The sequence below is a fragment of the Vipera ursinii genome, assembly GCF_947247035.1.
Source record: "Vipera ursinii genome assembly, chromosome: 2".
Lineage (NCBI taxonomy): Eukaryota > Metazoa > Chordata > Lepidosauria > Squamata > Viperidae > Vipera > Vipera ursinii.
Window position 1 is genome coordinate 207,949,599 of NC_139513.1, and position 58,446 is coordinate 208,008,044.

The 58,446-nt window shown below is 43.9% G+C and overlaps 1 protein-coding gene across 1 annotated transcript; it reads left to right on the forward strand.

Annotated features, from left to right (window-relative positions):
• The first annotated feature begins 1,504 nt into the window (after positions 1 to 1,504).
• On the forward strand, positions 1,505 to 52,512 carry SNX30 (sorting nexin family member 30). Its single transcript, XM_083353779.1, has 9 exons — positions 1,505 to 2,142; positions 33,704 to 33,892; positions 35,070 to 35,180; positions 36,823 to 36,981; positions 37,593 to 37,788; positions 38,642 to 38,841; positions 44,334 to 44,420; positions 48,577 to 48,729; positions 50,286 to 52,512. The coding sequence occupies exons 1-9, from the start codon at positions 1,969 to 1,971 to the stop codon at positions 50,343 to 50,345; spliced, it is 1,329 nt and encodes a 442-aa protein (XP_083209905.1). The 5' UTR covers positions 1,505 to 1,968; the 3' UTR covers positions 50,346 to 52,512.
• Positions 52,513 to 58,446: the final 5,934 nt, after the last annotated feature.

Here is a 58,446-nt window from a genome sequence, read left to right on the forward strand (position 1 = left end):
GTGGAAGAAGGTATTCTTCCTATGAAAAGTTGCCTACTTTTCCCCCTTAAACCAAATCTCCTTTTTGTCTATGGTAGTTGAGAAGTAGTAGAAAAACAGAAAAGAATAACAGAGTTGGAAGGGACCTTGAAGGTCTTCTAGTCCAACCCCCTGGTCAGGCAGGAAATCCTATACCATTTCAGACAAATGGCTGCCCAATCTTGTTAAAACTTCTAGTGCTGCAGCATCCACAACTTCTGGAGCCAAGCAGTTGCACTGATTAATTGTTCTGTCAGGAAATTTCTCCCTAGTTCTTGATTAGTTTCCATCCATTGCTTCTTCTCCTGCCTTCTGGTGCTTTGGAGAATAGGTTGACCCCCTCTGCTCTGTGTTTTGGAACACTGCTATCATATCACCTCTAGTCCTTCTTTTTCAGCCACCTCTCCTGGACTAAGTCCTTTTAGTGGACTGAACTGCCAGTACTAATCATTCCCAACCAATGCTATCTGGAAATGATGGTGCAGGTAATCCTCAACTTACAACAGTTCATTTAATGACCGTTCAAAGTTACAACAGCATTAAAAAAAAGTGACTTATGACCGTTTTTCAGTCACGACCTTTGCAGCATCTCAGTGATCAAAACTCAAGATACTTGGCAACTGGTTCATAATTATGACCGTTGCTGTGGGCCAAGGTCACGCGATCACCTTTCCTGATCCTCTGACAAGCAAAGTCAATGGGGAAGCCAGATTGACTTAACCACCGGGCCCCTAACTTATCATCTGCAGTGATTCGCTGAACAAGGTAGGCAAGAAAAGTGGTAAAATGAGGCAAAACTCGCTTAACAGAAATTTTGGGCTCCCCTGTGGTCGCACGTCGAGGGCTACCTCTATCGGGAGCCCACGAACTGGACGGTAAGGTGGTGGAGGAGGGAAGGTTGGCACCCCGCATAAAGATGGTGTTATCTTTAGACCATCTAAAGCAGACCTGTCAAACACAAGGCCAGGGGGCCAGATCCGGCCTGCAAAGTGGTTTCATGTGGCCCGCGAAGCCATCCTAGCCCCCACTGCCTTGGCCCTGGCCCAGAGACCCCCCCTTCTGCCAGAGACCCTCAGATTTGTTGCACTCCTGCCCAGACCCCCATAGGTACCCTTGATGCGAACGATGTAGAGCTGGCCACACCCACCCAGTAGGCCATACGCACTCTAGCCACACCCACCCAGTAGGCCACGCCCACCCAGGCCATAGCCACCCGGCCCCCTGAGGGCAACCGCAATACTGATGCGGCCCTCAGTGAAATTGAGTTTGACACCCCTGGTCTAAAGCAAGGGTAGGCAACCTTGGCTCTTTTATGACTCGTGGACTTCAACTCCCAGAATTCCTGAGCCAGCATGGCTGGCTCAGGAATTCTGGGAGTTGAAGTCCACGAGTCATAAAAGAGCCAAGGTTGCCTACCCCTGGTCTAAAGGCAGTCTTGCAAGTCCCAGGCATGCCGGAAGAGAATGCCTCCAAACAGTCCCAGGACGAGCCGCGGAGGGGTCGGGGCGCCTTTGTGAAGCTTCTTTCCCTCAGAGCGTCGGGAAGGGAGGCGGCAGCCCGCGTCGGAGGGGCAAGCAGCTGCGGCACATTCCCCTCCGCCTAGGGCCGCCCGCTCTCAGCCGAGGGCGGAGTCTCCCCGGCTGAAATTGCTCTGGGGGCCTCCGCCGCCGCCGCCTCTACGTTGTATCTTCCGCGACTTCGCTCAGCAAGTGAGGGGAGGCGGGGGGGGGAGTCCTGTTGCCTGCGGCGGCGGCGGCGTTACAGCTTGCAAAGCCGCAGCCGCGGCCGGCGGAGCTCTGCCGGCGTTCTCTTCTCCGCTTTCTCCCTGCCGACTGGCGCCAAAAGCGGAGGCGGCTTTCCAAGAAGCCGCGGCTCCGGCTGAGCCCAAAGCGGCCTCTAAGCGGCGGCGGCTTGGGGAGGCTTCCGTTGTCCCCCTGCTCCGCCTCCACCATGTCTGGAGCCGGGGACGGCGGGGCGGGGACTCCCAAGGCGCTCCCTTCGTCTGGACCCAAATCCCTGCAGGACATCCCGCACCCGCTGGCCGTCGCCTCCAGCAGCGAGGAGCTCAGCCTGGAACTGACGCCCAGCCCGGATTTGCAACTGCTTCGCAGCGTCGCCGACAAGGTAAGCGGGCCAAGAGCGCCTTTCTCCGAAAGAGGCCTCCGGGACTGGGTGGGCTACGGCGGGGAAGGCGCGGCAAGGAGCTCGCGAAGGAGGAGAGGCACTGCACGGCCGGGTTGCGGTTGCCTTGTTTTTGTGACGGCGAGGAGCTCCCGGAGACGCAAAACATTGAAGGGGAAAGGAAAGAAGAGAGAGTGTGTGTGTGTGTGTGTGTGTGTGTGTGTGTGTGTGTGTAAGGAGGCCTTTAGTTACTTGTCCCTTGAGCCAAAATGGTGGGAATCCAGCTCTCGGGGGAGAGAGAGAGAGAGAGAAAAAGAGCCAGCTGGTCTCGTCCTCCTCGTGGCAGGCAGCCTCTCTCGGTCGAGTGAGGAGGAGCGCGAGTTGCGGGTCAGATCCGGGTAGCTTTTTATGACTTGTGGACTTCAACTCCCAGAATTCCTCAGACAGGCACGCTGGCTGAGGAATTCTGGAAGTTGAAGTCCACGAGTCATAAAAGGGCCAAGTTTGAAGACCCCAAGGGGTCCCGCGGAAAGCGGCGGGTGCGCGCGCTGGTCGAGCTTGTCGAAGCTCGGGGCTCTTTATTTGACACGCGTCGTGGGAGTCGCGAAGGTTGGGGAGGGGGAGGAGGAGGAGGGGGGAGGGTCGGTGCAGAGAGCTCCTCCGTTTCTCCCTAGTAGTTCAGGTTTTGCCCTGGTCTCCCTAAGACAGGGGTTAGGCAACCTCGGCTCTTTTATGACTCACGGACTTCAACTCCCAGAATTCCTGAGCCAGCCAAGCTGGCTCAGGAATTCTGGGAGTTGAAGTCCGTGAGTCATAAAAGAGCCGAGGTTGCCTACCCCTGCCCTAAGACGTGGAGTAGCGTGTTGTAATCTGCCAGCCTGTGGCGAAGCGACCTCTGTGTCGGGGCCTTTTTTTAAAAAAAAAAAAGAGCCGGTTTTGGTCATCCTTCAAAGGGTGGCGTAAAATTAGTGGCTTGTATTCCTCTTGAGTTGCCTCTCTTGTTTTCAAGGCTAGTTCCCTTCCCTCCCCCTCTAATAGCTTGAAGGAGAAGTGTAATTGTATAGTTCAGGGGTAGGCAACCTTGGCTCTTTTATGACTGGTGGACTTCAACTCCCAGAATTCCTGAGCCAGCTATGCTATGCTATGCTATGCTGGCTCAGGAATTCTGGGAGTTGAAGTCCACCAGTCATAAAAGAGCCAAGCTTGCCTACCCCTGGTAGATGCTTGACACACTTTATCTTTGAAGGAAAGGGTACAAATTAGCAGAGGAAAGGTAAAACAACCAAAAATAGAGCCTGGAGAAAAGAAGGGAGCAATCTCCCTCCCCTCTCCTCCTCCCCCTTAATCTAAGCTTCTCTTCCACTGCAGGAAACTGCAGTCAGATGAAGGTAGTAGCCAGTGCTTTTTTTTTTGTAAAAGAAAAAGGTGCCAGAACTCACACGTGTCATACAACCCGCCTTGCCTAGCCTACAAGGTTCCATTCAAAAAAGGTGCCGGAACTCCGTTCTGAGCGTTCTATGAGGAAAAAAGCCCTGGCAGTAGCTGCTCATACCTTTCTCCGTGTGCTACAAGGAGAATTGGATCTTTGTGCCAGGCCGCCTCCTTCCTTTGCCTGAACATTCAGTACTTCTGTGCTTCTTTCACTGAGGAGTTGTGAGGGAACAATCAACCTGTTGCCATTGTCTGCGGCTGTTCCCCTGCACCTTTCTGTTAAACCTTCTCTTTGCGTAACAGAACAGGAAGGATTGGGCTGACCACCACCAACCGATGGTGAGAGAATAAAGAATAAGCGCTGTTCCCCTTACTAGCCCTCTCCCACTGAGGGGGAACCAGCAGAGTAATTGCTCCTTGCAGACGCAGCTGCTACTCAGCTGGTTGCCTGAGCGCGCTCATCAGTGAAAAAGTCCATGTGAGGATGATGTCACTGCATCTTTGTCAAAACAGGGCAAGCAGATTTAACAGGAGTGGCTGTGAATAGTAATCCGCTTCTCGTTCCCAGGGTTGCCTAGAGAAGGCTGTAAAGATAACCATGTCTGCCTTTTTTTTCCTGTGCCCCATTGGTAGACTGCAGTAATAGCTTGTGAATAGCTTGACCTAAAATGTTCGACAAGGCACAAACAGCATTGCACTAAATCAAGTAGTGTATTTTATTTGTCTTTGGTTCAGTGCGTTATGTGGACTGACCTCCTGCAGCTTTTAAACCATGGTTGGTTTATTTTATTCACATTTATATGACTACCCATCTCGCAGACAGTGACTCTGGGCAGTGTACAAAAGTCCAGTAAAACAAATATATAAACAGTTACATAAATCTATTTTATTTTTTTCAAAATAATTATGTAACTATAAAAACAACTGAACAAGATAGAATAATAGATGGAAGGATGTTAATAACAGTGGTGCTAGCTCATGAGTTCAACCATCCCCTGGGGTCCCCAGCCTTCTGGGATAACTAGGTCTTCGATTATGTACTACGAGACAATATAGGCTGATGTTTTGCGAGTCACGCTCCTTTCTTTATCGGAGCTGATCTGAAATCATTTGGCAACAGATATTACTTCTTTGTAGATTGCCTGTGGAGCATGATGCCTGCAACAAGTAATATTATAGTTCGGCTGAGATATAGCATCATTCCTTTTCTGGTTCATCTCCTGCCAACTTTAAGAATATGTATGATATTGTGGCAAACTTCCTTGACCTAATTTTCACAGTTAATGGCTGTTTCCTGAGAAATGGTACCTGTATTGATTGTTGTATTTATTACAAGTATTTCCAAGCCGTTGATCAACATTTCAGTCTCACAAAGTTGGGGATAAGAAGAAAACAGCTTATATTTTCCAGCATAATAAACAAATCTGCAATGCTATACATAAGCCATTAATTTAAACCAGGCCGGCCGTAATAAAATAAAATCAGACTCCAACATGTAACCAGCCAAACAGCTAATGAATGAATGAGCTTAGTATTGTCAGTAGGGATCATATATGGATTGATAAACTAATGCTGCAACATTAGTGACTGTAACGAATGAAATAAGAAATGGCTTTGTTTTGTGTTGTTTTACAATTTGGAAACCTCAATTAAAGAGAAGATCCTTTCCAAATGGGTGCATCTTTTAGTGCACATTCAGGCCTTAAATTATTAATTGAGGTTATTGTACAGACAAGATAATTACAGTAATCACAGAGCAGATGCCTTATAATGTTAACAATTCTACATGGTTTTTGCTGAGGTATCAAATAAGTTTGGCATGTGAACAGGCAACAGGTTTGCATTCATTTTGCTGTTGTGGTGACAGAATTAGTCATGCTTCAAGAGCCTGCTTTGCAACCTTTGCTAGGAATTAGTGTACCAAGCCTCTTATTCCTGGCAAAAGACTTTCTCCATCTGTCTTGTCTTCCAAATGGTCTGGATTAACACAGCTGGAAACGACAAGTGTGTAGTGTTGCTATCAAGGGCCATAGTTCAAAGTTCTCTTTTCAAGCGGCATTTGTTCAGTATAACCTACACAGTATGCCATTATACAAGTAGTCCTGGAGTTTTGACCATTCGTTTTAATGATGGTTTGAAGTGATGAAAAAAGGAACTTGTCGTCTGTCCTTGAAGTTGCAACCATCGTGCCACTTCCCATGGTCATATGATCACAATTCTGGTGCTGGGCAACTGACTTGTATTTACATACGGTTGCAGCATCCTTTGTTCATGTGATCATGGTTTGCAACTTTCCCAGCAAAGTTAGTGGGGAAAGCTGGATTGCATGATGATAGTGTGATTCACTTAATCGTGCGATTCACTTAACAACCATGGTAAAAATGATAAAATCAGGTCTGATCACATGATGACTTACTTAAGGAATATATTTATTTTTATTTTAATTTTAATTCCATTTATATCCCGCCCTTCTCCGAAGACTCAGGGCGGCTTACAAGCTTAGCAGCAGCCTTCATTCTATATATATGCCTGCTTATTAGGGCTTTCACACACACCCCAAGCGGCATTATTACAAAGTCAGCTTAATTGCCCCCAACAATCTGGGTCCTCATTTTACCTACCTCGGAAGGATGGAAGGCTGAGTCAACCTTGAGCCTGGTGGGATGCGAACCTGCACTAATTGCAGGCAGCTGGTGTTACTTAAGGAGGCATTAGCCCACTGTTCCACCAATCAAATTAACACAAAAGCAGCAAAATATTGCTTAGTGACCAAAATTCTAGTTCCAATTCATCCATTCAAGGACTACTTGTAGTCTTATTGTCTCAGGGGGCTATGTTCTTCTCATTCTATTTAGATAATATTGCAGTATATAGATCAGATGTAAGAAAATTATTTCTTTCCTGAGATGGAAGAAGCAGCATGATGTATTCATATGATCTTGTGTCTTGAATTTTAATTAATAGAATAATCTAGGCTTAGCAGACAGTGTCCTAAATTCTCATAAAGTCTTCAAACAAGACATAAATATAATTCCAGGCATTTGGTGGTCCTTTGTTATAGAGAAGATCAACTGTCACAAAATGTCTAGTAGACAGACATTGTAGGAATAAGGCACTCTACCCATCCTAACTTTTCCTGTGCCAACAATTTAATGTGCATGCATCTGAGACGTTAAAAGTATATTTGGAGCTTTTTCCCAGAGACACCAAATTCCAAGCTTTTGCAAAGAGTGTTCCTTGCTTTGCTGCTGTTGATGTCTGCCTTTGATGTTGGTCCCTTGTGTGTCAAAACAACAACCATGGAGATTGGAGGGGATGGTGTCTTCAACTGCCCTCAGGAATTTCCCTATGTAAGCAGTTCTTGCTTAGCAACCATAAGTGAGACCAACAGCTCCATCACTAAGTGTTGCGATCGCTAAGTGGAAAATCACGATTGTGACAGACTTAGTGTCATTTATCATTCAGTTGTTAGGCAAAATATGTGACTGCATCTTGAGAGTTTACTTTAGCATCCTCCGGTACCTCTGCTTGTTGTAAGCTAGGATTGGTAGTGAAGCTATTTTTATTTAGACTGTCATAATTCTGAATAATTGCTAAATGAGATAATTGGTTAAGTGAGGACCACCTGTGATGTTGTAAGACAAGAGTGAGAAACTTGTGGCTCAATGCCAAACTAGTACCTGGTAGCTCCAACCAACATTAAGAGATTCTTAATGCTGTACTGGAGGTTCACAGATTCATAAAATTCCTCATCCTTTGTTTAGATGTTAGAATTCCAAGAATTTAGATCAGACTTCCCTAGTGTATTTATTTTTATTTATTTTTATTTTATTAGACTTATATACCACCCTTCTCCCGTAGGACTCAGGGCAGTTCACAAGGTTTTTTAAAAAACAATACAGCAATTACAAAAATTAAAAACAATTAAAATGATTACATTAACCTTGAAATAAAAACCCCAATTAAAGTACAATTGAAACCCCAGTTAATACTCTCAGTCCAGGCCAGAAAGCTCAAAGAGCCAGGTCTTCAGTGTAGAATGGAATGGGATAGGAGTAAGGGTGAGGACTAGGAATAGGAATAAAATAGGGATAGGGATAGAATAGGGGTAGGGTTAGAATAGGAATAGAATACTTTATTTGGCCCAAGTGTGGTTAGACACACAAGGAATTTGTCTCTAATACAGAAGCTCTCAGTGTACACGCCAAGTAACAGAATAATGATAATCATAATAATAATACCAGTAGGAGGGGGGAGTAAGAAGGATAATAAGGATAAATAATACTATAGCCATACTACTTGGGTAAATACACATAGACATCAGATACGGTAGCACTGTGAGAATTAGGTGTTCTGGAGAGTGAGGGGAAAAAATGTCCCTGTGTCTAATTGTTTTTGCCTGCGATGCCCTGTGGTGCCATTCCGAGGGGAGTTTGTAACAGTTTACGTCCAGGATGTGAGGGATGTGTAGAAATCACTTCAGCCCTCCTTCTGCCCGTCGCAATATACAGATGGAAGGCAGGTTGGTTGCAATGATTCTTTCTGCAGTCTTAACCATCTGTTTGAGTTTGTTCTTGTCATATTTGGTTGCTATATCAAACCAAACAGTTACAGAAAGTACATATGACAAGGTCAATAAATCCTCTGTAAAACAGTATCAATAGCTCCTGGAGCAGTCTGAATTTCCTGATTGACACACAGAACATCATTTTTAATGATGGCTCTAACGTTAAGTGTCCATTTCAAGTCCTGGGGGATTATAGAACCCCCAAATTTGAAGGCTTCTATGGCTGACACTGTACAGGTAGTCCTCGACTTATGACCACAATTGAGCCCAAAATTTATGTGGCTAAGCGAGATATTTGTTAAGTGAATTTTGCCCCATTTTCTTGCCAAGTGAATCACTGCAGTTGTGAAGTTAGTAACGATAACCAAATCGGGTTTTATCATAAATATGAGTCAGTCGCCAAGCATCTGGATTTTGATCACATGACCCCGGGTATGCCGCAGCAGTCGTAAAGTATGAAAAATGGTCATAAGTCACTTTTTTCAGTGCCATTATGACTGAATGTCCGCTAAAAGAACTGTTGTAAGTCGAGGACTACCCGTACTGTCAAATATGGTAAGTGGTGGTAAAATGGAAGGTCTTCTCCTAAGATCCACTCTCTTCTCTACGGATTTAAACATATTCGGCTCTAGGTTGTTAACAGCTGCATCACAGGGCAAATTGTTCAACCTCGCGTCTACATGGAGAACTCACCATCTTGAATAGGGCCGATGACCCTTGTATTGTTGGCAAACTTCACTACTTTAACAGCGGAATCCTGTGAGGTCCTATCTAGGTCCTATTTAGGTAGGTTGCTAAACCTACCTGCCGGCATCAAGTGCCCTTCGCCCAGTGCGCTCCCACAGGGAGGGTCTGCTCAGGGTCCCGCCGGTAAGAGATTGCCGGCGGGTGACACCCAGGGATAGGGCCTTCTCAGTGGGGGCGCCTGCCCTCTGGAACCAGCTGCCAGTAGAGCTGAGGACTGCCCCCGACCTCCGATCATTCCGCCGGGGCCTGAAGACCTGGCTCTTTGAGCTCTCGGGCCCAGGCTGAGGAGATATTTATTTTAATTGGGGGTTTTAATTGTACAGGGTTGGTTTTTTTAACTCTTGTATGGTTGATTTTTAACTCCCTGTAAACCGCCCTGAGTCCTCAGGGAAAGGGCGGTATATAAATGCAATAAAATAAAAATAAAATAAAATAAATAGGTTGAATAAGGGAATGCTTGATTTTTATTATTATTATTTTTTTGTTAGTTTACAGATTCTACTGAATCGGCCTGCCTCCCATAGGGAGTATACTTACCAAGAGTAAGTTGTGAAGAACTATAGCTCATCTGCTGCCAGAGTAAACATCAATACTACTTGGCTTTTACAGTCTAATAATGTAGGTTGCTTTATCCTTTTTTAGCCAATATCAATATGGAGAAAGTTAATTACAGTAACTGCAGTCTGATGCTGGATACTGTCCGGAGATAAATCTATATATTTTAAGCCAACAGGGATTTAACTTAAATGATTTTTTCCCCTCCCTCTACAATGAGTGTTGGTTTAGGTGATTACAGGCTTTCATTTACAGCTAATTTTGGAAAAGGGACCTTGAAAGAATCAAAGCAGTGATAATACGTCAATGCTTTAGCTAAGTATTAGGTGTCACAGGATAACATGGAAGCTACAATTATTCTTATCCTCTGTAGTTGTACATTGAAGAATGTTGAATTTTTTTCAGTCCCTCCCGATTGAAAAGAGTAGAAATAACTACATGAGGACTGAAATCTTTCAGCTTCTTTCTTACAGCTACTGGTTTTTAGCACCTTTTAAATCTTGTCTAGGTTCAGAAATGAAGGAAGGTTGAACTCGGGAATTCTAAGGCTGAGGATAGACTGGAAAGTTGAAAAATATTGGAAAGGAAGGCAGTGGGGAAACATGGTTGCCAAGAAAACTGCATGGTTATACCTATGTAGTTATCAGAAGTCAAGCTTAAACTTAATAATAAAGTTGGAAGGGACCTTGGAGGTCGTCTAGTCCAACCCCCTGCTCAGGCAGGAAACCCTATACCATTTCAGACAAATGGCTGTCCAGTCTCTTCTTAAAAACTTCCAGTGTTGGAGCATTCACCACTTCTGGAGGCAGGTTGTTCCACTGGTTAACTGTTCTAACTCTCAGGAAGTTTCTCCTTAGTTCTAGGTTGCTTTTCTCCTTGGTTACTTTCCATCCGTTGCTTCTTGTCCTGCCTTCAGGCACTTTGGAGAATAGCTTGAGTCCCTCTTCTTTGGGGCAGCCCCTGAGATATTGGAACACTGCTATCATGTCCCCCCTACTCCTTCTCTTCATTAAACTAGACATTAAGCTAGACCAGGGCTTTTCAACCTTTTCACCCATTGTATCACTTTTAGGATATCTGAGTACCACCAGTTGCCTAGCAAGGTGTCAAAAACTTGACAAAAAAAGGAAAAAAGTGATGAAGTACAGTTAGTCCTCAACTTACAACAGTTCGCTTAGTGACTGTTCGAAGTTACAATGGCACTGAAAAAAGTGCCTGCCAAGCCACAGCCAAGCAAGACACCTGCCTGCCCACTCGGCGGCACTCTTCCTTCTGTCCGAGGTTTTCATTGTTGTGAGCATTTCTGTTGTGGATTGGGGGGGGGTGTTTGGTTTTTATTTCCCCCCCCCCTCTGCTGGCTGGTTGCAGCAGGTTTTGGTCACTTCACATGACCCTGGGACACTGATTGTCATAAATATGATCAGTTGGCAAGCATCTGAATGTAAATCACAAGACCCTGGAGATGCTGCAACATTCCAGCTGATTGGTGCTTCTTCTGGGCTCAGCAGAAGTGCCAGGATCAGCGCTGAGCTCCAGTTGGAGCCTGGCGCTGATCCTGGCACTTCTGCTGAGCCCTGACAGCCCTGCAGCTCCGCAGCTGCAGCCTCCCCCGCTACCACTTTTCTAGGATGGTCCCCTACCACCTGCCTGGTGCCAATGTACCACAGGTGGTACCCGTACCACTGGTTGAAAAGCCCTGAGCTAGACAACTTGATGTCTTTACCTTTGGATATTGCTGGGCCAATGCAGCAGCAGGGGTTCAAATTTAGAAAACCCATAATCAAATGCCAATATAGAACAGAAGAATATTTTGCTCATGCCGGGATGTATGGAAGTGTACATGTCTTGGATATTTCTCAAGCTGATACAGTCTTGAGGAAAATTGAAAGCTTGCACAATTTCAATAAGTTGTACGGTACGATAATTGACACACAAGATGTGCTGCAACGTGGACATAAAAATCTGTCCAGATTGGCAAATGTTCATTTAGCATAAGCCCTGTTGCAGAGATGTGAAAAGAGGAAGTTTGTGATGCTATTCCTTCCTCCAGTGACTCAGGATCATTTGCAACTACCGTGTTGGGATGTCCTCTTTCTCTCAGAGTTGTCAACTTCTGCTTCTCCGACAAATAACACCTCCGTCAAGACGATATTTGGCTAAGTTGTAGCTTTTGGTGAGGTTTTATTTAGCAGCTGTGGTTTTTAGTTGCGTGCAGTCTTTCTGTTTTAGGAAGACGGCGGCGGATTAATTGGGCTCTTTAGTCATTGGGTGTTAAAGCATAATGAAAGGTTAAGCAAAACCAAATAGCGTTGGCGAACCTTTTGGGTTCTGGGTGTCAACGATTCAGAAAACGTCTAACTTGACTCTGCTGGTGTGTCACCCACCCCTCCTCCTGAACAAAAGAGAAACAACTCTTTAGGTCAGGGGTGTCAAACTCAATTTCATTGAGGGCTGCATCAGCATTGTGGTTGCCCTCAGGGGGCCGGGTGGGTATGGCCTGGGTGGGTGTGGCCTACTGGGTGGGCGTGGCTAGAATGCGTATGGCCTACTGGGTGGGCGTGGCCAGCTCTACATCGTTCGCATCAAGGGTGCCTATGGAGGCCTGGGCAGGAGTGGGACAGATCTGAGAGTCTCTGGCAGAAGGAGGGTCCCTGGGCCAGGGCCAAGGCAGTGGGGGCCGTTCCCTCACTGTTTCCAGGATGGCTTCGCGGGCCGCATGAAACCACTTCGCGGGCCGGATCTGGCCCCTGGGCCTTGTGTTTGACATGTCTGCTTTAGGTAGTCACTTATAATTCAACAAACCTCTCAGGCACTTATTTTGGAGGCTGTGCTTGTAGATATCCAGTGCTCTTGCACACTGAAAATGAGTGCAAACCATCACCCTGTTGTGCAGCATTTGGAAGACAACTGAACTGTGTGGTTGGCACATTCCTATCACATTTTCGAAGGTACCCTTTCGTGTCGCCATCATTCACAGTCCTGAAGAGGACAGAATCACATGCTGATGCAGATGGCGAAAATCCATTTTTAAGCTCTGCTTGGGTGCAGGGTCATGTATTTTTGGTGTTTTTGTTCATTTTGGAGGGTAACTCGGGGAGAATAGACATTGTCAGGTGTTGATGAATGCTGGTGTGTCACTCTAAATGTGGCATATCACCTTTGACATCTGCGTCAGTCATAGAAGCATTCAGCTTTGCATAGGGTTGTTGCCCAGTGGTTTATTTGTATATCTGTAGCGCTGGCACAGAATTAGCAACGTTATGAAATAACACTTGAAGAAATAGGACTTTAGACAGGAATGTGGTGCTTGGAAATTCATTACCATACGTTCTTAAAATGTCACTCAGAGAGAAGGTTATTACCCCTCTTTTGTTCTTTCCCATCCTCTTTGAGGAAAAAGGAGACTTGATCTAATTTCCCACTGAACTTTTTCAAGGATTGCTGCAAGGTACTGCTGGGATTTTCTCTGGATATCCTCCTTGCAGAAGAGAAAGGAGTGGCTACAGAGGTTGATTTTGGCCTGAAGTGGAAAAATGGCACTGCTCTTTTCCACTTTGGTGGAGGAAAAGAAAGCTGGGTTCTTTTCCATGAACGTGGCAAGCGTCATTTTCTTGGATGCATTACCAAGCTGGGGAAGGGGTGTTCGCATCTGGTGCATATATGGCATTCTGCTTGAAGACAGAATCCACCTAGAGGAAACTGCCCTTTGATAGTACATTCTAACAGGAGTTACTTAGCATAAAGCCTGAAGTTAGATGTGCACGTAAAGACCATCTCATATTTATGGTTGAGATGTTTCTTGGTGTATAAGAAATGCTGTACAATATTCCAAGCAGAAAGATGCTAGACGTTGTATAGTAACAGAACGTGTCACACTGATTAAATGGAATGATGCAGGAAATTGACGTGGCATCGCAATCTTTCTTATTAATGAAAGGTCCCTATTCCAAAGAAGATTTGCATTGCCTCATAGTTTCTGCTGTTTCTTGAGAAGTGAGCTACATTGTTCAACAAACCAAATAACCTCTCTGGTAATTTATATAATGTAGAAATGAGCCAGAAAAAAAAGTCCATGTGTATTTTGGGGAAAAGATACTGGAGAATGCGGGCAGGAGTTACATAAAAACAAGCGTATTTGTAGTTGCAATTCAAATGTGATGGGAAGCTGAAACCTGAACATAATTTTGGGAATTGCGATGCCAAAAGTATTCTGGTTGCTTAAATGCAGAAGCCAATCAGTCATTCATGATTTTTGGGACATTCTTTGTAAAGATGTGTATGTCAAGAGTGAAATTGGTGGTTTCTTTCATAGCACACTAACATTTATTCTTTAAGTAGCAACAGCACTAGCACTTAGACTTATATACAGCTTCATAGTGCTTTACAGCCCTTTCAAAGCAGTTTACAGAGTCAGCATATTGACCCCAACAACACTGGTCTACAAATTTTGGGAAATTATTGACCTCCAAGATAAAATGTGCTAATTCTTACATATTTTGATTAGGTGAATCAGAAAACAGGTATTCAAGGTGCTGGTTGGCTAAGGTTTTCAAGATATTTCACAATAAATATATTTCACAATAAATAAATATATTTGCCTACAAGGGAGAGAGGTGTCTAATGATCATGATGTCTCATAACTTCTCGACAAAGTATGGTAGAACAGTGAAAATGGTACCGCATGGAAGTGTATAAATTTATCTTCACTTTGGAACTAAAGATTATTATTTGTTGTTGTTGTTAGTTGCGAAGTCGTGTCCGACCCATCGCGACCCTATGGACAATGTTCCTCCAGGCTTTCCTGTCCTCTACCATCTTCTGGAGTCCATTTAAGCTCACGCCTACTGCTTCAGTGACTCCATCCAGCCACCTCATTCTCTGTCGTCCCCTTCTTCTATTGCCCTCAATCTTTCCCAGCATTAGGCTCTTCTCCAGTGAGTCCTTCCTCCTCATTAGGTGGCCAAAGTATTTGAGTTTTAGCTTCAGGATCTGGCCTTCTAAAGAGCAGTCAGGGTTGATCTCCTCTAGGACTGACCGGTTTGATCGCCTTGCAGTCCAAGGGACTCGCAGGAGTCTTCTCCAACACCAGAGTTCAAAGGCCTCAATTCTTTTGCGCTCAGCCTTTCTTATGGTCCAACTTTCACTGCCATACATTGCAACTGGGAAGACCATAGCCTTGACTATACGCACTTTTGTTGACAGGGTGATGTCTCTGCTTTTTAGTGTGCTGTCTAGATTTGCCATGGCTTTCCTCCCAAGGAGCAAGCGTCTTTTAATTTCTTGACTACAGTCCCCATCTGCAGTGATCGTGGAGCCCAGGAAAATAAAATCTGTCACTACCTCCATTTCTTCCCCATCTATTTGCCAGGAATTGAGAGGGCCGGATGCCATGATCTTGGTTTTCTTAATGTTTAGTTTCAACCCAACTTTTGCACTCTCCTTCTTCACTCGCAACAAGAGACTCTTCAGTTCCTCTTCACTTTCTGCCATTAGAGTGGTATCATCTGCATATCTTAGGTTGTTGATATTTCTTCCAGCAATCTTAATTCCAACTTTTGACTCCTCTAGCCCTGCCTTTCTCATGATGTGCTCTGCATATAAGTTAAATAGGCAAGGCGACAGTATACAGCCTTGCCGGACACCTTTCCCAATTTGGAACCAATCAGTGGTTCCGTGTCTAGTTCTCACTGTTGCTTCTTGGCCCGCATATAGGTTTCTCAAGAGACAAATAAGATGTTCTGGTACTCCCATCTCTTTAAGAACTTGCCAGAGTTTGTTATGATCCACACAATCAAAGGCTTTAGCATAGTCAATGAAGCAGAAGTAGATGTTTTTCTGGAACTCTCTAGCTTTCTCCATGATCCAGCGTATGTTGGCTATTTGATCTCTAGTTCCTCTGCCTCTTCGAAATCCTGCCTGTACTTCTGGTAGTTCTCGATCCACATACTGCTGGAGTCTAGCTTGTAGGATTTTAAGCATAACTTTACTAGCATGAGAAATGAGTGCAATGGTGCGATAGTTTGAACATTCTTTGGCACTGCCTTTCTTTGGAATTGGAATGTAAACTGATCTTTTCCAATCCTGTGGCCACTGTTGAGTTTTCCAAATTTGCTGGCAAATTGAGTGTAGCACTTTTACTGCATCGTCTTTTAAGATTTTGAATAGCTCAGCTGGAATACTGTCACCTCCACTAGCTTTATGGTTGCTCAGCTTTTCTAAGGCCCACTTCACTTCACATTCTAGGATGTCTGGCTCGAGGTCAGTGACCACCTCATTGTGATTATCAGGGACGTTAAGCTCATTCTTGTATAGTTCTTCTGTGTAATTTTGCCATCTCTTCTTAATCTCTTCTGCCTCTGTTAGGTCCCTGCCATTTTGGTCCTTTATCATGCCCATTTTTGCATTGAACGTTCCCTTCATCTCTCCAATTTTCTTGAAAAGATCTCTGGTCCTCCCTATTCTATTGTTTTCTTCTATTTCTTTGCACTGTTCATTTAAGAAGGCATTCTTATCTCTTCTAGCTATTCTCTGGAATTCTGCATTCAATTGGGCATATCTTTCTTTTTCTCCCTTGCCTTTTGCTTCCCTCCTTTCCTCAGCTATTTGCAAAGCTTCCTCAGACAGCCATTTTGCTTTCTTGCATTTCTTTTTCTTTGGGATGGTTTTGGTTGCTACCTCTTGTACAATGTTGCGAACCTCTGTCCATAGTTCTTCAGGCACCCTGTCTATCAGATCTAATTCCTTAAATCTATTTGTCACCTCTACTGTATATTCAACAGGGATATGATTTAATTCATACCTGACTGGCCTAGTGCTTTTCCCTACTTTCTTCAGTTTAAGCCTAAACTTTGCAACAAGAAGCTCATGGTCTGAGCCACAGTCAGCTCCTGGTCTTGTTTTTACTGACTGTATAGAGCTTCTCCATCTTTGGCTGCAGAGCATATAGTCAATCTGATTTCTGTGTTGACCGTCTGGTGATGTCCATGTGTAGAGCCGTCTCTTGGGTTGTTGGAAAAGAGTGTTTGCTATGACCATCGTATTCTCTTGACAAAATTCTATCAGCCTGTGCCCTGCTTCATTTTGTACTCCAAGGCCAAACTTGCCTGTTATTCCGGTTATCTTTTGGCTTCCTACTTTAGCATTCCAATCCCCCATGATGATAAGGACATCATTTTTTGGTGTTAGTTCTATAAGGTGCTGTAGGGCTTCATAGAACTGGTCAATTTCATCCTCTTCAGCACCGGTGGTTGGGGCATAGACTTGGACTACTGTGATATTGAATGGTTTGCCTTGGATTCGAACTGAGATCATTCTGTCATTTTGAGGATTGTATCCCAGTATTGCTTTTCCTACTCTTTTATTGACTATGAAGGCTACTCCATTTCTTCTGAGGGATTCTTGCCCGCAGTAGTATACCTGATGATCATCTGAATTAAATTCACCCATTCCTGTCCATTTTAGTTCGCTGATACCTAAGATGTCGATGTTCAGTCTTGTCATCTCTTGTTTGACCACGTCCAGCTTGCCTTGATTCATGGATCTTACATTCCAGGTTCCTATGGAGAAAAAATCTTTACAGCATCGGACTTTCCTTTCACCACCAGACATATCCACAGCTGAGCGTCCTTTCGGCTTTGGCCCAGTCGCTTCATTCTTTCTGGCGCTACTAGTACTAGCCCTCTGCTCTTCCCCAGTAGCATATTGGACGCCTTCCGACCTGAGGGGCTCATCTTCCAGCGTCATATCGTTTTGCCTTTTGGTACTGTCCATAGGGTTTTCATGGCAAAGATACTGGAGTGGGTTGCCATTTCCTTCTCCAGTGGATCACGTTTTGTCAGAACTCTCTGCTATGACCTGTCCGTCTTGGGTGGCCCTGCACGGCATAGCTCATAGCTTCATTGAATTACGCAAGCCCCTTCGCCACGACAAGGCAGTACTCCATGAAGGGGAAAGATTATTATTACCTAACTGTAATTTATTGTTCTTTTCTTACAAGGCACATTTGTCTGAGTCAGATCTACACATCATATAGTTACATCAGGTGGCTTGAAAGTATCATTGCCTAACATTTCCAGTTGTGTGAAGCCAAGATGCCTCAAAACTATGTAAACAATGGAGGTATCTTTTGCTTCAGTTGTGGTGAGGTTACATTTGCATCCCAAAAGTGCAGTATGACTGCCGTTGCAACATATTAAAAACGATAATGACAGCTGTCATAGGCCGCTTTACGCGGCCGCACTGACAGCTGTCAAAAGAAGCGCACATGCGCAGTCGCACCCGCGGCCTACAAGTACACGCGGCCGTTTGACAGCTGTCAAACGCCGCGCATGCGCACGAAGCCGCGAGCTGTCAAAACCGCGGCTAGCCCACAGCGGCAGCCGCGAACTGTCAAAACTGGCGCATGCGCTTTAACGGCGGCTAGCTGTCAAAACGCCGGCCGCCCGCCAAAACCAGCTGACGGGATTCTCCCCGGCTAACGCGCTTGCGCTATCACTGGGGAGATTCTTGAACTACCAGCTGACCCATTGGTTACGGTCCCTCGGCGGGAAGAATTCCCACAGCTGATTCGCTGTCCCGTTTGACAGCTGCCTATATAAGGCATGTTTACCCTGTTCTGTTTGTCCGGGCTGAGTTAAATAAAGCTGTTCAATGAAGACGCGTCTCCCTCGTCCTTCCTGCCGCTAATCCACCTGGCGACGAAGGTGGGATCCCGGTACTAGCTGAAGTCACAGCCCAGGAGCGTTGCTGTCCGGTCAATCGCTGAAGTCACTAGCTAAGTCACCGACTGGACAAGCCAACCATCCTGGTGCCATAAGTACCGCGGACCCAGCATGGCAAACCTAGGACACATGAGGGAGTTCGACGTCCGGCACCCCGAAGGATGGGAGTCGCATTGGGGCCAGATCGAGGGGTACCTCCTCGTGAACAAAATCACGGAGAACCGCCACAAGGCCGCCGCGCTCCTATGCCTCAGCGGGCCAGCAGTATATGACATCGCCGTTGGCCTTTGCAGCCCGGACCCGGTCGCCACCATACCGTATGCCGAGCTCACAGACCGCCTCAGCAAACACTTCATGCCAAGGCGGTCAGAGCTGTATTGGCGACTCTACTTCGCTCGACGGAAGCAGCAGCCAGGTGAAACCTCCACCGCCTTCATCGCAGCCGTCAGGCACACCGCCCGCAAGTGCCATTTCCCCGACCTGGAGGACCGAATTCGCGATCAAGTCATCGCCGGTCTCCAAAACGTGCGCCTGCAGAGGAAGCTTGTGGCAAGGCCCACAATGGACCTCGCAGAGCTCACTCTGGAGATAATGGCGTATGAGGACAGCCATCGCAATGAAAACGAGACGTTCGGCGAAAACTCAGGCACCTCCGTCCATCAAGCCAGGGAGCTCGACCAAGGGCCACCAGAGCCCGACTCCGGGGTCGATGCAATCCTCTCCCGCTTCAATCGGATGGTCGCCGGCCGGGAAGGGAACCGCAACCAAGACCGACAGACAGCCCCCAACACGAAGAAAATGCAGACCAACTCCAGGGCGAAGTGTGCAAGCTGTGGCGGAAGCCATGCTAGAGCTACCTGCAGGTTTAGGAACGCGAAGTGCCACGGCTGTGGCAAGACCGGCCACATCCGCTCAGCTTGTCGCAGCCTAAACCGGAAGACCCTCCACGACCTTGACGAGATCCCCGCAGGTAGGACTGCCCCTCCCCGCCCTCCCCTGGGGGTTGTAGGGTCCGTATTTTCCCTAACTAAATCACCCACGAACAACATCCCCAGAGCCAAAGTTAGAGCATGGGTCAAAATCCAGGGAATCCCCTGCGAAATGGAGGTCGACTCAGGATCCTCCGTTTCCATCCTGTCAGGGGACACCCTCCAGAGAATAGCTAGCAAAACCAATCACCGCATCCCCATCCAACCCTCCAAGGTTATGCTGGCAGATTTTCAAGGGGCGCAAATAGACTTAAAGGGACAGGCCACCCTGAAGGTCGATTTTAAAAAATTTTCAGGACACTTAACAGCCCAAATAACCAAACAACCCAGAACCAGCCTCATCGGATTAGACTGGTTCGAGGCATTAGGCATTCGCCTCGAAGGGACAAACCGTATTCACACCAATTCCCTAGAAAATATCTGCAAAAATTTTGCAGATGTGTTTGATGGCTCGTTGGGTAAATACAACGGAGCCCCCATCGACCTCAAGTTCAAACCGGAAATAGGACCAATTAGAATAAAAGCTAGGAAAGTCCCTTTCGCCCTAAAACAAAAAATAGACAGAGAGCTAGACCGCTTACTCAACTTAGGAGTCCTAGAACCCACTGACAGCGGAACTTGGGAAACCCCCATCGTGACGCCTGTCAAACCTAATGGGGAAGTGAGAATATGCGCGGATTATAAAGCAACACTGAACCGCGCACTCAATCCCCATGCATACCCAGTCCCATCAGTAAGGGATGTTCTCTCTGAAATAGGCTCCGGCTCTATTTTTGCCAAATTGGACCTAGCACATGCTTTACTGCAACTTCCAGTAACCAGGGAAACAGCAGATGCCCAAACCATAGTGACGCACAGGGGGGCGTTCAAAGTGAAGCGCCTCCAATTCGGCATCTCCGTGGCACCTGGAATATTCCAGGAAGTCATGGAACGAACCCTCAAAGGCATCCCCGGAGTCTGCCCATACTTTGATGACGTTCTCATCGCGGGCGACTCCACCCACTCACTAGCAACCAGGCTGCACGAAGTCCTTACAAGGTTCCGGGCAGCCGGGTTAAAACTAAAACGGGAAAAATGCTCAATAGGAGTTCCCTCCACAGACTTTCTGGGATACAGAATAGACGGCAAAGGCATTCACCCCACCAATGCCAAAATTCAAGCAATCCAAGCCGCACCCCCCAAAAAAAATAAAACGGAGCTCCAGGCATTCCTAGGGCTCCTGAATTTTTACCACTCCTTTTTGCCTGGAAAAGCCACTATAGCGGAGCCACTCCATAGGCTTTTAGATAAAGGAGCCCCCTGGCAGTGGACCTCAGTGCACAATGACAGTTTTAAACAGCTGAAACAATTGCTCTCTAGCGATACCACCATATCGCATTACAACGAAACCAAACCTTTATGCATCGCCTGCGATGCTTCACCTTATGGCATTGGGGCAGTCCTCAGCCACTCCCTTAACGATGGCACGCAAGCTCCAATTGCATATTACTCCAGGACCCTTTCAAAACCTGAGCGCAACTGCGCAAATAGATAAGGAAGCCCTGGCCATAGTAGCTGGAATTAAAAAATTCCATGATTATCTCTACGGCAGACCTTTTACAATCTACACGGATCACAAACCTCTCCTGGGCATATTCACATGGGACCGCCAAACCCCCCAAATTTTGTCCCCGCGCATGCTACGCTGGACCACATTTCTATCCGCTTACTCCTATCAGTTAGTTTACAAGCCAGGAAAGGAAATGTCCCACGCTGACGGCCTCAGCAGGCTCCCACTACCACAAATAGACCCAGACCCAGCCCCAGCTGGCCATGTCCTGGCCATACAAGAACTTTCAGAATGCCCAGTAACAGCGAAAGATATCGCACACGCCACAAGCAGGGACCCCACCCTCAGCAGGGTACTTTCCTGGGTCACATCAGGATGGCAATCATCTTGCCCCTGCCCCCCCATCCAACCATATTTTGCAAAACGCCACGAGCTCTCTACCCACTTAAGCTGCATCCTCTGGGGATGCAGAGTGATAGTTCCATCATGCCACAGAACCAAGGTTCTCCAAACACTTCATGACGGCCACCCAGGCATCTCTAAAATGAAGGCTCTGGCACGCAGTTATGTTTGGTGGCCATCCTTAGACAAGGACATTGAACAGCATGTAGCCGGCTGCTATCTCTGCCAGCAAAGCAGACCCGCCTGTTGTGACTCAGGGTCAGCCTGTGGGTCCGACAGCCGGCTCCGATGTATCGGAGGACTCAGATGTGGGGGAGGAGGGAAACGAACCGGCTGATGATGATTTGGAGACTTTGCAGAGTCCTCAGCCGGGAACCTCTGCTCAGCTGTGTGAGCCCGAGAGTGCGGAGGATGATGACCCACAGCTGGCCCTGTTCAAGGACGCCCGACGCAGGAGGCAGTCGAGCAGGGACAAACAAAGAAAGGCTATGGGACTCCTCGGGAGGAGGCACAGGGAGACCACGCCCTGAGCTCTCTATAAAAGGAGTGTTTGGGGAGGGGCTGGTTGCTGAAAGCAACTCTTTTGCTTGAGAAGATTAGCTCTTGTGTGTTTACTATTAAATCTTGGCAGAAGCCTTTTAGCCTTGGACGCTTTCCAGTCTCTTCTTTTGAAATAGGGGTTGAGAGAAGAGGGCTGGTTCAGAACAGTTTGCTTTCAGCCACCCACCCCTTATTACTACGATGGAGCAGCTTCTTGCCGAAAATGCCCAGCTCAACCAGCAACTCACCTTGCTGGCCACTCAGGTGGCACAACTGCAGGCTCAGGTACATGCTGCCCCCCCACCCAGGAGGAAATGTCAGATAGCTATGCCGGATAAATTTGCTGGTAATCCAGAACTGTTTCCTGCCTTCCTGGGACAATGCCAGCTTTATATCAGCGTGAGAGCAGCTGATTTCCCCACTGACCGAGATAAGGTGGGATTTGTGTTGAGCCTTCTGTCGGGAGATGCAGCTCGTTGGGGCACGCCTCTGTTGGCACAGCCTAGCCCTTTGTTGGATAACTTTGGGGGGTTTTGTGACCATATGCGCCTCATGTACGAGGACCCGATTAAGGCGCAGACTGCCACCCGACGCCTGAAAGCTTTGAGGCAGGGTCAGCGCCCTCTACAGGCCTATATCAGCGATTTCCGGCTGCTTAGCCAGGATTCCGCCTGGAATGAGGCTGCGCTCGTGGATGCCTTTCAGGATGGCTTGTCAGAGGAGATGTTGGATGAGCTGGCCCGCGTGGACATTCCCTCAGACCTGAATGGGCTGATCCATCTTTGTCTGCGGATCGATGCCCGGCTGCAGCAGCGTAAGAGTCGCCGTGCCACCCCACAGACCCCTGCCGCCCCTGTTGTGCGTGAGCCCCCAGTCCAGAGGGAGGAGCCAATGGAGCTGGGTGCCGCCAGGTCCCGTCTATCGGTGACGGAAATGGACAGACGACGATCGGAGGGGTTGTGTTTTTACTGTGGGGACCCTGGACATTTGGCTGCTTCTTGCCCGAAGAAGCGTCAGCGGGCGTCAGTGACCAAGCCTGCCCCGAGAAAGTCCCCCGCTTTGCTATCGGGAAACGGCCCGAGCCCGATCTAGACGGTGTGAAAGATCGGGCGACCCACAACAACCACACCGAGCGACGCCGTTCCGATGGTGCCTGTGAACCTCCACGGCATTTGATTTTGGAGGCACGTCTGATCCTTCCTGGCAAGCCAGAGGGGATTCCAGTCCATGCCTTAATTGACTCTGGGGCTACCACTAACTTTATGGATTCGGCCTTTGTGGCCAAATGGGCTGTTCCCCAGTGTCCAGTGGATCCGCCCATGCTTGTGGAGACCATCGATGGTCGAGTGCTCCTGTCCGGGCCTATCACGGCCGCCACGCAACCCGTGTGTATGGCCATCAGTACCCATGTGGAGGCCATTCAGTTCTACGTCACTTCGGATCTGCACTTTCCCGTGGTCTTGGGACTGGCGTGGCTCCGGGCGCATGATCCACAGATCTATTGGTCTCAGAACTTGGTCACCTTCCCAAGTTTGCAGTGCGTGGACCACACCCGCCATATCTGTGCCGGCCAGGTGGAGGGTTCCCCAGGGGTTTCCTTGCCTCCCGAACTGTCCGACTTTGCTGACGTGTTCAGCGAGTCAGAGGCGGACCAATTACCCCCGCACAGGCCCTACGACTGCTCCATTGACCTAGTCCCTGATGCGCCTCTCCCAGTGGGGCGTTTGTACTCCATGTCAGAGCCCGAGTTGGCTGCATTGCGGGACTTCCTGACGAAGAACTTGGCTCGTGGTTTCATCCGGCCCTCGTCCTCGCCAGTGTCTGCGCCCGTGCTCTTCGTCAAAAAGAAGTCGGGCGAGTTACGGCTTTGCTGTGACTACCGGAAACTCAACGCTATCACGGTGCGTAACCGCTACCCGCTGCCCCTCATCCCCGAGCTCTTGGACCGACTCCGGGAGGCTAAGATCTTCACGAAACTGGACCTGCGTGGAGCTTACAACCTCGTCAGGGTTCGGCCGGGTGATGAGTGGAAGACGGCGTTTGGTACTCGCTATGGACATTTCGAGTACACGGTGATGCCGTTTGGCCTGACCAACGCCCCCGCTGTGTTTCAGCATTTTATGAACGACATCTTTCGGGATCTGTTGGACCAGTTTGTTGTGATTTACCTGGACGACATCCTGATTTACTCCCCGTCGCGTGAAGCGCATCATCAGCATCTCCGTCAGGTCCTGCAGCGCCTCCGGAAACATCGGCTGTTTGCCAAGTTGGAGAAGTGCCAGTTCTACCAGGTGACCATTGATTTCTTGGGTCACCGCATTTCTCCTGAGGGCATCGCCATGGAACCGAGTAAAGTTGAGTCGTTGCAGAGTTGGCAACCCCCGCGTCGCGTGAAGGATATTCAGCGACTTCTTGGATTTGCCAACTACTATCGGACATTCATCCCTGGCTTTGCTGCCTTGACAGCCCCCCTCACCCGGCTCCTGCAGAAGAAGACTCGGTTCCAGTGGAACGCCCCCGAACAACAGGCGTTCCAAGCTTTGAAGGACGCCTTCATGAAGGAGCCCATCTTGAAGCATCCTGACCCGCAACGGCCGTTTGTCGTGGAGGCGGACGCCTCCGACATTGCCATTGGGGCCGTGTTACTCCAGGCAGCGACGCCCAACGGTACCCTTTTCCCTTGCGCGTATCACTCACGGAAATTGAATCCCTCGGAGCGCAACTATACCATCTGGGAGAAGGAGCTGTTGGCCATCAAGGCGGCGTTCGAGGCTTGGAGGCATCATCTGGAGGGGGCGCGGCATCAAATCGAGGTCCGGACGGACCACAAGAATCTGGAAAGCCTGCAGACCGCTCGGAATTTGAACCAACGCCAGATCCGGTGGTCCCTCTTCTTTGCGAGGTTTGACTTCCGGGTGCGGTACATACCAAGCGGGCACAACCAGAGAGCGGATGCTCTGTCCAGGAAGCCCGAGTACACCCGAGTGGAAGACAAGCTTCCGCCCAGGACCGTGATCCCCGTCGAGTCTTTTGCTGCGGTGCGGGAGCCGGTGGATATACGGGCTCGGATCCGGGAGGCGCAGCAGCAGGAGGCGTGGGTGGCTCAGCGGAAGGAAGAGGTGGGGCCAGATTCGCCTTGGTCGGTCACGGATGGACTCCTGTATTATCGTGACCGGCTCTATGTTCCAGGAGGGCCACTCAGGGGACTCGTCCTCAGCCAATGTCATGATAACCCGGCTGCGGGGCATTTTGGCCTGTTCAAGACTCTGAACCTGGTCTCCCGTACATTCTGGTGGCCCCGAGTCCGACACGATGTCCAGTCTTATGTCACCTCCTGCGTCCCATGCAGGCAGGCCAAGTCAGCGACAGGGGCCCCGCCTGGTTTACTGCAGCCTTTGCCAACGCCCAAGAGACCCTGGGGGGCTGTGTCCATGGACTTTCTGACGGATCTACCCCCATCCTCCGGCTTCACGACAGTGTTTGTGGTGGTGGACATGTTGACCAAGATGGCGCACTTCATCCCCTGTCGCGGCTTACCGTCAGCTCGCGCCACTAGTCGCATGTTCATCCAACAGGTGTTCCGGCTGCACGGCCTTCCCGATAGAGTCATCTCTGATAGGGGGGCCCAGTTTACAGCCCGCTTCTGGCAGGAGTTGATGCGGGCGTTGGACATTAAGGTTTGCCTCTCGTCCGCGCATCATCCTCAGACCGACGGGGGTACCGAGAAGGTCATCGGCATCTTAGAGCAGTATCTGCGCTGCTACGTTAACCTGCAGCAGGACAATTGGGTGGACTATTTGGCCATAGCCGAGTTTGCCTTTAACAACTCGCAGCACATCTCCACGCAGATGACACCGTTCTTGGCCAATGTGGGTTATCACCCCCGGTTTTTCCCCCTTTCTCCCGTGGACTCACCGGAGCCGGCAGCGAACGAATTCATGGCGGAGTTACAGGCGATCCATCGGTTGGTGCGACGGCAGCTGGAGAAGGCCAAGGCCGACTACAAGAGGTTCGCCGATCGGTCGAGAAGGGATACGCCTCCACTATCGGTGGGGGATCGGGTCTGGCTGTCCACCAGGAACCTACCATCCACTCGGCCGGCGAGGAAGCTGGACCACCGTTACCTTGGACCGTTCCCCGTCGAGGCCGTCATCAATCCGGTCGCCTATCGTTTAACTCTGCCACGTTCCCTGCGCGTGCACCCCGTCTTCCATCGGTCCTTGTTGGTCCCCGAACAACCGGCTTGTCCACTTCGCCAAGCGGAACCTCCCCCATCAGGACCTCGTGATGGCGACAGCACCCCCGAGTACGAGGTCGCCAGCATCAGGGATTCCCGCTGGCTGAAAGGTCGCTTCCAGTACCTGATCGAGTGGAAAGGGTACGGGCCGGAGGACTTCACATGGGAAGACGCGACCGCCGTTCATGCCCCTGCGTTGGTGACTGCGTTTCACGAACAGTTCCCATCCCGACCGCATCCGGATCGGCAGACCCGGGGGAAGGGCCCTGCGGTGCGGGATAGTGTTGTGACTCGGGGTCAGCCTGTGGGTCCGACAGCCGGCTCCGATGTATCGGAGGACTCAGATGTGGGGGAGGAGGGAAACGAACCGGCTGATGATGATTTGGAGACTTTGCAGAGTCCTCAGCCGGGAACCTCTGCTCAGCTGTGTGAGCCCGAGAGTGCGGAGGATGATGACCCACAGCTGGCCCTGTTCAAGGACGCCCGACGCAGGAGGCAGTCGAGCAGGGACAAACAAAGAAAGGCTATGGGACTCCTCGGGAGGAGGCACAGGGAGACCACGCCCTGAGCTCTCTATAAAAGGAGTGTTTGGGGAGGGGCTGGTTGCTGAAAGCAACTCTTTTGCTTGAGAAGATTAGCTCTTGTGTGTTTACTATTAAATCTTGGCAGAAGCCTTTTAGCCTTGGACGCTTTCCAGTCTCTTCTTTTGAAATAGGGGTTGAGAGAAGAGGGCTGGTTCAGAACACCGCCCCACCCCACGCCCCAGTTCACAAGTGGGAAATCACAACCAACCCCTGGTCCCGCATCCACCTCGATTTTGCCGGCCCATTCCAGGGTCAAACCTTTTTGATTATTGTAGATAGCTACTCCAAATGGCTGGAGGTTCTCCCGGTTTCAAGCACCACCTCAAGTGCCACCATACAAGCATTAAGGGGAGTTTTTGCAACCCATGGTGTTCCAGACGTAATAATTACTGACAATGGACCTCAATTTACCTCCCGTGATTTCCAGATCTTCACGAGGAGCAACTGTATTAGGCACGCGACATCGGCCCCGTTCCACCCGTCCAGTAATGGCCTCGCAGAGGTCATGGTGAAGACCACCAAAGACTCTCTGCGCAGATTGGTCGTCGGGAACTGGCACCGTCGACTCGCCCGCTTCCTTCTCGCACACCACACCACCCCCGTGTCCACCACCGGGAAATCTCCAGCAGAACTCAGATGGGGTCGCCGGCTGGTAACTCGCCTTGACAGACTGCACCCAGACAGGCCAGCGGCAGAAAAAACAAACAACCTGCCACACAAAACATTTACTCAGGGACAAAATGTCTGGGCCCGAAATTATGGGGGAAGGGATAAATGGACCCAGGGGGTAGTTATCGATCAAACCGGCCCCTTGTCTTACACCATCAATGTTGGCGGGGGACTCACACTGCGGAGACATGCAGATCAGCTTCGACCCAGGTCACCCCCCAACACCACGCCAGAAACAGCGACGGAAAATCCCGAACCCCCCAGCACCATTTACCCAGAAGACATCCCTACCCCTGCTGATCTCTCACCCATCACCCCCAAGGAGGCCCCTGCAACAGTAGAAGAACCTTCACCACGCAGATCCACTCGACAGAAGAGGCCACCAGCATACCTGACGGATTTTGAATGGGCCGGAAGTTCGCCAACAAGTTCCAACACCAGTTAAAACTTAATTCAAGTTACTTGTTCCGTTCAAGGGGGGGGAAAGGGGTGCAACATATTAAAAATGATAATGACAGCTGTCATAGGCCGCTTTACGCGGCCGCACTGACAGCTGTCAAAAGAAGCACACATGCGCAGTCGCACCCGCGGCCTACAAGTACACGCGGCCGTTTGACAGCTGTCAAACGCCGCACATGCGCACGAAGCCGCAAGCTGTCAAAACGGTGGCTAGCCCACAGCGGCAGCCGCGAACTGTCAAAACTGGCGCATGCGCTTTAACGGCGGCTAGCTGTCAAAACGCCGGCCACCCGCCAAAACCAGCTGACGGGATTCCCCCCGGCTAACGCGCTTGCGCTATCACTGGGGAGATTCTTGAACTACCAGCTGACCCATTGGTTACGGTCCCTCGGCGGGAAGAATTCCCACAGCTGATTCGCTGTCCCGTTTGACAGCTGCCTATATAAGGCATGTTTACCCTGTTCTTTTTGTCCGGGCTGAGTTAAATAAAGCTGTTGAATGAAGACGCATCTCCCTCGTCCTTCCTGCCGCTAATCCAGCCGTGATAAAAAAAGGCATACCACCTATATTTTGGATGCAAAATAGGGGATCAGGACAAGAGTTAGGCCCCTCATTATTGTTGCATTACATGTGGAACTTATCTTCATCATTGGCTAAGCAACAAGAAAAAGTCCATGCCTTTCACAGTCCCAATGGTGTGGAGGGAACCCACCAATTATAGTAGCGACTGCTATTTTTTGCACGGTTCCCCCAATTGCAAAAGGGATCTCAAGAAAGGAGAAGTGGACTGTGGAATATCCAGATATTCCATTCGCACTGTGTCCTGTACCCCATGGTGAGGATTTGCCAATTCCAGATCCACCAAGATCCTACTCTCAGATGATGACAAAGATGATGAGCAGGATGCAACTGATCCAGAGCCCACCGTATTTTCCTCCTGAACCACTTCTAATTTCAGAGAGTGAACTAAATGACCTGGTCAGGGATTTGGCATTGCGTAAGAGTAAGGCAGAGCTACTGGGCTCCAGATTACAACAGTGGAGTCTCTTGCAGAGTGAAAAAGCATGAAAATGTTACATGAAAAACCATTAAATGAAAGTTATGCTAGTGGTATCAGTAAAAAGATAAATTGGTGTGGCACCATTCTCATTGCCGTATCACATTCTGTAGAAAAGTTATAGAGCATAATCGTACATCCCCCTCGTAATTTTGAATTATTTTGATGCAATTTTGTCCCGAAGTTGTATCTTGGAAACTGGAGCCAATGAATACCCAGGACTTAATTTTCCTTTATCAGTGACCCAATTCTTGTAAAATTTAGTTGCTTTCATTTCCAAGGCTTTCTCCTTGTAGACGAGTGCAGTCTAGGTCCTTATTTTACCGAACCTCTGAAGCACGAAAGTCTGAGTCAACCTTGAGCCAAGGTGAGGATTGAACTGCTGGCAGTCGGCAGTCAGCAGAATTAGCCTGCAGTACTGCATTCTAACCACTGCGACACCACGCCTAGAAGATTCTAAAAGTATTAAGTCAGGTGGGGCACAAGCACGTTAATGCTCTTGGATACTGGTGTGTCAAGACCTCAGTATAACTAGAAGACCAGAATTGTTTCTAGTCTTTCTTCCATTGGCAAGTATCTTCCTTTGGTAACCCCTTCCTTAACAGAATCAACAGATCAGCTAGAATGGAAGAAATCAGCCCATCTAGAACAGGGCTTTTCAACCAGTGGCACGGGTACCACCTGTGGTACATTGGCACCTGGCAGGTGGTACGCGACCATCCTAGAAAAGTGGTAGCGGGGGAGGGGAATGAGCTGAACCGGTGGTAGCATCGCACAAGCCTGAGCGAGAGATGGCTGGAGCTGCAGGGCTGTCAGGGCTCAGCGGAAGCACCAGGATCAGCACCAGGCTCCAGCTGGAGCTCGGCGCTGATCCTGGTGCTTCTGAGCCCGGAAGAAGCGCCGATCAGCTGGAATATTGCAGCATCTCCAAGGTCTTGTGATTTACATTCAGATGCTTGGCAACTGATTCATATTTATGACGGCCACAGTGTCCCAGGGTCATGCGAAGTGACCTAAACCTGCTGCAACCACCCAGCAGAGGTGGGGGGGGGAATAAAAACCAAACACACCCCACCCCACCCCCGCTGCTCACAACAATGAAAACCTCGGACAGGAGGAAGAGCGCCGCCGGGCGGGCAGGTAGGTGTCTTGCTCGGCTGTGGCTTGAGGGGCACTTTTTTCAGTGCCATTGTAACTTTGAACAGTCACTAAGCGAACTGCTGTAAGTCGAGGACTACCTGTACTTCATCACTTTTTTCCTTTTTTATTTTTGCGTCATCAAGTTTTTGACACCTTGCTAGGCGACTGGTGGTACTCGGATGTGGCCATATCCTAAAATGGGTGAAAAGGTTGAAAAGCTCTGATCTAGAAGTTCTTTCCTTTGCCTGTCCCTAGGTCTTCAGTCCCCTTTAGCTTTTCTTTACCTGTCTGGAGCGTGTATTCACCAGATTAGCTACACGCTTTTTATGTGGCAAGACAAAAATATGGTTTGCATAAGTAGTATATACTTGAGTATAAGCCGACTCGAGTATAAGCCGAGACCCCTAATTTTACCCCAAAAAACTGTAAAAAAGTTATTGACTCGAGTATAAGCCGAGGCTGGGAAATGCAGCAGCTGGAGGCTGGATCCCCCGAAAGACGTCTCTGCTGAGATGAGAGAACGGGGTGGCAAGCCGCCGAGAGAATGGGGCGGTGGAGTGCTCCGCCGAGAGAATGGGGCGGCTTGCTGTTCTCTCGGTGCAGCACGGCAGAGGCTGGATCTTGCGAAAGAAGTCTCTGCCGAGAAAATGGGCGTCAAGCTTCCACCGCCCCATTCTCTCAGCGGAGGCTTGCAGAGGTGGCGGCGGAGCTGCGCGCGCAGCTCTTCAAACCGCCGCCGCCCGTTTGGAGAGCTGCTGCCTTTGTCCATGTTTGACGAAAGCAGCAGCTCTCCAAACTGGGGGGTGGAAGTTATTTTTTTTTTTGTTCACTGGAGTATAAGCCGAAGTGGATTTTTCAGCCCAAAAAGTGGGCTGAAAAATTCGGCTTATACTCAAGTATATGCGGTAACTTAAAGCAGTTCAGAAAACAACTGGCAAAATAGAAAAGGTTGCTTCAATGTAACTGTCTAAAATATTAGTAATATTATTACCAAAGGAAGAGGGTTATTTTTTTTTACAAGCAAAGATACTCATTATTCAAAAGAGCCAGGAAAAAAAATTCTGAAAGAAAAAATCGGCCTTATAATGCATATCGCAGTAGGGGATACTCTTATTCGGGTGACACATGCCACGTCATCTTCAGAGATGGTTGTTTCCACATCGCCAATATTTCATTCCTGTCACAAACACTTAGTTCTTATTTGGCTACCATTGAAGTCCATACCTTACAGCAGGGTCCCCATTGCTGGGCTGTGGCCTATTTGGAACTGGGCTGCGCGAGTGGTGGACCAGCGCCTACTCCTGAGTGTGCAGCTCGACTTGCATGAGCGGTGGGCCAGCATGCTTGCACACGCAGCTCAACTTGCACAAGTCGAGCTGCCCCAACCTTTGCAGCTCATGTGGCCCAGTTCTCCCACCCCCACCCCCCCAAACCGGTCCGCCAAGCAAAGATTGGGGACCACTTCCTTATAATTAGTACTTCTAAACAGCCTTAGCTCTATTTAGGCAGTATTTCGTATATTGCTCTTAATTCATGAGGAACCCTTTCCCTTTTGAAGTCAATCTTAATTCATGAGTAGCTACTTTTGTCCCGAAGTCGTCTTAGCTCTTGTCATTCTGCAGATCTTGAAATTCTTGTAAGCCAGTAATAATAATAATAATAATAATAATAATAATAATAATAATAATAATAATAATAATAATTTATTTTTATTTATTTATTTATTTTATTGGATTTGTATACCTCCCTATTCCCGTAGGACTCAGGGCGGTTTACAGGGCAGTTAAAACCATGAATACAAAGTATTAAAAACAAATAAAACAATTAAATTAAATTCAAGCCCCAAGAGTAAATCTAAAATCCAGTGAAATTAACAACCCCACAGTCTGGACCAAACAGATCGAAGAGCCAAGTTTTCAGGTCCTGGCGAAATGAGCGAAGGTCATTTAATAATAATAATAATAATAATAATAATGATGATGATGATGTAAGTAAGTTGGAAGGGACCTTGGAGGTCATCTAGTCCAACCCCCTGCTCAGGCAGGAAACCCTATGCCATTTCAGACAAATGGCTGTCCAGTCTCTTCTTAAAAACTTCCAGTGTTGGAGCATTCACCACTTCTGGAGGCAGGTTGTTCCACTGGTTAATTGTTCTAACTGTCAGGAAGTTTCTCCTTAGTTCTAGGCTGCTTCTCTCCTTAACTAGTTTCCATCCGTTGCTTCTTGTCCTGATGCTTTTTCTATGGCAACAATTCTGTACAGTAGTATTTGGACAATGCGTCCAATATAAACATTTAGGATATACTTTATATATACTGCGGTATCTGGATTTCATCTTCTTTGTAATATAAAAGAGACTGTAAGTATCATGATGGGGTAGAAACTTTTTCCTTCCGGCTGTTTGTTTTATCTCATCTGCAGCCCTGAGCCTCTGTTGTTTTAAAAACCTGACAGTTAAGCAAAATTGACAATAACACGTAATCTCTGATGAATAAGATTTACTTTCAATTTATTTAGTAAAGAAGCAACATAAATCAAATAAATAAATAAATAAATAAATAAATAAATAAATAAATAAAAAAGCGAAGAATTGTCTTTGCTTTTCATTTCATATTTTTTTTAATCCATATGCAATTCTGCAATTTGTACTGGAAGGTGGAAAACCAAAATGAAACAAAAATGTTTATGCATTAAAAGGATTCCACTGGTCCTTTTAAAAATGCCAGGGCTGTGGGCTAAATTGGAAAGTGGAAAAAAAATATCAGAGAGAAAACCGTGGTAAACCACTAATGTGTCACTGCCAGAAAAGCTACCGTACGTGGTTTGAGTTTATGAAAATCTCAGAAGTGTTAAACATATTTTACCTTTATGTACAGACAGAGCTTTCTGAAACGAAAAGGTCATTTTTAAATTGTTACAAGAAAAACAAAAGAGAATCAAAGTCCACGGTGGTAAAAAGCTCATGAGTTTGAGAACAGAACGTTCCATTTCCTCTTTGGGCCATGCCAAACCTCTTCCACCATGCTGTTGTGGGTATGGTTCAGACTCAAAAGGATTAATTTTTGGAAATCATTGAAATGCCTTTAAAATGGTATCCAAAGGAGGCTCAGCATGGTCTAGAGGGGGAATGAATTTTTCGATGGAAAAATCTCTTTTCCTGAATTGGTGAATTTTGCATATCTCTGCAGAGGATCATAAATATTCCTTTCTTAATCCCGTGGTGATGGGGTTGTTGTTGTTTTTTTTGGTTGATTTACAAATCTCAGAATTTCCAGAGGTCTCGAACTGAACATGAGGAGGATCCCCAAATGCTGGAAGCAGCAAGAAAAAAATTCTTAGCTAGAAGGCAACCATCCTCTTTTGCAGAGACAGCTGCAGAAATAGCCCTTCCAGCCTCTGGAGGAGTTGGAGAATGTAGAATATATTGGCTTTAGAAGGAAATTCCTTAGCTGAAGGTTTTGGCTGTAATCCATTTCTCTAAAGTTATTAGGGAAATATTGGCATTAGTAATTGAACTCTTATCTTAAAGACTAGAGGAACAGAAAACAAATAAACACATATGTAGCTGGCAGAACAGAATGGAGGAAACTAGCAAACGATCCTTTGAAAGTTGACTTTTTGGATTAGGAAGGCAGAACTGTGGGTTGGAAAAGAATTGGCCTCATTCTGCTACTAGTAAAGATAATGGTTGCCTACCCTGAGATCAAAATCACAAGATAACATAAAGCATCAAACACTTGAAAGTCTGTATAAAATCTTAATACTAAATATTATTATCAGATTATACTAACATTCTCAACAAATGAATATCCGTTCGGATCCAACGTGTGGATCTCTCTGCTGGTTCATCTCGGTGGCTGAACTTCAGGAACTGGTTTTTGTCTCTTTCCCACACCTGATTGTTGTGTCTTCCTCCAGGATCTGAGTTTGCCCAATGGTACTCCTGTAGATACTTCTAGTCCAGCCTCTTCCTCCTCGCTTCTTAATAGACTACAGCTGGATGATGACTTGGACGGGGAGATGAGGGACCTCTTTGTCACAGTTGATGATCCCAAAAAGCATGTCTGTACGATGGAGACTTACATCACTTACCGCGTCACAACTAAGGTACCGCAAGATGAGTTGCCCTGTTTGGGAATCTTATTTATTTATTTTTATTAAAAACAACTTTATTCTGTTTCGGGGTCCCTTGAAATGCTTAGTAGCAGTTGGATTCCCATGCATTCTGAAAGTTTGTTTCCTCTTGTTCTAAGAGTATTTGTCAAATTTGTCAAGTCAGAATTGATCGCTTTCTTCTTGTAGAAGAAAATAAAATAATCTGCCCGTTGGAAGCAGGCAAGAGCTCCTTACGGCACATTTTGTTTCCTTCGTTTGGTTAAGATCTAAAATACTTTCCATGTCTAATTGGGGTTAGTTGCGTGTTTTGAACATCAATAACGGAAAGGCTTCTACAGACCTACCCAGTTTCAAATAAGAATGAAAATCTTGGCCCCAACCCATTGGAGACCACGGTACCTTTCCCTGTGCTTATAGTCTTAAAAAAAAGGACAAAAAAGGGATGGGGAAAAGGACAGGGAAGTAAGATTATTTAGGTAAAAATAAAATGGTTTGCGTGGACACCACCGTATTATGTCCTTGGCATTCTTTGAGGATTTTTCCTTCTGGAAATTTCAGAACTCTGGCTACATGAAAAGTACAATAAAACACTATCCTAGAAGAAAATACTTGTGTATCACATCCAAGTAAACGAGATAAGTGTGTGTGTGCAACCACCAGGAGCTGAGCTTAACTCGAAAAAGACATATAGGCATGGCTTGTATCTATAGATGAGACAACAACTTGATTTTGGATTTGTGACAGAAAGAAATTCATTTTAAAATCAGAAGAGTAGAATTTTGCATAAATGTTGTACAGACACATTGCATAAGGGTAAATAATCTTTGCCCACAAATTTGCTCTTGCCAAAATTCAAACTTTTCTCTCTCTAGACCTTTTTCTCCTGTCTTTTGTGCAAATCCTAGTAGGACCATAGACCCGAAAACTATCATAACACTGTATCTCTGCAAGTTGCCTGAGAAGGGAAGATTCAGAATTGGTTTGGTTTTCTTCAGTTGCTTGAGTGACTCAGCTTGTGAAATGCTGCACGGTTTGCAAAAGGAATTAAAAACAAACTTTGCAGCATTCAGAAAGAATGTATTTTATTTAAGAAGTGCAGAACATTAACTTTCGTGCACTAGACTTTCTTGTTCTCTTACCACTTTTGATGTTTATTCTTTTGTTCCAGACCACTCGAGCTGAGTTTGACTTGCCAGAGTATTCAATGCGCCGAAGATACCAGGATTTTGATTGGCTCAGGAATAAACTGGAGGAATCTCAGCCAACTCATCTCATTCCTGTAGGTAGTAAGTCGAAGTCACCAGCACACTTTAAAAAAAAACAAAAAAAAAACCAGTGTTCATTTCCCATTATTATTAGTCCATATGATCCCTGAGAATTGGGCACAACTGAATGGAGGAAAAAATGGATTCAGGCGGTATCAAGATGTCAATTCTACACTGAACATTTTCCGTTGAACTTAAGATTCAGAGTTTGAATTGTATAAAATTTGATTTATAGCTTTCTAATAATTGATTTAGATTTAAATTCCAGAATCTCACTGGACTTCTTGAAACTGCACGTTTTTATGAACATGCAGTTTATAAAAACAAGTCTTTGCTTGTGGTTGATGTACTACAGGTAGTCCTCCACTTATAACCATTTGTTTATTTATTTTATTTATTTATTGGGACTTATATGCCGCCCTATCTCCCGAAGGACTCAGGGCGGCTAACAACAATAAAATACAAATAGGATACAAATATTAAGAAGAAATTAAACTATACCTAGCCCCAGTGACTGTTAGACATTACAGTGGCACTGAAAAAGTGACTTATGAACCTTTTCCACTTTTACCACCATTGCAGCATCCCCACGGTCATATGTTCAAAATTCAGATGCTTAGCCACTGATTCACATTTATGATGATTGCCGTGTCCCAGGGTCATCTGATCACGCTTTACGACCTTCTGACAAGCCAAGTCAATGGGGAAACCAGATTCACTTAACAACCACGTCACTAGCTTGACAACTGCAGTGATTCACTTAGCAACTGTGGCAAGAAAGGTTGTAAAATTGGGAAAAATTTACTTAACAACTTTCTCACTTGGCAACAGAAATTTGAGACTCAATTGTGGTTGTACATCGACTACCAGTATTAAATTTTACACTCACTTTCAAATCATTTTATCTAATAGCACTTTCTTTTTTATAAAGTGGGTTGGTCTATTAGATTGACTTTGTCTGCTGGGATCTTTGGGATTTTTAACATGCATTTTAATTCATCTTCTACTCCCTGACATTAACAACTTGAAGGTGACTGAAAATTGCCACCTGTGAGATTTAAAATGCATGTTTGGGGAGTCCTAGTGGCAAAATGGTATTCCTCATAAACAACAATATTAATATTCAGAAATGGAAAATAATTTGCAGTTGACGTGATCTTACAGGGTTAGCAGTGCAGCCTTAACTTCATTTTATTGTTAACTCGGAGATTGCAGTGATAAGCTGGCAACTAACAGCGGGCCATGATGACTAAGTCACAACTTCTCTTAGTGCTCTGCAGGGAATAAAGTGTTCTTAAAGCAGCCAGATGTCTTTGAGATAAAACAGAAGGACAAGGGCTGTGGGCAGGAAGTATTGTCTGGTTAATTGGCCTGAAAGTCTGAGTTCAGACAAATCCAAAGAAGTTGTAAAGTTTCTGACTCATTCTGGGTTGGGACCAAGGGAAAAACTGGTTCTGCTACAGAACAGGTGTATCCTGAACCTCAAGGAGAGATGTTGGGTTCCAAGGTAGATTTTAATTCCCCCACAATTATCTAGATATTAATGCAAAAATTAGCATACACACACACAAGCACACGTGTGCATATACATATATGCATGCATACACACATCCCTATGAATTTTGTTTCCTGTAACTTTCTTTCTCCCCTCCCCAGCCTCTTCCAGAAAAATTTGTAGTCAAAGGCGTTGTTGACCGTTTTTCAGAAGAATTTGTTGAGACGAGGAGAAAGGCCTTGGATAAGTTCTTAAAAAGGATTGCGGACCATCCAGTACTTTCTTTCAATGAACATTTTCATGTATTTCTTACAGCCAAAGTAAGTGAATTTGAACCCACGCAGAATTTCTGATTTTCAAAACTTGTAATTAGAGGTGCAGGCCCTTAGAATATGAACATTCCCTTGCAGCAACATAAGTGCACATTTCTTTAATTCATAAATGCTAGCTTTAGATTCTGGTAGGTGTTGGGTATTGTCTTTTAGTATAGAGCAGACATGTCAGACTTGCAATGTCACATGACGTCGTGCAACGTGTCGGGACAGTTTTGCCACTGCTGGCAATGGGGTGGGTGCGGCTTCCAGATGACACGTCCGGTCCTGAGGCCGGCACTTTGATACCCCTGGTATAGAGCTTGTAGTGTTTAGAGATACAATAAATAAAATAAATAAACAAAATAAACACAACTGAATTTTTCAGTAGCCAAGAATACCCTTCTTTTCTTCAGTTGCTTCACTTTGATGTCTTCACTGCTTTAAAAATAGTCACTTAGGTATTGCTAAGGATTTTCTACTTTTTAAAATCACCCATATAGTCCACAGTTTAACGATAACAAATTCAGTGGGATGAACGTGACTGTTTCTTGATCAGACAGTTCTATGAGGGTGAATGAGCAGAACTGTAAATTTATTAACCATTCTGTCAATACCAGGATCTTAATGCTTACAAAAAACAAGGAATGGCTTTGCTTACTAAGATGGGGGAATCGGTAAAATATGTCACAGGAAGCTACAAATTAAGAAGTCGACCGTTGGAGTTTGCTGCCATGGGTGACTATCTAGACACGTTTTCTCTGAAGCTAGGAACTATTGATAGAATAGCACAGCGGATAATCAAAGAGGAAGTGGGTAAGTAGGATTTATAGTTTCCCTTGTAACTTGTGTGTGTGTGTGTGTGTGTGTGTGTGTGTGTGTGTATTTAAAAACTATGCCCAACGTGTCTTTCCAAAATCTTTTTGCACAGCTCCTTATGCAGCACAACAAATCTACATCCAAGGGAGGATGAATGCATACATCTTTCACAATTTGTTTCTTGAAAACATTGTCTGCGTGTGTATGTGTGTGTGTGTGTGTATTTAACTATTTAGATTACCTTGCTAGGCCCCAAACATGGGACAAATCTTTATTTCCTGTTTCAGCCTATCTTGAAGGCCATCGAACAGGCAGTAGTCACACCGGTGACAGCTCATATATTTTATGTAAATTACTAACAAAGAATTAAGGGAGACTGATATGCATTTCAAACTTATTAGTTTTCATCAGTCAGCCATACCCTTCTGAGATTCGAACCCATACAAGCCATACCCTTCTGAGATTCGAACATATACATATACACACACATATACATACATACATGTGTATATATATATATATATATATATATATATATATATATATATATATATACACATATACATATACAGAGAGAGAGAGAGAGAGAGAGAGAAAAGATTTTGGAAAGACATGTTGGGCATAGTTTTTAAATCGCTAAATTCCTATGTATCTCTTCTCCTTATTTTGCTTCTTATGATACTGTTTTTCTCCAAAGTTTTCCCCAAGTGTGAATAGTTTCTGATTTGCTCAGTGTCTTGCCAGATGTGAATATTTCCTCTCAAAATTGAATTTGATTTTTTTTTTTTAAAAAAAGTTCTCATAAACTTGAAGCATAGAATTTTCTGTCCCTCGTTTTTATCTGCTGCAGAATATTTAGTGGAACTACGAGAATACGGTCCTGTTTATTCAACCTGGAGCGCGTTAGAAACAGAGGTGTCTGAACCTCTTGAAGGAGTATCAGCCTGCATTGGAAATTGTTGCACAGCCCTTGAGGAATTGAGCGAAGATATGACTGAAGACTTTCTGCCTGTTTTACGAGAATATATCCTATATTCAGATTCCATGAAGGTAATGTGAGGATTGCAAGACAGATTTCTGTACGTGCCTTGAATAGCTCTCTGAATCCTTTCTTTAAGGGAAAGGTAACTCTCTGTCCCATCACTTGAAATTTTACATGTCTTAATTAAAAAACTCTACTTTAGCATCCTTGAAACTATGTGTTTCTGCCTCAAAGAATACAAACTGTCGGAAAAATGAAGGCAAACTTTTATTGCTGGCATAGATGTAAACTGGCTTTTGATTAATAATAATTTCCACCATCAGAGCTATTTTCAGAAATATGTTCTTTTCTAGAGCAAATTTCCTTTTTTCTATTACCTGATGTGATTTGCTCTCAGTTTAGTGACATTTATAGTTAAGCAGAGTTATTTGAAACTTTGAGCCTGGAATGTAATTCATGGTTTTATTCTTCAAATCTTCAGGTCTGGCTCTTATCCCACGTGGCATCTCTCAGTTTTGGCTAACTGTGGTTCATGCGTGACATAGGACTTTTGCAATGTATAATGTGTTTTTTCTCTTAAAATTCCTGTCTTCAAAATATATACATATATACATGTGGGTTGTTCCCATCAGAATGGAGAGCTAAAATCTTGCTTGCTGCATATCCATCCTATATTTAGATTTCACGACTAACCACAATAGAGGGTTTGCTGTTTAAATGTAATCCACTTGTGTGTTTCTGGTATATGACTTAACCATGTGTAGATTGTGGGAACTACAAGAGGGCCAGGTTGTGTGGTCTTCACGCTGACTACTGTTGCGTTTTTTTGTGTTTTTTTTTTTTAAAAAGCAGAGCAATAAGAACTCTTGCAATGAGACAGAACCAGCTGGGCAGAGTTAGTACAAACAGTCCCCAATGGAATGTTTGGACATTAGGTAAGGAGTTAGTTTTCAAATGTTAATATTGTTTGTGCTAGAGGAGATTTAAAACATTTGAAATACTCTCGACGGGCAAATGCACTCTGTTGTCCTCGGCTCTGTCTTGAGAAACTGCAACTCTTTTGTTTCAGAAATCTGCAATCTCTCCAGGCTTAATTTTAAAAGAAAAAAAGTTGATATCTTTTTTTAGCAATAAAACACAACATAATACAGGGGTGGGCGATTTAATTTTTTCCAAGGGGCTGCCTTAGAAGCTGGGATTTTGTGGAGGGCTGAACCAATAGGTTGAACTTAATTCTGCTGCCACCTCGTGTTGACGGAGGATGGAGCTTTGCCTCACCACTCTTTTGCCGCAAGCGCAGAAAAGTGTCAAGGCTGCTAACATCGAATGTTATTGCTTGACATGAGATGAAGAAGTAGCTATTTCATATGTTTATTTTATTTTTTTTATTTTTATTACATTTATATCCCGCCCTTCTCCGAAGACTCAGGGCGGCTTACAAGCTTAGCAGTAGCCTTCATTCTATGTATATGCCTGCTTGTTAGGGCTTTCACACACACCCCAAGTGGCATTATTACAAAGTCAGCTTATTGCCCCCAACAATCTGGGTCCTCATTTTACCTACCTCGGAAGGATGGAAGGCTGAGTCAACCTTGAGCCTGGTGGGATGCGAACCTGCACTAATTGCAGGCAGCTGGTGTTACTTAAGGAGGCATCAGCCCACTGCTCCACCAAGGCTCCTATGTTAAACTTGTCTATTGCTTTAAGACTTGTGTATTGTTTTAGTTTAAAATTGGTGGGAGGGAAGAGTAGGAATGCACTCTGAAGGCCATTTGTCTCTCTAAAGAAGATAAGACTTTGGTGGTTCTTCTAACGGAAAGAAAGCTGATTCTTTAAATTAATTGGAGAATATGATTAATGACAAAATTAGAAAGGTGGAGAATTGTGCTTAATTATATTGTGCAAGGGGTGGAGATTTCAGATTCCAGCTTCCTTCGAGGAAGCATTTGCCGGTGTATTAGGCTAATAAAGGACTTTTAAGGTAAACAATGCCTCAGAGTCACTTGAAAAGCCCATGCCTCGGAAACTTGACAAAAAGCTTCCTTTCACCAGCCAACCAAAGGAGTTGCACTCAGCTTCTTCTTCCTCCGCAGCGTCACACTTATTTGCATTTTATTTTCTAATTTCTGATAGACCTCACGTGGGCTAGACAGGGACAGTCGAAGGACTGGATGTGGCCCAGGAGCTGTAAAATGCCCAGGTTTGGGCAGAATATACTACTTGTTTTGTTTTGATTAGTCATCTTGGCTAAAGAATGACCCAACTTGCTTTCTCCTACCCTCATTTAAACTGAGAAGTTAGCATGTAGCTAACTTCTAAGACTTTTCTTTCTTTCTTTTTTTGAAAAGGAGCTCGATCAGCCGTACAGCACATATTTTGCATGCTGGGGACTTGGGCTTTCAACCCCTGGCACCTTCATTTTTTTTAAAAAAAAATAAAATTTAGCGATAAAGTCTTATGAGGACACTGCAAGCTGCTGCCGCCGCTACTGGGTTATGTGGTTACATAATTTGACCTGAATGACTTTTGTATTTACAGATAGTCAGTTAACCATTTGTTTGGCCACCATTCAAAGTTATGATGGCACTGAACGAATGATAGTTATGCCTGGTCTTTGAATTTATGGCTGTTGCCGCACTCCGATGGTCACTTGATCGAAATTCTGGCTCTTGGCTGCCTGCCAGGACTTTGTGACTGTGTTGTGATTCCATTCCAGCTCATGATCCTGGCAGCTGAGTCCGGGGAATCAGAGGAGGAGGAGAAGGGGCTTGGGGAGCCATCGGAGTCAGAGGAAGGCTCTGATGAGCCCCCCGATGTACAATCTGATGAAGAACCTGGCCCCTCCTCTTGTGCTCAGGATAAGACTCAGATGTGCTGGGAAGCTAAGTCAGATTTTGAGGACGCACAGCTGGAAGACATAGACGCTTGCAAACGCCGACAGGTTACAAGAGCAGGACGGGGAGGCAATGGGGCGGCTCCAGGGGAGGAGGAGAAGGCATTGAGAAGCCACGCCTTGGGGCTGCATAATAAAAAGGGAAGGTGTGGGTGGTGCTGGTTGCTGAAGGCAACCTTTGCAAAGGATTCCAGTTTCAAGGGCTCATGTTTTGTTTGCTTTGCCCGTGAACTATTTCCTGTTTGACTCGTGCTCCGTTTTGCTTTTGGGACAATTATCAGGTCTGTAACTCAAAAGGGGTTGGTTTTCCAGCCCACTTGTTAAAAGAGGGGTTTGTCTTTGTGAAGTAACAAAGACGTACGTAGGCTGGGACAGAACAAACTGCAGGGGTGCTTTGATTTTCTTTACCCACTTCTTTGGCCATTTGGTCACCTCTGCCAGCCCCAAAAGAGCAGACATGGAGGAGAGAGGGGCGGGGGAACTAAAGAGAATGCAGTTCCTTATTTTACTGTGCTTGGGTCTGGGAGGGACCAGGCTGGGATGGTGACAACTGGGACTGCCAGAATTATGGTCACTTAAGTGGTCACATGATGTCATGCTTTACAATGGAAATTTAATTTAATGGGAGTTCTGGTTCCAATTACTTGGCTGTCAGCTGAGGAGCACCTGTACTATGACAAATAGCTGAAAATCCTTGGCCTAAATTGCACTCTTAACTTAATTCTGTTCCAGCTGATTTCTTTCAACTCTGCAAGCCATCTCGCCGAATATATATTTGTAAAAAGGCCCCCAAATAACATTTTCAGATGTAAGTGAGGAAGAAGATAGATGTAAATAAAGGAAATAGATTTCCTGAGTTTGTGCATTTATTGGCTACGCATCCATCACAAGCTGCCTGCCATATTTCGGTGTGATTTTCCTGGTTGGGTAAACGGAAGATGAATGCGTTAAGGCAATCTGAGGCATTTACATTGTTAATGATTGCTGATGGAAGGAAGTATTAACGCTGATATGACCAAGCCTTATTTATACATTGATCTGCACACATCAGGCTTAAATGGCGAGGGAGACTGAGCTGTGGATATTGCATCTGTTCTCTGTATTTTTTGTCCTTTGACAACCTTCAGTCTTAGACTTGGTCCACTTAAGTGATGAAGATTATAGTTCATATATTGCTGAAGTGATGAAGCACTGACTCTAGGCATAAGAGTGGAATAATATATGGATGGATGGATGAATAAATAAAATATGTATGCAAAAGCAAGAGAGTTGTACACTTATTAATAATAACAAATAAGGGGATCTTCGTTTAAAACTAACTGGTGGGGAGGCTGACAGATGCTATTTTTGAAGAACCCTCTGCTCCCCATCTTTTATAAAGAAAAAAAATCCCTGTATTTTCAAACTGTATTGGAGTGTTGCAGAATGTGAAAAAAGAGGAAACTTGCATTAGTTCTCAGTATTTTTTTAAATAAAGCAGAGGCCTGAATCAAAGACTTGCAATGCCAACTTTCTAGGATATCTGGATGAATTTCAGGAAATTAGGAGTGAGGGCCAAGCATAGCATACGGTGGGGAACCAGGACAGGGCTACGTCCACCTATCAGTTTAGATTTTAGCCTATGCAAAAGCAGCATTCATTAAGGTCATTCGAGATTCGGTGACATTACTTGTCTGCTGTTGATCACACCTTTGTTTCTCAAAACTGCATGGAACAGATGTGATCTTCTGTTATAAAATAAAAGAAGGTGATTTATTCTCTTTTCCTTCCTCCTCCTCCTCCTCATGGCCTTGCAGGGAGTCCTCAACTTACAACCACAACCGAGTCTCAATTTTTCTGTTGCTAAGCGAGACAGTTGTTAAGTGAATCTGACTTCTCCATTGACTTGGCTTGTCGGAAGATCACAAACGGTGATCAAAGAATCCTGGGACGCTGCAACCGTCATAAATACACGCCAGTTGCCAAGCATCTGAATTTTGGTCATGTGACCATGGGGATGTTGCAATGGTCGTGTCAAAAAGGTCATAAGTCACTTTTTTTTAGTACCATTGTAATTTTGGTCACTAAACGAAGGCTTGTAAGCTGAGGATTACCTGCGTTATTTTTTTCTGAATCACGGTGGTTTCAGATGTATTGTGTTTGTCATCACAGTGCAGAAAACGAGATCTAGAAAAATGTACAGACAGTCTTTGACTTACCACTCTCTAAGCTTGCTTGTTTCCTTGTAGACTTTTCGTACCCAAACTAGGTAACATCATCAATGCTAGTAAGGAGCGTGGTTTGCTGTCAGTTTATATTCTGCTGACTTGTCGTGTCTGTGTTGGTGGGGGTGGTCTTAAGAGATTCTTTGGTTGGGCTGTTTATTGTTAACTTTTAGGCAGTTTCTTGATTGGGGTATTGTTTACTTGATTGTTGATCAGAAGTTAACCTTGGAGTTAATCTACGTTGATCTGGGTGCTGATTGCTGGTGGAGAGGTACTTGGGTTGTTTTGTTCCCTTTTGGGCTGGTTGTGTGAAAACCGTCTTAAGTCACTTTTTTTCAGTGTTGCAACTTCAAACAGTCATTAAACGAACTACAGGACTACCTATAGTACAACGAGAGACTTATTGATTTTTACAATTTCTTTAATTAATCGTAGCACTTCTTTCTCTCTTCTCCCCTCTTAGAATGTGTTGAAGAAAAGAGATCAAGTTCAAGCAGAATATGAAGCCAAACTAGAAGCTGTGGTCCTCAAGAGAGAAGACCGTCCCAAGGTTTGCTCTGAGAGAGAAGCTTTTAAATTGAATGAGGAGTCTGTTCAATAGCTTATTTTACTGAAGGTTTCCAGTAACGTTTTCTATTCATTGGGTAGTAGGGTCTTGTTTCAATTAAATACCAACACTATTGAACTGCGACTAAGGATGTGGGTGAGGTTAGTGAAGGAAGTTATTTTGAAAATAAGCAAGAATTCTTATGAAGTATAGCCAGTGCTTTTTTTCTAAAAAAAAAAAAAAAGTGCCAGAACTCTCATCTTGGCAGGTGGGGGGGGCGCTGCTGCAGTCACGGGTGCGAGGGGTGTTGGCGGGCTGCCCCCCCGGGGCCGGAGCCAGCACGGCTGGTGCTGTGGGAGCAGCGGAGCCCGCTCTATATGGCGGGGCTGAGCGTGGCGGGTGGAGGAGGTGGTATGGGCCAGGCGATGCAGGGTGGCCACTTAGGCATGCAGGGCAAGGCGATGGTGGCGCAGGTCCAGCACCAGGTAGGCCAGCAGCCTGGCTGACACAGATGAGCACAAGGAAGGAGTGCACATGGACTCCGCAGAACCCACCTCCCACTCCTTGTCCTCTCTTACTTACCTAGTTGATATGGTGTAGTTGGGCAGCAGGGAGAGATGCAAAGTTCCTGCCAACTCGCCTTCGCTGCAGACAACTTGCCAGTGCAACGTTTGCCGGCCAAGTCTTTTGGCACACTCAGCAGCAATTCCCATTGGTTTTCGAAAGCCAATAGAGGGAGTAGCATACATAGCTTGTGCAAAAAGCTATGTGTGCAAAAAAGGGTTCCAGAATGCCATTCTGAGCATTTTATGAGAAAAAAAGCCCTGCTTTTATGTTTTAATCTTATGATTTTAAAAATATTGTAAGTTGCCCCAAACCTCGCCATGTGGATTGCATACAAATATTATATAATCAGTAAATAAAGGTAGAACATATGTTAAATATGCATCAAATGATAATATGCTTCCCTACAAACTCAATTCTTGCTCAATGACAGAACAAGGAGTTAACTTGGAAAGGCAAGAGGAAAAACTAGAAGAGATTTGTGCAACTTGTAGAAGGGAAAGGCCCACACTGATAAATTAAAAATCTTTGTGGTCTGCAAAGGAATGCTGGTGGGCTAATCAATGATTTGGTGACTAGAGGAGCATCTACAGTGTTGGAGTTCATGGTCATGATAAGCCATGGAAGCAACATGACTTTCAGGGCAACATGACTTTCAGGGCAGTGGTGGTGATTTTATTACTTTTTTTTTTAAAAAAAAGTCTGTGCTCTGTCCAAGGGTGCTTGGTAAGCTGCATGTGCAGGCCTGGTCTAGAATTTATTTTGGAGCATTCAACTATCTAGAGCAGGCATGTCAAACTCATTTTGTTTGAGGCAACTTCTTATAAAAGAATTGCCATTAATTTGTTTTAATAAAATAATTTAAATCAATTTTTCACTTGATTTCAAATTAAATGAATTATATTGGTTGACAATGAGATATTTTTTTTACTACAATTGCCAAATGCAATAAACTGGTTTTAGGTATATGTTACTGGAAGGAAAAAGCAATCCCTGCTGTGTTACTGATTCCAAACAAGCATTTGCATGTATGCAGGTATCCTTAGGGTGCCATAGTTATGGATGAGAAATATTGGTTGCAAAGTTGGCATTTCTGGATGTAATACAGATATTTTGGACTTAGTTTTGTTTCTTTGCATGTTTGATATTTGTAAAAAGGCATATGCTACTGACTATGCTTATGCACATATGTAACATCTTTTGCTAGGATACATGACCAGTGCTTGTCCAAAATTTTAATGTACAGATAATACCACGAGAAATTATTTTAGCCTTTTTAATAAATGTTATTGATGTTAAGCTCACCATGGAAAACATCATATATTGTTATGTATATACTAGGTTAATTATTTAAAGACTGAAGTGCAACATAACTAGATAACATAATCTATTTTTCAAAACACACAACAGTCCAAACAGTAAAAGTAAAGTCAAAATTAAGAATATTTCATTCTTAAGAATTGTTTAATTTAAAGTGGTTTAGTTGTAATAGATGGTTAGATTCAAAATAGTTTTCAAGAGTATGTACAAAAGATACTTTTTTTCTAGCATCAGCTAAATTAGACATATTACTGAGAATGTTTCTCATTTCTTTCCTGTTAACTTTATGAAATCATCATTGCAGAGATGTTAACATAGGAAATAGATTATTTTGTTATCTAATTTTACCTTCCAAAAAACACTAGCAGATGAAAAATGTGAGGTTCTTTCCTGTTGGCTTTTTTCAATTAGCTGTTTTAGATTCTAAAAGTTTAGTTCCTAAAGAAGTAACCCTGTAAATAATTTTAATGTCCTCCTCTAGTGCAGGCTCTTTTATGACTCAAGAACTTCAACTCCCAGAATTCCTGAGCCAGCATGGCTCAGCTTGGAAACCTCTCCCTTTCCCCTCAGCATGGCTGGCTCAGGATTTCTGGGAGTTGAAGTCCACGAGTCATAAAAAAAGGCCAAGATTGCCTAGTCCTGCAATAGGCTTTCAGAGGGAGGTGTTTTTTTTTCTCTTTTGGGAAAAAAAAAGGTTCCGAAACGCTGTTCTGAGCGTTCTATGAGAAAAAAAGCCCTGAGTATAGCATCTCGACTAATTATAATTAGTACTATCTGATTTAATTATAAAACTTTGTCCTGATAGAAGTAGCTTCTATAAATAGTTGAGGCATTGTGAGTCACAATGAGATGAGTCATTGGTTTTATTTATAATATATTTCCTTCAGTTTATTCTTGATAACTGTTGTGTGTTTGTTTTGTTGCTACAGGTAGTTCTCAAAACTTATAATCACAATTGAGCCTAAAATTTATGTTCCTGAGAAATTTATTAAGTGAGTTTTGCCTCATTTTACGACTTTTCTTGCTACATTTGTTAAGTGAATCAGTGCAGTTGTGAAATTAGTTACACGGGTGTTGATTGAATCTGGCTTCCCCATTGACTTTGCTTATCAGAAGGTCGCAAAAGGGGATCGCATGACCACGGGACACCGCAACCGTCGTAAATATGAACCAACTGTCAAGCATCCGAATGTAAATCACGTGTCCATGGGGATGCTCCAGTGATCATAAGTGTGGAAAATGGTTGTAAGTCACTTTTTCCAGTACCGTTGCAATTTCAAACGGTCCCTAAACAAACTGTTGTAAGTCAAGGACTGCCTGTATTCTTGTGCAAGAATCTACAGGCTTTTTTTTTAAATCAGTACTATTTTGTGGAGGAAGTATTAACTCCTTGCTTGGGAGTAAGTTTCACTGGATTTAACATACCAAATTCTGTGTGCAATAGCTTGAAAATCTCTCCCAGGGCAACATGCAGGAGTAACTCCATTTTGTTCCCTGAACAATCTCATGTTGAAAGAAAAATTCAGTAAAGCTACCCAATATAATATATACCCAAAGGACTTAAAAGCCAGCCATCAACATACCCCAATCAACATCTAAAAAGCTACTTACAACAAACACTATAAATAACACACACACTCTTCTAGAGAGATGTTCCCTGAAAATGGGCTCCAGCACCAGTCCAAAAGCTCAGAAAGCAAAGACTCTTGTCCCGGTGACCGACCCAGATTGGATCCTGCTACCCAATATTCTTTAGATCTGTGCTGAGAAATTTATATCCATGCAACCTTGGTTAAAATCCAATACCTTGTCTGGTACATTATCCTTAACTTAGACTAGGGGTAGGCAACCTTGGCTCTTTTATGACTCGTGAACTTCAACTCCCAGAATTCCTGAGCCAGCCATGCTGAGGGGAAAGGGAGAGGTTTCCAAGCTGAGCCATGCTGGCTCAGGAATTCTGGGAGTTGAAGTCCACCAGTCATAAAAGAGCCAAGGTTGCCTACCCCTGACTTAGACTATCCTGACATTTGCCTAGGTAAGAAATAAAAACCACCTTAGTATACAGAACCCTCATTCATACTTCGTACTTGGCCATTATATATAACTGGCAATCAGTTCAAGAATAAGTGGAGCTTTAGGAACTCTGCAGCAATCATTAATCGAGGTACCTGTGAAAAATTGGAAGGTATTTCTGATGCTTCTCAGAGGCATCTTTTTATGTCTAAAAAGCTTTCAGAACCTATTTCCACAGCACTGCTTTGTTTCTGTTTTCCAGGTGCCCACAGATGTTGAAAAGTGTCAAGACCGGGTAGAGTGCTTTAATGCTGACCTGAAGGCTGACATGGACAGATGGCAGAACAACAAGCGGCAAGATTTTAGGCAGTTGCTGATGGGAATGGCAGATAAAAACATCCAATATTATGAGAAGGTAATGCTCTAAATTTGCCACTAAAAGATGCAGCAAAGCAGTTGAATGTAATTTTACTGATTAACTTGCTGATGCCCATTGAGTATAAAGCTGATGTAATAAGCTTTAGAATTGCGCTCTCTTTCTTCCTGGGTGCACTAATCTTGTTAACGCTTTAGCTGTTTTATACTGCCACTGATGAGGCTGAATCCTGTCCACACAGATAGAGCAGGGAATTACACTTGCAGTTTGCCAGTAAGTGACAGCCCATAGCATAGGTTGACCTTGCATATCATGGGCCAGATTGGCTGCAAATTCTGGGAATTGTCCTTCTAACATATTTGGGAGTCATCAGGTTACAGAGAAGGCTATTTGCAAGGCCACCATTAAAGAGCCTTGGTGGAGCAGTGGGCTAATGCCTCCTTAAGTAACACTAGCTGCCTGCAATTAGTGCAGGTTCGCATCCCACCAGGCTCAAGGTTGACTCAGCCTTCCATCCTTCCGAGGTAGGTAAAATGAGGACCCAGATTGTTGGGGGCAATTAAGCTGACTTTGTAATAATGCCGCTTGGGAGGGGTGTGAAAGCCCTAATAAGCAGGCATATACATAGAATGACGGCTACTGCTAAGCTTGTAAGCCGCCCTGAGTCTTCGGAGAAGGGCGGGATATAAATGGAATTAAAAAAAATCTATTTTGGTTAGGACCTTGCAGAGTTACACTGTTCAAAAAGACACATGTGTATGTTAAATGATTAAAATCTGCCAGTCAGTATTGGCACTGGTGGGCTGCCCAATCTGTTTCTTTGTTTTGCTGAAGAACTTCACAGCTCAGATATCACGGCATGCTTTGCTGCTGTCAAAGTATATATTCTTTTTAAAATGGCAGAGACAATTTAGGACTCAAGCAGCTGGAATGGACAGTGTTGGACTTAAAATCCAGTGTGTTTAAATAGGATCTTAGAAAGTATCAAAACTTTCAGAGCAATAGTGTGCTACTACCCACAGTAAAAATGACAATAAAGGTTATCCATCCTATCTATCTACTTTTGCCACACACTAGATAGGTAGGTAGGTAGGTCGGTACCTACCTACCTATCTAGTGTGTGGCAAAAGTACGTGAACTTTGATAGGTGGGAAATCTTGAAAATTTAAGATCCCGTGCATCTGGAAGGTGATAGAAAGACAATCTACAACAGGCATGTCAAACTGCCGGCCCGTGGGTCAGATGCATCATGCCGAAACTGCGCCCACCCCATTCCCAGCAATGGGGAAAAAGTCGCAATACATCACACATGATGTCGTGAGTTTGACATGCCTGATCTACAAGGTGTAGAATAGCCTATTATTTAATAGAATAAAGGGTTATTATCAATTTCATTGATCATATCGTAAAATTGTCCCTGTGCAGCTGCTGTATTGGAAATGCAGATATTGATAAAAATGTTTAATCCACAGATTGTATTATTTAAGGCCACTTAAGCGTTAAATGACATTATTATAAGATCATTCCTTGTGACTTATTTGATTTAGACTGGCATTGTTAATTAATTGTTGTATCTGTTTCTTTCGTTCAAATAGTGCCTTACGGCGTGGGAGTCTATTATACCACTGTTGCAAGATAAGACTGAGACCAAATAAGTTGCAGCTTTTTTCTGAATTTTTCCCCTGAATCACAGACATTGACCAAATGCCCAGAATCACTACCACTAATTATACTGAAGATTATACATCTTGATGAAATATTTTTTTTTCTCCTGGAGGAACATCAAGTGTGCTAATTCTGAACTGTACATTTTTTGCCACTTTTTAACCAAACCATCTTGAACATTCTTACTATGTGAACTTTGGATGATGGAAGTTAAAACAAGAGCACTTTTTCTCTTGGACCACTTTATATTAAATGAAATTGATGAATGGAACACTAAAATCATAATAAAAATAAAGACTCTTAAATGCAAGGTGCCAACTTGCCCTTCCTTTTTTTTTAAATCGGTCAGGATAAAGTATGTTGATTGTGAAACAACAGGAGTTCCATCTTTGATACCGTCATGATTTTGCCTCCCTTGATATATATTTAGAAAGGGAATATGATTGATGTAAGACACCTGCTGGATTCTGTAGCATCTCTTTAATGTGAGCTTTTCATGCAGAATGGGAAATATTTAATTTAATGTAGAAACAGGAGTTGTTATGGTCTCCATGTAATATATTGGAAATGTATAGAATATTTGTGAAATGTTTCTAATCTAACCTATGGATATGGTGCACACTCTGACTTCAACTTTGGGATGGTAGAGGAAAGAAACGTATATGATTCCCAAGGTTGGTATCCAGTATTGCTTATGGTTTGTGTTTCTTTTCCTTTAAAAAAGAATGAAAAGCCAGGTAAATTCTTGATTTCTCAAAACGTTTGGTTTATGTGTGCGATAAGCTCTTTATGTCATGGCTCAGCTCATGCCAGACTTCTTCTTGTCACCTAACCTTGCTTTTTACTGTGGGAATCAACTTCAAATAAATTAGTAAAAGGTATTTAAACAAGCACATAGTAGCTATAACTACAGGTTTTGTTTTTTACTGATCGGTTCTGAAATAAATTGACACATTTAAGGAATCTGGACAGAAGCTACTCCTTTTCCCTACTAAATGGATCAGCTCAGCTTTTCAAGTGCTTTTGATATTGTCTTTGTTCTTGTTTTTTTTTGTGTGTGTGTGTGTGTGTGTTTTAGTTCAGTAGATATTTATTTTGGGGCATTCTGTGGTCATTGTACCTTTGAAAGAGAAAAGTACAACCAAAATGGAGCCTTAATCTTAAGGTTTCTTGCTTCATTTATTTTATAAGAACACCTTGGATTTTTTTTTAATACAATAGCCATAAAAGCCCAGAAGGGTAAGATTTGAAAGTAATGTTTTGCTCAATTGCAAAAAAAAAACAAAAAACACATCCCTACAACACACTGAATTAAATCTGAATTTATTCGTGTACAACATTAGTGAACTAGAACCTTACATGGACAAAATAATGTGAACTCTAATCTCTGAAAACTTTCTGCCTTCTTCAGTGTATTGTTCTCCAGACCGGTTAGGCTACATTTCCTGTCCTCAAGCAATTTGGCTGCTATGGTTGGTTGGGCTGATAAAAAGTTACAGATCTGCATAGTACATAATCCTGTTAATGAAAAGTAATTTTTTAAAATCCCATTTATATCCCGCCCTTCTCCGAAGACTCAGGGCAGCTTACAATCTAAAGCACAATGTGCTTAGCAATAGCCTTCATTCTATGTATATGCCTGCTTATTAGGGCTTTTGGGCCCCCTCAAGCGGCATTATTACAAAGTCAGCTTAATTGCCCCCAACAATCTGGGTCCTCATTTTACCTACCTCGGAAGGATGGAAGGCTGAGTCAATCTTGAGCCTGGTGGGATGCGAACCTGCACTAATTGCAGGCAGCTGGTGTTACTTAAGGAGGCATTAGCCCACTGCTCCACCAAGTAGCTTAAATAATGCTTTAAAATACTTTGAAACATTTTGATGGTTGATTGCTAAACAGAGTAACATAGTTTTGTCAGCATTGCTCTATAACAGCTATAACACTGTTTAACTAGCATTTTTCTGTTCTTCTTATGTACTTCTTCTTGAGTATTTAAAACTATTGGAATGCCAGCCACATAAAATTCACAAAGAGCATTCTTGAGCTTCAGTTATATTTTTCTCAAGTTTTAATTGTTTGGATACAAATCTCTTTGTTAACTTGAAGGAAAATTGAAAATCTGTGTCAGGAGAATTTCTGGGAAATGAACTTCTGAAATCATGGCAGTGTTTAGAAGCTGTGATACTTGAGTCTAAATTAAAATCAGTAACTTAAAATGTATGTTTTTTTGTATGTTAATTCAGGCACATTTCTGGTGGAGCATCTCAAATGTGATATTTGCTTAGGTAAGGAATTTTCACCTGCTCTAAGTTTAGACGATTAGATTTACATAAGTATATGATTAAGCAGTGACCACCAGATTGAAAGGGTTAGGGTTCAGATAATAGATATTGCCATAAAATCCTTGCTTGTTTGTAAAAGAAAAGGAGAACGAAAGAGGAAAAGAAAAAAAAGGGGAATTGTCTGTTCCAACACCCACAAAAGCACCATAGAGAAGAGGTGCTATTGTTCCCCTGTATATGGGTAGCGCAATTTAATTGTATTAGAAAACTCCATTCATTTTCATTGCTGGGAAAAAGTCATACTTCTTCCTGCCCTGTTTTCTTTTTCTTAACTCATTAGTGTTAGAATTTAGCAGCTTCTCTTATTCCAACTGCTTGTATTTCTAAATTACATAAGCAGATTTTCTTACATATTAGTTCATTTTGCTCTAATTCAGGGGTGTCAAACTCAATTTCATTGAGGGCCGCATCAACATTGCAGTTGCCCTCAGGGGGCCAGGTGGGCGTGGCCTGGGTGAGCGTGGCCTACTGGGTGGGCGTGGCTAGAGTGCATATGGCCTACTGGGTGGCTCTACATCATTCGCATCAAGGGTGCCTATGTGGGCCTGGGCAGGAGTGGGACAGATCTGAGGGTCTTTGGCAGGCGGAGGGTCTCTGGGCCAGGGCCAAGGCAGTGGGGGCCGTTCCCTCACTGTTTCCAGGATGGCTTCGTGGGCCGCATGAAACCACTTTGCGGGCCGGATCCGGCCCCCGGGCCTTGTGTTTGACATGTCTGCTCTAATTAGAATAGACAAGCTTTGGTTTTTTTCTGCTGTGGCCTGCTCACTCATTTGAATGAATACAGTAGGAGCCAATTTGGGGGCTAAATGGACCAAACAAAAATAAGGCAAATACTCTTGCTTACTCCATCTTACCCCCACTCCATTGCTTCACAGATGTATCACAATTGCCAGCCCTGTATTTGTTATCCTAAAATCAAATTGAATCCTAATGTCGATGATTGACCACTAGGGGGAGAACTAACTTTTTTCAGCAGTTATAAAAGTTTTCAATTTATAGCCAAAAGTTTTTATTTTAAATGTCAACTTATACAATTATAAGTGCTTATTTTTTCCCATTAAAATGTTTATTTTCTTTTTTAAAAAAAATCTGGTTGTTTTTTTTTACATAATCACCTTAACATTTGGTAAACATCGTGTTGTCTGGGTTTATATTTAAAAAAACAATAACAACTAGTTTCTATAATTCTGTAGTCCACATAACAGCTTTGCTTGATGTTCTCTTCTTCCAAAAATGTTCTCTTTTGCCATCCTTGAATTAATACAATTCTTATTATTTGGATAAATAACAAATACAAACATTTTTCTAATATTTCTGCAAATAATAACCACATTGATATAAAACTTCTTTTCTAACTGATCATCTTGATCAATTATAAGTGCTTATTATATTTGTTAATTATAACTGTTTGGCTGAGAAATGGTCTTTTTCTTCTGAGACCCTATTTATTCTTTCTAACCCAGGCTATGGCTTCTGTGTTTCCTACATGCATGCTTGTAGATCAGACTTGATATTTTTATGGAAGAAATATTAGCAATTAAAACTTGGCAGTAGATTTGTTAACTCGCAAGGGATTAGTACCTTACCACATAACAGATGGTGGAACATATTTACTTCTGGGGTTTTAAGCAAGCCTTTTGTTTTTGTGTCAGCTTGCAATATATTGCTAAGAAAAAAACATGTCAATTACTTTCTAAAGAAATGATAATAATGTCATACAGTTTTTCTTGTAATCAATGTAATTCTCTGTGTCTGTCCTGTCTCAGTAGACAATCTCTCCAACACATTCAAGAGTTGCTACCACCTCACTTCCATAACCAGCACATGAAGACTTTGAAATAAAATTCTTGTATATTTAACCAATGCCAGATTTAGACTTGGTGAGCTGTATAAAGCAGAGCCCTTTGCTAAAATGTTACACTCAAAAGTCTCGTGAAAGTGTATACCAAAATAGGACTTTGGATCACCACAAAAAAATTTGAAAACTTGTATATGCCTTTTAATTTTTCAGTAAGGTATTTAAAGTGAAAAATACAAATCATTTTCATTTTGATTATATAATAAATCATTTGGCTGGCTTGAGAATTTAGAATAGAATAGAATAGAATAGAATAGAATAGAATAGAATAGAATAGAATAGAATAGAATAGAATAGAATAGAATAGAATAGAATAGAATAGAATAGAATCTAGAAGGTACCTTGGAGGTCTTCTAGTCCATCCCCCTGCTCAAGCAGGAGAACCTATACCATCTCAGACAAGTGACTGTCTAGCGGCTCTAGCCTCTTTTTAAAAATTTCCAGTGATGGAGCACCCACGATTTCTGGGGGCAAGCTATTCCACTGGTTAATTGTCCTCACTGTCAGGAAGTTTCTCCTTAATTCCAGGTTGCTTCTCTCTTTGCTCAGTTTCCAACCATTGTTTCTTGTCCTGCCCTCTGGTGCTTTGGAGAATAAGTTGATTCCCCTCTTCTTTGTGGCAGCCCCTCAAATAGTGGAATACTGCTATCATGTCTCCCCTATTTCTTCTTTAGACTAACCAAACCCAAGGCCTGCAGCCGTTCTTCGTATGTTTTTGTCTCCAGGCCTTTGATCATCTTAGTTGCTCTTCTCTGAATTTTTTCCAAACTCTCAACATTTTTTTTTTGTGATATGGTGACCAAAATTGGCTGCAGTATTCCAGATGTGGCCTTACTAGAGTTTTATAAAGCAGTACTAATACCTTGCGTGATCTTGATTCTATGCCTCTGTTTATACAACCCAGGATTGTATTAGCTTTTTTGGCTGCTGCTGCACGGTGCTGGCTCATAGTCAAGTGATCGTCCACTAGGACTCAAAGGTCCCTCTCACAGTTACTGTTTTTAAGCCAGGTCTTGCCAAATCTGTACTTGTACCTTTGATTTTTCCTGCCTAAATGTAAAACTGCTTTTCTCCCTATTGATACTCATTTTGTTGGATAGGGCCCATTGTTCAAGTTTATCAAGATCTTTTTGAATCCTGAATTTGTCTTCTGGGGTGTTGGCTACTACTGCCAGTTTGGTGTTATCTGCAAATTTGATGAGTTCCCTTTCAATTCCCTCATCTAAGTCATTGATGAAGATATTGAAGAGTCCTGAGCCTAGGATGGAACCTTGTGGTACCCCACTGCTTACTTCTCTCCATGTGGATGTAGTGCCATTGAGGACTTCTCGTTGAGTACGGTTTACCAGCCAGCTAGAGATCCATCTGGTGGTGATGTTGTCTACTCCACATTTTTCTAGCTTACCAAGGAGTAGGTTGTGGTCTACTTTATAAAATGCCTTACTGAAGTCTAAGTACACTATGTCCACAGTATTTCGTTGGTCTATTAGTTTAGTCAACTTTGTCAAAGAATGAAATAAGATTGGTTTGGCATGATTTGTTTTTAATAAACCCGTGCTGTCTATTAGTTATAACTTTGTTTGCTTCTAGTTGTTCACAGATCTGATTTTTGATTATCTTTTCCAGGATATTCTCAGGTATTGATATTAAACTGATTGGTCTGAAATTTCCTGGGTCCATTTTTTCCCCCTTTCTTGAAGACGGGAACCACATCAGCCCTTTTCTAATCATCAGGTATTTCCCCTGTGCTCCAGGATTTTTGAAGGATGTGGTGCAATGGTTCTGAGATAACATCTGCCATCTCCTTCAGAACTCCAGGATGTAATCTGTCAGACCCCGGTGATTTATATTCATCAAGTTTGGATAAGTGTTCTCTTACCATTTTCTTATTTTAATTTTTGTTTCTAATTTATCGCAGTGGTTTTTTTGGGATTTTGGCTATGCTTTTTTTTGAGTGAAGACTGATGTAAAGTATGAGTTAAGCAGCTCTGCTTTCTCCCTGTTGCCTGTTATTTCCTTGCCATCTCTCTCTTTAGTGGACCTACAGTTTCCTTGACTTTTTTTTGTTATGATTTCTGTTGCAACTCTTTGTTCGTTCTGAGCCTTTGCTTTCCTAACTTCTTTACATATTCTGGCTGTCTGCTGATAATCGGCCCTAGTTATATGCCCCTTTCCATTTTTTGTATCTGTCCTTTTTGCCTTTCAGTTTGTCAGAGAAATCTTTGTGCAGCCATGCTGGTTTCTTCTTGAATTTCTTGTTTTTCTTTTTCAGTGGTACTGTGCTGGTATGGCCTTTTATGATCACATTTTTGAGAGTTTCCCACACTTCTTGGGTGGTTTTCCCCTTTAGGATTTTCATCCATGGGATCTTTCCTAGGTTCTCTCTGAGTTTGTTAAAGTCAGTTCTTTTGAAGTTTGAGACACTGGTTGGATTGCTTTCTGTTGCTAGTGTTTGCGTTATATTAAATTCCAATGTGACGTGGTCACTTTTGCCCATGGTTCAGGCAACTTCAACTCTCTCTATCACTTCTTCTCTATTAGTTAGAATTTAGTCCAGTACGGCTTTACATCTAGTTCCCTCCTCCGCCTTTTGGATGACAAAGCTGTCAGCTAGGTTGGTTAGGAATCTGTTTGATTTCCCGCTCACTGCAGAGTTTGTCTCCCATTTGATATCTGGATAGTTGAAGTCTCCCATTACTATTGTGGTATGCTTCCTACATACATTTGTTAACTGGTTGGCAAAGAGTTCATCTATTTCTTTTTTTAAAAAAAATGTTGTACATTAAGAGGCAAATCAAGCAACATGTCTTTGTAAAAGGTTTTTGCCCCTTCATAGTCATTCAAGATCCTGTTTTTTTCTCTTAGTTTCTCTCATCATCCCTTGTCTCCCCATTTCTCATGGTACTCTCAACAACTCTGCAATCCATTTTGTCAAATCTTTTTTCTTATCCTCAGATTTATTTTGTGGTCTTAGAGCACAACTTATCTTTTCCATGTCCAACATTTCTTGTAAGTCTTTTCCACTTGAGTCAAGTCATACTTCCTTATATTATTAGGTTACTTCTTTAAATCTCTTTCCTCCAATTTATATTCAGTTATCTGCTTTATCAGCTCCCTCTCCATTATTATCTTCTGAGTTTTTTTGCCATGAAGACAAATTAGAGATGGATTCATTTATACTTTCAAAATTATTTTTAATTTCCTCGTGGTTTAAGAGCATTGTTGTTTGAATTAGTTGCAACACCTCATATATCTCCTCTTGGAAAGTATTTGTTTTTTTCTTGATACATTCTTTCTGTAGATCTCTGATTTTCCATAATAGCCAAAAATCAAGGTTTTCCTTTCTCTGCAAACAGATTTAGAGTCACAATTAAGTTAACATTTGTAATCAAGAAAGGTCATTTTTTAAAAAGTTTATAGTTCTCATTTTGCATGTAGCCCAGAGTGTTTTCTTTTTTTGTCATAGCTGTTCTCTATTATTAGAACTTTGAAGGTCATAAGAACAGATTAGCTTTTCTCCGGCTTTAGTCTTGTATTAGAGCAACTATTGTTGTAATTTTCATCCACCACTAGATGTCAGCACCATTTCATTTTTTCCAGTTTTCAAAATAGTTATCTTCTATTTTCATAGTTTAAAATGAAGATCTTAAGAGATTTTAGACAAATAACAAACTTATCCACATTTAGGTCTGATATTCATTTCATTTCAGTATATTTCGCCCCCATAAAATGTTTAATTTGCCGCTTCCATCTGCAGAAGGGTGGAACAAAAGTCCCCCTCCTCACTTTCAGGTTTTTTGTTTTCTTCTTGCGACTTTTCCCCCAGGAAATTAGTTAACATGTAGAATAGAGAAAATCGATGTTCTTACCCAGATCCAAGCACATTGTTTA

Excerpts from the sequence above, each read along its gene's own strand:
- SNX30 (XM_083353779.1), top strand. The coding sequence starts at position 1,969 with ATGTCTGGAGCCGGGGACGGCGGGGCGGGGACTCCCAAGGCGCTCCCT. Across the intron at positions 2,143-33,703 it reads TTCGCAGCGTCGCCGACAAG|GATCTGAGTTTGCCCAATGG; the intron begins GTAAGCGGGCCA and ends GTCTTCCTCCAG. Across the intron at positions 33,893-35,069 it reads CTTACCGCGTCACAACTAAG|ACCACTCGAGCTGAGTTTGA; the intron begins GTACCGCAAGAT and ends CTTTTGTTCCAG.